This window comes from Puma concolor, chromosome B2 (genome assembly GCF_028749965.1).
Source record: "Puma concolor isolate L17-30 chromosome B2, mPumCon1.1.hap2, whole genome shotgun sequence".
NCBI classification, from domain to species: Eukaryota; Metazoa; Chordata; class Mammalia; order Carnivora; family Felidae; genus Puma; species Puma concolor.
Genome location: NC_141671.1, coordinates 30,246,615 through 30,315,311, shown reverse-complemented (window position 1 = coordinate 30,315,311; position 68,697 = coordinate 30,246,615). Strand labels below are relative to the sequence as shown.

Below are 68,697 nucleotides of genomic sequence, written 5' to 3'. Positions count from 1 at the left end.
ATATAGTATCAAAGAAGAATATTCATAATTATTTGAAAAGGTTATGAAACATACTATTCTTATGTTGCAGGGTTGTAAGTTACTTCATATATTTCAACCAAAACAACACAATAAATGCAGAAGCAAATTTGAACATCCAGTGGTCTTCTAACGAGACAGAGAAGAAAGAGATTTGCAAAAATGGAAAATATAACAAAATCCAGTCTTCTCACTACCCTGTTTATTTGGGGAAATGGTTCTTTTTCATAAAAACGGTATTTCTGTTTTCATGCCATGGGTTATTAATATGACCATAAATGAATTAATAAATTTTTAAACCTGTTTTATTCCTATTATGGTAAATATTGATAGATATAATCCACAGACACAAAATTATCCTTGGGATCCTCAGTAATTTGTAAGACTGTGTAGATAACCTCAGAACAAAATGTTGGGAGAATCACTGACTCACACAGCTCCTGGGCCACGACTCAGGGAGAGATTGTGACAAAGAGCGCTCTGTGAAGTAGGTGAGGGGGTCTGGGCAGTCCCTGGTCCCTGGGGCTGGCTCTCAGGGACTCAGGTTCCAGGGCTGTGTTGAGGGGTCCCAATCTCCACTTCTCTTTCTACAACCATTGTCAGGTATTTCCGCCTGGATACTGATGACGCAAAGTCAGTTCACACTCCTATTAGTGTCGGGTTTCCAGGGAAGCCAATCAGCGGCACTGCAAGTTCCCCTGTTACCAAGTCTCCGCACCCGACCCCGCTACCAACTGCGAATCATTCTCTCCAGACCCCGAAGGAGCGGGTCATTATGCCCCGAACCCTCCTCCTGCTACTGTCGGAGGCCCTGGCCATGACCCAGACCTGGGCGGGTGAGTGCGGGGTCTGACGGAAAGGGACTCAGAGGCAAGGGGACCGCCCGGCGAGGACGTAGGACCCCGGGGGGAGGTGCCTGTCCTCCGCCCCCACCCCAGACCCCCACCCGGCCCCGCCCTGGCCTGTCCTCCCCATCCCTCTCCCACTCTGCCCTGCTCTCCCCGACTCGGGTCCCCCTCGTCCTCCCCTCCCGGCCACCTCCACCAAGCACCCGGCCCCGCGCCGGGAGGAGGGTCGGGCGGGGTCTCAGCCCCTCCACGCCCGCAGGCTCACTCCCTCAGGTATTTCTCCACCGTCGTGTCCCGACCCGGCCGCGGGGAGCCCCGCTACTTGGAAGTCGGCTACGTAGACGACAAGCAGTTCGTGCGGTTCGACAGCGATGCCCCAAGTCCGAGGGTAGAGCCGCGGCGCAGTGGTTGGAGCAGGAGGGCCCAGAGTATTGGGACCGGGAGACGCGGAGGGTCAAGGAGACAGCACAGATTTTCCGAGTGAGCCTGCAGACTGCCCTCGGCTACTACAACCAGAGCGAGTCCGGTGAGCGGGCCCGGATCATGACCCCCATCCCCACTGATGGGCCGGGGTCGCCCCAAGTCTGGGTCCGAGCGCCACCCGAAGTCTGCGGGAAACCGCGGCCCGCCCCCGGCATGGCAGTCCCTCAACCCGGGAAGAGCCCGCGGGAGCTTTTAAGCGGTTTCACTTTCGGTTTGGACTTAGTCGCTTGCCTGTTGGGACTGGGAAGGTCTCGGGGCTGACCGCGGGGTCAGGGCTCCGTTGGCGTGTCTGACTGCGGGGGCGGGGTGGAGACCAGGGTCTCACACCTTACAGGATATGTATGGCTGTGACGTGGGGCCAGACGGGCGCTTCCTCCGCGGGTACAGTCAGTTGGCCTAAGACGGCGAGGATTACATAGCCCTGAACGAGGACCTGCGCTCCTGGACCGCGGCGGACACCGCGGCGCAGATCACCCGCCGCAAGTGGGAGGTGGCCGGTGTGGCGGAAGACTTCAGGAACTACGCGGAGGGCATGTGCTTGGATTGGCTCCGCAGGTACCTGGACATGGGGAAGGAGACGCTGCTTCGCGCAGGTACAGGTCCGCGGGGCCTCCCCAATCTCCCTTCCACTGGGGCTGGCTTCCCACGAGAAAGGAAAAATGGACTCAGTGTCAGAACAGCGCCCCTCCCGGGGTGGGAAGAGGGAGATCCGCCTCGGTGTTCATATTTCTACTAGAGAGTAACTCCCCTAGAGGGCGCTTTTCTCTAAAGGGCAGTGAGGAATCCAGTCTCCCCCTGGGATGCAGGTTGAGACCATCCCTGAAATAACCCATCAGCAGTTCCCTCTGACCCTGGCAGCCACCTTGTGAACCATGACCTTCCCTCTCAAGGCCTTGATCTCCCTGAGAACATCTTTGGAGATCTGACTCCGGGTTTTCTGAATCATTCACCCTCCACCACAGTCAGAACTATAGTGTGTTCCCCACTTTAGATCTGCAGCCTCCCACCCGGGCTCTCTCCCTGATTCCAGAACTTAACAAGAATCAGGAGATCCCAAAGGCTAGACTGGGGTCTGGGTTTTGTGCTTCTTCCATCCAGACCAGTTGTCCCGTCCACCTCAGGATGGTCACGTGGATGCAGTTTCAGTGGCCCATAAAGCTAAACCACAGTGTGGTTTCTCTGTTTCTTCTTCCTCAGAATCTCCCAAAACACGGGTGACCCGCCACCCCATTTCTGACTGTGAGGTGACCCTGAGGTGCTGGGCCCTGGGCTTCTACCCTGCGGAGATCACCCTGACCTGGCAGCGTGATGGGCAGGACCACACCCAGGACGCAGAGCTTGTGGAGACCAGGCCTGCGGGAGATGGAACCTTCCAAAAGTGGGCGGCTGTGGTGGTGCCTTCTGGAGAGGAGCAGAGATACACGTGCCATGTGCAGCACGAGGGGCTGCCTGAGCCCATTACCCTGAGATGGGGTAAGGAGGGTTTGGGGTCGAGCCCCGTGTCAGGGAAAGCAGGGCCCTTCTGGAAATTTCAGAGTCAGGACTGAAGCCAGAGGTCTGGGCCCCTCACCTTCCTTCCCTTTCCAGAGCCATCCTCTCAGCCCTCCATCCCCATCCTGGGCATCATTGCTGGTGTGGCTATCCTTGTGGTCATTGTGGTGGTTGGAGCTGTGATCTGGAGGAAGAAGTTCTCAGGTAGGAACAGAGTGGGGGGATCTGAGACTCTAGTCCCCTTGGGGAGTTTCGTAGGTAGCACATTGTCCTGCCTTGTTCCTGGGAAGTACCATCCACACACATGTAGCTGCCCACTCTGGAGCCATTACTAACATTCACTCTGTAGCAAAGCACTTGGAAAATGAAGAACAGATTTTCACTTGGTAGTTCTGCTGATGGGGACCTGATACCTAGCAGTGACAGGACAGAGAGGAAGGTCCCTGTTCAGGACAGACCTCCAGCAAGTCAGGTGGTCCTGTGACCCCACAACTCTTTCTTCATGTGTCCCAATCCTGTCCTGGGTGTTTAGTCAGAACTCTGGAAACTTCATTTTGCACCAGGACTAGGAGGTTGCTCTAGGATCTCATGGCCCATCTGTCCCAAGTCTCTAACATGATATTTTCTTCCCACAGGAGGAAAAGGACCGAGCTACTCTCACGCTGCACGTGATGGAGGGGGTGATTCCTGAAACCCTGGGATAGTGTAGACAGGACTCTGTGGGAAGCTCACCACCTCCTCCATAGCTCCTCATTTAGTTCATCTCCTATGGCTCTGATCACGTCCTGTTTATTCCACCCCAGGCAATGACAGTGCCCAGGGTTCTGATGTGTCTCCCGCAGCTCCTAAAAGTAAGACTCCAGAAGGCCTGAACTGGGGAGGAGTGGGGGCACTAGGAGCACTTTGAGCATATGGGAGGCTGTTGAGAATGTGGCATTTGTGTGACCTAAATGTGTTCATGATTATCTATGATTATCTATGATTATCTATCTATCTATCTATTATCATGATTATCTATGAACTCCCACAGTGGGAGGCCAGCTGACTGTGGAGGACTGAGCAATGCAGGATCTTTTCACACTCTCACTTGGTTACAAGAGCTCTGGACTTATCTTTCTGCAAATGGTGTCAGAATGTGTCTGCGTTCCTATTAGCATATTGTGAGGACACAGGAGACTGGCCCCCCCTGCCCACCATGACCTGTACTGATTCGTGTTCCCTTTCTGACCTGCTTTCCTGTTTCAGCAGAGGCAGGGCTGGACCATCTCCATCCTTATCTTTTTTTCGTGTTGGGCTGAGTACTAACGCCTTACTTTCCTATGGAAAGTGAGAATCGAGATATGAATTGGTATTTTGTAATTCTGGGTATGTGGGATTGATGAATTAATAAAAGAAAAGATTTGTAAAGTTGCAACAAAATAAATGAAAGCACTGAGAACCTTCCAGAACTCGCTGTTTCCTGTGCCATGTCTGTTGCAGGTGCGGACAGGAGAGGGCTGGAGGAGCCAAGTGTGGACGGGGCCTGTGTCCAGTCGGTGCTCAGTGCATCCTTGGTGTGTCGAGCTCCCTCCTCAGCTGGGTCATGTCTCTGCTCCTTGTCCTTGTCCCTTCTGTGGCACCTTGTCTCACCAGGACCGTGACCACAGGGATGTGGACGTCACCTGTCACCAGGACCTTGTGGAGCAAGAGCTTCCTGTGACTGGGTCAGCAAGCTCCATCCTGGGTTGTGACCTTAGGCCCATCTTTTGGGTGTTTTTTTTCCCCTTGTTTCTATGGAGCATCAGGCCTGTTCTTGCTCGTGTGTCCGAGTTTCTGTCTCCTTCTCCCCAGATGACCCGAGTGGTTACAGCACCAGGAGTCCTTTGGGCTGTTGTTCTGCAGGCCTAGGTGGGCCCTGCACACAGGAGTCTCTGTGGTTTGGAGACATGAATTTTCAGATTCATCCATCTCCTCCCTCTAGAGTTGTCTTCTGGATTATTCTTTACATCCTGAGGTAGACAGAGAGGAATCTGGGAGTTTCTCATCCTTGTTCAACTTCAGTTAGTTTCTGCCTTTCCTGCCTCTCTGCCCCCTCTTCCTGTCCTTAGTTCTAATGATACTGGTGCTGGTTCCCGTCTACATTCATGGATTTATAAAGCAGGGTCTAATGTAGATTTCTATTTAGTTGGAGAAAGGGCCCCATGGAGCCTAAGTACAGTGATTCTGAAGACAGGACTATAACTGTGTGCTGTGCTGTGCTGTGCTGTGCAGGGGAAACTCTGTGGGAGGGGGGAGCTGAGCAGAAAGAGGGAGGGGGGAGCAGCCCTGGGGGAAAGTAGAGGCGGCACTGATGGTGAGGTGGGGGCGCTTTGTGCGGGAGCTGCCACGGACCGGCTGTGCCTGAGGCTCATCCAGAAGACAGAGGTCCTCTCCACTGACCAATCGTTCCACTGATAATGTCGTGTGCCACGTGCAGGACCCACTATTTTTTCATCTAGGATACCTCAGTGACTAAGAAGAGGCAAACGTGCTAGTCTTGTGGAGAATATGTTCTAGTGGTGAGGGGCAGACTCCACTTGACCCTGGAACAATGTGGGGATTGAGGGCAATAACCTCACTGTGTAGTCTCAAGTCCAAGTATAACTTTTGACTCCCCTAGAACTTAAGTACTAATAGCCTACTGTTGACTGGAAGCCTTTTGATAACATAAACAATTCTTTAACACATATTTTGTATGTTACATGTATTATATACTATACTCATAAATTAAGCTAGAAAGTACTAAGAAATCATAAAGAAAACACGCATTTGACGATACTGTAAAAAACAAGCCCACATATTGGTGGATGTACACAGTCAAAACCAGTGTAATTCAGATTCAACCATATATTGTATAAATGTGGTAAATAAAGGACGTGTTTAAATTGGTAGGTGCTTTGAGGAAAGTGACCCAGAGAGTTTCCTGTGTGGGGACAGGGAAGGTGGCTACTTTACTGTCAGAGGGAGCCTCACTGGGAAGCTGACCTCTGAGAGATGTGCGGGACACAAGGAATTGTTGAACAGCAATTCTTCAGAGAGTTCTTTCCAGGCAGGGGAACCTCCAGGCACACGCACTAGGGCAGGAGCGTGTCCTTGTTCAAGGAAGGGTGAGAGGCCACTGTGGCTGGAGCAGAGAGCATGTGAAACGCAGTCAGATGTCTAGACCTTAGGATATTAGAAGAGGGTTGAGATTTCTCTGCGTGAAACGTGGAGTTAAAAGAATGGACAGATAAACGTGATTCACATCTCTTTAGAAGCATCTGTGTGCTCTTGCACAGAACTGAGAGGTGACGATCCAGTGACCAGTGGGGAAAAGTGTAGGAAACTAGTGCAGTGTCCAGGAGGGGGATGTCAGCTGTACATCTGAGGTGTGAGGAGGGAAAAATCATAGGAAGTGATGGGGTTCTGGATATATTTGAGGTTGGACTTTGTAGCATTTCCAAATGCATTAATTTTCATTGTGGGAAAGTATCTTATACACATATTTGAATTGTTTTTTTGTAAGAAGAAAAATGGAAGACATGCTGGGACATACACATTTTCTCTCCATAGGGCACAGCCAGGTGGCAGATTGAGGAAGTGGTTATCAGCTCAACATAAAATCTCTGAGATAACAAGAGTGTAGATCTTAAATGTTTGCCCCACACAAAAGGGAATGGTAACTGTGATATGATGCAGGTTAATACTGTGATGGTAATCATTTTGCAGTATCGAAATGTGTCAAAACAAAAGCTTGTACCTTAAACTTACACAATGGTATATGTCAATTATATCTCCATAAATCTGGGGAAAAATTTCTGTGAAGTCTTGCTCCTCTATAACTACTCCCTACATTGATTTCTGACTCTTTATGATACATATGTACAGTTACAGAGACTTACAGATGAGAGAGAGAGAACGTGGGGCCATGTTCTATTTCAAGGAAAGTCACAGAACAGGCTTAAGTCTACACACCCAGGAACAGAATCCACAGTGGACCCAAGGTGAGGCCCCTATACAATAAGTGTCCTGCTGCTGGGTATAGATGCCACTTTCACATCACTGAGTCCCCTGACATGAGACACTGGACCCTGAGGCTAGGACTGCTCAAGTTGGCCTGGATGAAGGAGTGACTTGGATGAAGGAGTGACTAATAAATAGCATCTTTCAGCTTTTTCCCTTGATAGTTGTTATGGGATCCAGCTTTTGTCTACTCCAGTTCTATTCACAAATAAGCAGAGTAGCATTGTCAGGTGATAAAGTGACTGTTCAAAATGTCTTCTCCAGCCTTTGTCTCTTCCTAGGATTTTAAAAAAATAATCAAAGTCTGTAACACTTGAGATGATCTGTGTATATATATTGACTTTTTAAAATTTTTTTTAATGTTTATTTCTGAGACAGAGAGAGAGCACGAGTGGGGGAGGGGCAGAGAGAGAAGGAGACACAGAATCCCAAGCAGGCTCCAGGCTCTGAGCTGTCAGCACAGAGCCTGATGCAGGGCTCGAACCCACGAACCGTGAGATCATGACCTGAGCTGAAGTCGGTCGCTCAACTGACTGAGCCACCCAGGCACCCCTATATTGACATTTTATATATCTTTGTACATGGCCATATTTCTGGAGAGAGTATCCATAATTTTATCAGTTTTTATGTGACCTCCACAAAAGTCTAAAAACTTATTCCACTTTAGACACCATGCTTCTCCACCTCTGGTCCACGAACAGCCAATAATCAAACCATCTTTAGCAGATCCAATGACTTGGTATACAACTTGTTTTTGTCTTGTTGATTACCAGTATGAGACAGGATAAGGCCTCACTTTCAATTTCTGTCTGTATCTGTTTGTGGGCTGATGCACATTCACAGACCAGTGCTGACTCACAGAAGACACAGATCACCATCGGGTTACGTGGAATTACACACTAGCACCTACTCTGGTGCCAGATAAATAGCAGAAGTGAAGAAATAGTTCATTGGGACGCCATTTCCAATAACAAGGAAGACTAAGTTTTAAGGCCACCTCTTCCCCTAAAAACAACTAAAAATGATAGAAAAAGTATAAGTATCTTAAGAGTATAGTAGAATAATCAAGAGAATAATCATTTAAGTCAAACTATAAATGTGGGCGATAGACCAAAGAGAAAATTGATCTGATCCTTAGGGCATTTTTCAAATCTAGAAAATCTTAGCTTGGCTTCTTGGGTCCATAACCTTCATAGACAGGAAATGATGCCCAGAGCTTATTCATGTGAGGAGCGTGAAAGACATCCTCTCCCTGAACATCTGGGAAATAGGTTCATAGCCTCAGAATAGGGTGAAACATCAAAATCTGCTCTATCTTACAGGGCTCCTGGACGCCTGGGTGGCTCAGTCCTTGAGAGTTCAACGACAACTTCAGCTCAGGTCATAATCTCCTGGTTTGTGAATTTAAGCCCCTTGCGGAACTCACTGCTATCAGTGCAGAGCCTGCCTTTGTCCGCCTCTATCTCTGTCCCTCCGCGGCTCGCACTGTCTCTCAAACATAAATAAATATTAAAAAATACATTAGGTCTAAAAAAGTTATCTGAATAAACCATATTCACTTTTTAAAAAATATGTTCAAGTACCAGAGTATTCTAAGGAAATTTGCCTTTGAGCCAGCAAAAAGCGAGCAGACAACAATTTCAAAAATTTTGCAGTCACAGACTAAACTTTCTGTGATCAATAGTCCAAATTTGCTTTACCATTGGCCATTGCACCAAAATAAGTTCGTGTCATTAGTTTAGTTTATAACTGTCCTGGATTGGTGATGACCCCAAAAATTATAAAAAATAAGTTTTGGGGCAGCAGGTGACTCTTGATCATGAGTTTCAGCCCCACATTTGGCATGTGGCTTACTTTAAAAATAAAATAAAATATTAAATTTAATTGCATTCTTAAAAAAGAAATCTTTTTAACATCTTTTTTTTTTTTTTTTTAAGTTTATTTTTGAAAGAGAGAGCCTGAGCAGGGGTAAGGCAGAGAGACAGGTATGTACAGGATACCAAGCAGAACCCAACATCGGGCTGTGTCACAAACCATGAGATCATGACCTGAGCTGAAATCAAAAGTCAGACGATTAACCAACTGAGCCACCCAGATGTCCCTGAAAAAAAGAAATTTTTTAAAATTTTATTTATTTAAAATTTATTTAAAAAAAAAAATTTTTTTTTTTTTTTTTTTTTTAAAAGAAAGAGGTGCCTGGGTGACTCAGTCAGTTGAGCATCCAACTTTGGCTCAGGTCATGATCTCAGTGTGGGTTCGAGTCCCCCCACCCCACCCCCACCCCTGCCGTGGCTTCAGAGAAGCCAGTCAGCTGGAGCCCGCTTTGATCCTCTGTTCCTCCCTTCTCTGCCTCTCCCTGCTCTAGCTCTCTCTCTCAAAAATAAATAAAAGTTTTTAAAGGGTCAAATCACCATAAAGATGAAACAATAAACAATAAAGATAAAGATAAACAGTTCTAATCATATATTCACCTAATGACTCAGCACCGAATACATGAAAACAAAACTGACAGAAATTGAGAGAGAAATGACAATACAACGATGTAGTAAACTTAAATATATCACTTTTGATAATGGATAGAACAACTATGCAGAGATAAATAAAGATAAAGAAGACTTCACCCATACTATAAACCAACAGTAGAAATTTGATATTTATAGAACACTCCAGCCATCAACAGAATACACATTCTTTTCAAAGGCACATGGAGCTTTCTTGAAGATAAACCAACCTCAGTGTATTTAAAAGAGTAAAAATAGTAACAAAATATGTTCTCTTACCACAGGGGCGTGATACTAAAAACCAATCAATAACTGAAATAAGTTTGGGAAACTCACAACTATGCAGAATTAAACTCATACTTCTACATAATCAAAGGTTCAAAGAGATATCAAAATGATCTCACACGTTCATGAGATGGAGCCATGCTTCCAGCCCCACCCTGACAGAGTGGAGCTTACTTAGGATTCTCTCTAACCAGCTTGGGATTCTCTCTCTGCCCCTCCCCAGCTCGCCTGTGCGCGCTCTCTCTCTCAAAATAAATAAAACATTAAAAAAAAAAAAAAAAAGAAAGAAAAAAACAAAAACAAAAATGGATGTCCCGGACTGGAACCACCAAAGTGATTTATTTTCTAATCTCACTGGGACCTTGAGCCATATGGACACTAGAGGGCGTACTGAGATTGCTAAAGCTACAAGGGTGGTGTCTAACCACCAAAAAGTCTTGTAGATTGGGCTTTCCTGCTTAAACCAATATTTGGTCCATTTTCTAGACCAAACAGATTGCATTTGTTGAGTAATCATGCCCTTGATTTACCTTTTAATGAATGAAAGACAAATATGTATAAGATAAGGCATTCAAAAAGAAAATAAAGTGGGCACCTGAGTGACTGAGTCTGTTAATCATTGACTCTTGATTTCAGCTCAGGGTTGGTGAGTGGGAGCCTTGCATCAGGCTCTGTGCTGACAGCATGGAGCCTGCTTAGGATTCTCTCTCTCCCCACCCCCCACCCCCCACCCCACTCCACCCTGCCCTCTGCCCCTACCCTGCTTGCACACTCTCTCAAAATCAATAAAAAATAAGCTTTAAAATGTTATTTAAAAAATAAAAAGAAGGGGCGCCTGGGTGGCTGATTCGGTTGGGCATCCGACTTCCTCTCAGGTCATGATCTCACAGCTCATGAGTTCGAGCCCCCGCCGAGCTCTGGTGCTGACAGTTTGGAGCCTGGAGCCTGGAGCCTGCTTCAGATTCTGTGTCTCTTCTCTCTCTGCCCCTAACCCACTCGCATTCTGTCTCTGTCTCTCTCAAAAATAAACAAACATGGGGCGCCTGGGTGGCTCAGTCGGTTAAGCGTCCGACTTCAGCTCAGGTCACGATCTCGCGGTATGTGAGTTCGAGCCCCGAGTCGGGCTCTGTGCTGACTGCTCAGAGCCTGGAGCCTGTTACAGATTCTGGGTCTCCCTCTCTCTCTGCCCCTCGCCCGTTCATGCTCTGTCTCAAAAATAAATAAATGTTAAAAAAAATTTTTTTTAAATAAACAAACATAAATATATATATACAAATATATAAATATACAAATATACATACATATATATATATATATATATACACACACACACACAAATAAATAAAAAGTGAATGGGGTGCCTGGGTGGCTCAGTTGGTTAAGTGCCCGACTTCAGCTCAGGTCAAGATTTCATGGTTGGTGGGTTCCAGCCCGGCATGGGGGCTCTGTGCTGACAGCTCAGAGCCTGGAGCCTGTTTCAGATTCTGTGTCTCCCTCTCTCTCTGCCCCTCGCCCGTTCATGCTCTGTCTCAAAAATAAATAAATGTTAAAAAAAATTTTTTTTAAATATAAACAAACATAAATATATATATACAAATATATAAATATACAAATATATATATATATATATATATATATATATATATATACACACACACACACAAATAAATAAAAAGTGAATGGGGTGCCTGGGTGGCTCAGTTGGTTAAGTGCCCGACTTCAGCTCAGGTCAAGATTTCATGGTTGGTGGGTTCCAGCCCGGCATGGGGGCTCTGTGCTGACAGCTCAGAGCCTGGAGCCTGTTTCAGATTCTGTGTCTCCCTCTCTCTCTGCCCCTCCCCTGCTCATGCTCTGTCTCTCAAAAATAAATAAACGTAAAAAAAATTTTTACCTTCTTTTTTAAAAAAAGGAAACAACATGCTAAATTAAAATGGTAGTAAATAGGGGCGCCTGGGTGGCTCAGTCGGTTGGGCGGCCGACTTCGGCTCAGGTCAAGATCTTGCGGTCCGTGGGTTCAAGCCCCGTGTCGGGCTCTGTGCTGACAGCTCGGAGCCTGGAGCCTGTTTCAGATTCTGTGTCTCCCTCTCTCTGACCCTCCCTTGTTCATGCTCTGTCTCTCTCTGTCTCAAAAATAAATAAACGTTAAAAAAAAAAAATTTTTTTTAATGGTAGTAAATATCTTCCTTCAAGGATGTATACACCCTCCCCCGTTCATGCTCTGTCTCTCTCTGTCCCAAAAATAAATAAACGTTGAAAAAAAAAAAGGATGTATACAATTTTCAAATTTTTTTTCAATATATAAGTTTATTGTCAAATTGGTTTCCATACAACACCCAGTGCTCATCCCAAAAGGTGCCCTCCTCAATACCCATCACCCACCCTCCACTCCCTCCCACCCCCCATCAACCCTCAGGTTGTTCTCAGTTTTTAAGAGTCTCTTATGCTTTGGCTCTCTTCCGCTCTAACCTCTTTTTTTTTTTTTTTCCTTCCCCTCCCCCATGGGTTTCTGTTAAGTTTCTCAGGATCCACATAAGAGTGAAACCATATGGTATCTGTCTTTCTCTGTATGGCTTGTTTCACTTAGCATAACACTCTCCAGTTCCATCCATGTTGCTACAAAGGGCCATATTTCATTCTTTCTCATTGCCACATAGTACTCCATTGTGTATACAAACCACAATTTTTTTATCCATTCATCAGTTGATGGACATTTAGGCTCTTTCCATAATTTGGCTATTGTTGAAAGTGCTGCTATACACATTGGGGTACAAGTGCCCCTATGCATCAGCACTCCTGTATCCCTTGGGTAAATTCCTAGCAGTGCTATTGCTGGGTCATAGGGTAGGTCAGACAATTTTTTTTTATCTTAATGAAGGTAAAGGAATTATTCCTCTCATTTTTTTTTAAGTTTTTTATTTTCAGGGTTTTTTTTTAATGTTTATTTTTTATTTATTGAGAGAGAACACTTGAGCAGGGAAGGGAAAGAGAGAGAAGGGGACAGAGGATCTGAAGTGGACTTTGTGCTGACAGCAGAGAGACTGATGCGGGGCTTGAACTCAAAAACCATGAGATCATGACCTGAGCTTATGAAGTCAGATGCTTAACTGACTGAACCACCCAGGCTCCCCTATTTTAAGTTTTTCGGTTTCATTTGTTTTGTCTCTTTTGAAAATATTATTTGTTTTTTGTTTTTTTGGTTTTCATTTTATGTTTTGATTTGGTTCAAAATCCAGAATCTTGTAAAAGATATGAAGTCTCTCTCTCAGCCTTGTCCCATTCCTGACGGGCAACCAGTGATATTAGTTCTTTGCATATTCTTCCAGAGACATTTTATGCCTATGCAAACACACATTAATTAATTAACATATACATTATTTTCCTTTTCATACAGATTTTGACATATGCTTTTCCACACCTTGCTTTTTTACCGTTAACCATATACCAAGGAGACCATCCCATAAGGATGTATTGAGAACTTCCTGGGGCGCCTGGATGGCTCAGTTGGTTAAGTGTCTGACTTCAGCTCAGGTCATGATCTCACAGCTCCTGAGTTCAAGCCCCATATCAAGCTCTGAGCCTGGAGCCTGCTTCATTTTCTGTGTCTCAGTCTCTCTCTCTCTCTCTCTCTCTTTCTCGCGCTCTCTCTCTCTGCCCCTCCTCTGCTTGTGCTCTCTCTGTCAAAAATAAACATTAAAAATTAAAAAAAAACTTTCTGTCTTTTTACTTATTTTTTTTTAAATTTTTTTTTTAACATTTATTTATTTTTGAGACAGAGAGAGACAGAGCATGAACGGGGGAGGGTCAGAGAGAGAGGCAGACACAGAATCCGAAACAGGCTCCAGGCTCCGAGCAGTCAGCACAGAGCCTGACACGGGCTCGAACTCACATACAGCGAGATCGTGACCTCAGCCGAAGTCAGACGCCTAACCGACTGAGCCACCCAGGCGCCCATGTCTTTTTATTTTTTAATGATAATCTATTGTATAGATACACAATGCTTCTTTTTTTCATGTTTATTTATTTTGAGAGAAAGAGAGAGCTAGAAGGGCACTTGAGGTAGGAGAGGGGGAGGGACTGAGGTGGGGAGAGAGAGAGAGAGAGAGAGACTCTTAAGCAGGCTCCACACTGAGCCCCAGGCAAAGCTTGATCCCATGACCCTGAGATAGCAACCTGGGCAGAAATCAAGAGTCAGACAGTTAACCGATCCAGGTGCCCCTGGATACACAATGCTTCTTAACCAGTTCCTTACTGGTAGATATTTAGATTGTTTATAAGGTTTTATATATATATATATATATATATATATATATATATATATATATAATGTGTGTTTAATTTTGAAATTTTGAGAGAAAGAGAGAGAGACAGAGAGAGACAGAGTGAGCAGGAAAGGGACAGAGAGAGAAGGAGACACAGAACCAAAAGCAGGCTCCAGGCTCTGAGCTGTCAGCACAGAGCCCAACATGGGACTTGAACCCATGAACCACAAACTGTGAAATCATGACCTGAGCCAAAGCCTGATGCTCAACTGAATGAGCCACCCAGGAGGCCCAGATTTTATATTTTTTAAGTTTATTTCTTTATTTATTTTTAAGAGAGAGAGAGAGAGAGAGAGAGTGTGTGTGTGTGTGTGTGTGTGTGTGTGTGTGTGTGAATGGGAGAGGAACAGAGAGAGAGGGATTGAGAGAATCGCAAGAAGGCTCTGCACTGTCAACACAGAGCCCAACTCTGGGCTCAATCCCATGAACTGCGAGATCATGACGTAGGCTGAAACCAAGTTGGACATTTAACCAACTGAGCCACCCAGGTGCCCCTAGTTTGTTTTGTTTTGTTTTGTTTTTAAAACCTATGCTGCAATATATAATTTTGAATACAGTCATCTTGCAGGTATGTGAGTTTATTTTTGGACACATTCCTAGAAGTGGGACTGCTGGGTGTATACATTTTTTAATTTGGACTGAAATTACCATATTGCCATTCATAAAAATGTGACCAGTTTGCAATTCCATCTTCAATATATTTGAGTACCTGTTTTGGTGTGCTATTTTTTTTAAACTATGAAAATATATAGGCATATTTTGGAGCCATTTCTATATAGACGATATTTGAAATCCTGGAACTGGATGAAACTGGAGTGATTAAGAAGACAGTAAAAGCCGACAGAGCAAGCAGCCCAGATACAGTTTTTAAACACTCCAGTATTTAAAGCAAAGGGAGTCAGCAAAGGAGACTGAGAAGGAGCAATCAGGAAGAAAACTAGAACTGTATAATGTCCCAGAAGCTTAAGGAGAGGCAGGGGGAGTATAAAATAATACAATCATTTCAGATAACAGTTTGGCATCATGTGGTAGAGATGTGCAATAATTCCACTCCTATACACATATCCTAGGGGAATTCACACAAAGGACCACAGAGAGATGCCCCAGAGCATTCATGATAGAAAGAAACTAAAGGTCAGTGAAGAGAAGGGATAGATTAGAGCATATTCACACCATGGATCCCACCTAGCAATGAAAATAAATGAACGCTTTTGTATAAACATGGATTTATAACAAATATAATGTTAACTGAAAAGGCAAGCTACAGAATGAAACATTCAGAGAGAAAAAATTTATACAAAGTCTCAAAGCATACCAAATAAGGGATTCTTTTAAAAAGTCCTGATAAGGGGCGCCTGGGTGGCGCAGTCGGTTGGGCGTCCGACTTCAGCCAGGTCACGATCTCACGGTCCGTGAGTTCGAGCCCTGCGTCAGGCTCTGGGCTGATGGCTCAGAGCCTGGAGCCTGTTTCGGATTCTGTGTCTCCCTCTCTCTCTGCCCCTCCCCCGTTCATGCTCTGTCTCTCTCTGTCCCCCCCCCCAAAAAAAAAAACGTGGAAAAAAAAAAAAAGTCCTGATAAAAGGGTGTCTGGCTAGCTCAGTGGGTACAGCATGCAACTCTTGATCTCAGAGTTTTAAGTTTGATCCCCACACTGGGCATAGTTTACTTTAAAAAAAAAAAATAAAATTATTAGTAAAAACACCATGTTCAATGCACACACCCCACAGTTAGTCCTTGCCTCGGCAGTGTTAACAGAACCCCATGCATATCAGAACCATACAAAATGAGGACTGTCTGCATATATTTCTATTATTTACTATGTATATTGCATATAACAAATAATAAAAAAATGTTAAAAATTGACAATTTTATAGAGTGGTGACTCTATTCTTTTCTTATAACAATAAAATAATAAAATTTGTGAAGTAATTCCAAAAGAATTGAGCAAAATAAATAAAAGGAAAGAGTTGTCAAGTGTGCCGAAAGCCCCTGAGAGTACAGATGATGACATACATAGTCATCTCGATTCAAACTGGGTATGTATGTTCGTGACCTTGACTGCAGCAGATTTCCTGGAGAAATGTGAGCAAAAGCCAGAATGAAGTGTATAGAACCAAGAAGGAAGGATGAGGAAGTGTGGATTACAGGGGCAAACAGGGCCTTAGGTGTCAACCTCTGGGCGTGCGGAAGGGTGTGGAAGACGGGGAGGCAGGGTTGGATTCTGAACGTGCTTCTTTGGGTCCAAAGCTTAGAAGAAAAGAAATGAACATTTATTTCCTTCTTTCCATAGTCTTCAGAGAGACTTTCAGAAATCATTTATACACGCTGAAAGTTTGCAAACTGTTTCTCCAACAGTTCCTGGGTCCCTCAAAGAAATTAAGTACTTTGGTGGACTTCTGAATACAAAGACAAGGATGTGAAGTTCCTGGGGCTAGACTTCACCATCTGGGCCGTGATTCTCAACAATGTATGAAAAATTAGTAGATTTTGCTTTCCAAAGATTTTTTTTTTTTTTTAGTTCTTTGTTAGAATGTTTGCAATGAATGTGTGTGACAAAGGATTTGGATGTGGATTAGGAACTCCAATAATTTGACAGTGGGGGAAAAAAAAGCAACAACAACAAACATGAATAAGACTTAAATAGGCATTTTATTTATTTTTTTAAGTTTTTTCACTTTTGAGAGACAGAGACAGAGCATGAGCAGGGCAGAGAGAGAGAGAGACGGAATCCAAAGCAGGCTCCAGCCTCTGAGCTGTCGGCACAGAGCCCGATGCAGGGCTCCAACTCACAAACCATGAGATCATGACCTGAGCTGAAGTCGGATGCTTAACCAACTGAGCCACCCAGGCGCCCCTAAATAGGCATTTTACAAAGGAAGATACATCAATGGTCAATGGTCAATACATATAGGAAAAAAGGTTTTAACATCAATAGTCATCAGGGGAAAATGCAAAGTAAAACCACAATGAGAAACCAGTATGCACCCATTAGAATAATAAAATAAAAATATTAATAAACTATGTGTGGCTCAGTGAGCATCGACTCTTGATTTTGGCTCAGATCAGGATCCCAGGGTGATGGAACCAAGCTCCTAGACAGGCTCCTTGCTGAGCATGGAATCTGCTTAAGGCTCGCTCTCTCTCTCCCCCCCCCCCACCTCTTCCCCACTCTCTCTCCCTCTCTCTAAAATGTAAATAAATAATGGGGTGCCTGGGTGGCTCAGTCAGTTGAGCGTCTGACTTTGGCTCACGTCATGATCTTGAGGTCTGTGAGTTTGAGCCCCGCGTCGGGCTCTGTGCTGACAGCTCAGAGCCTGGAGCCTGCTTAGGATTCTGTGTCTCCCTCGCTCTCAGGCCCTCCCCCGTTCATGCTCTGTTTCTGTCTCAAAAATAAATAAACGTTAAAAAAAAATTTTTTTTTTAAATGAAAAACTACTGATAACACGCAACAGCATGGACAGATCACACAGATACTATGCCAAATGCAATAAGCCAGACACATAGAAGGCTATGCTCTATGAGTGCATTTGTATTATGTTTTTAAACAGGCAAAACTACTGTATGGGAATAGTGGTCAGATCAGTGGATGCTTGGTGGGAGAAGGGAGGCTGACTGAAAGGGGGCTGTTATTGAAAAGGTGATTAACCTATATATGTAAAGAGATGTCTGTAAGTTTATGACTATCATGGGTAGTATTATCCTATCTTTGTAAGAGCACAAAGTAAAAGCCTCAAGTATGTGGATATCTGTTTGTATGGCCAGGAGAGAAACTTGTGGACAGGTATATATATAGCTGTTAATGTGGTTACTTCCTGGTAGTGGAAACAGTGCATTTGTTAACTTTTCTTTCATAAAGTTTTGGATTGTTCACCTATAACGGCCAGCATGCACTACTTTTGTAATTTAAACTTTATATTCTATATATCAAAAGCTTCTTGGTCATGGTTGTGCAACAACGTGAATATATGTAATGCCACCTTAAGTGTACTTCATGTATACTTAAGGATAATTAAAATGGGAGGACTCCTGGCTGACTCAGAGCACGTGGCTCTTGATCTTGGGATCATGAGTTCAAGCCTCACCTTGGGTGTAAAGATTAAATAAATACATAAACTTTTTAAAAAGTGCTTGGGGTTCCTGAGTGGCTCAGTCCGCTGAGCCTCCTACTCTTGATTTCAGCTCAGGTCATGATCTAAGGATTGGTGAGTTCAGGCTTGGTGTCAGGCTCCTCCGCGTTGACAGTGTGGAGCCTGTTCAGGATTCTCTTTCCCTCTCTCTCTCCATTTCAAAAATAATAAATAAACTTTTTTTTACAAAAATGCTTAAAACGGTGATTTTTATGTTATGTGTATTTTACCACAATTTAAAAACAAAACAAAAACCTTAAGCTGCATCTGCAAATGATCCTGTGACTAAGAATGGAAGTTGGGACTGGTCGAGACTGGGAAATCAGAAATGAAAGTGAATTTTTAAAAACATGATATTTAAGGGGCGCCTGGGTGGCGCAGTCGGTTGGGCGGCCGACTTCAGCCAGGTCACGATCTCGCGGTCCGTGAGTTCGAGCCCCGCGTCGGGCTCTGGGCTGATGGCTCAGAGCCTGGAGCCTGTTTCTGATTCTGTGTCTCCCTCTCTCTCTGCCCCTCCCCCGTTCATGCTCTGTCTCTCTCTGTCCCCAAAAAATAAATAAACGTTAAAAAAAAAAAAAATTTAAAAAAAACATGATATTTAATTGGTGAAGAGCAGTCTAAACATTAAAAAAAAAAAAAAAAAAGCCAAAAACTCATAATCCCACAGTGACGGGGGAGACTAAATCCAGAATTCCAAAATCTAGGTGGACCGAAGGCGGGATTTTGTGCTTCGCAGGTGGGGAGCACAAAATCCCACCTCTAACTAGATTTAGTCCAATGGGATACAAGGAAAGGGGAAAGTCCCGCCTCTCAAGCAGCTACAGCCCAATGGGAGCCTTCTGGATCCGTTGGAATCCTGACGGGGCAGGTAAAGTGCGCTGGCCCTGAGCTCTGGCTGCGCGGGTCGCGGTCGCCAGAGACTTGGAGAGGTACGCGCCCCTGGGCCCGGTGGCGCGCCGCCCTTCGGCCTGCTACTGTGTTTGCTCGGGGTGGCTCGTTCCGGAAGCCAGGCCAGTGAGAGCGGAGGTCGAGGGTGTGGGGCCCCTGCTCGGCCTTCCAAGCCTAATGACCGCCCGTCCCTCTAACGCCCAGCCCAGCAGCCAGAGACTGCGAAACTGAGAAACAGGCCGAGTGTTTCACTCCCACAGCCGGGGGCCTGACAGTGCCTCACTGGGGCGCTGAGTTGTGAGGAGGAGTTGTGGGGGGCTCAGTTCACCCCATCCACACCTTCCCCAAACTGTGACCTTTATGGGGCCCTTTGTGACCACTTTCTGGAGCCCAGCCAGAGAAGGCTGGGGAGATGGAGGTTGCCAAGTCTGAGAGAGGATAGGGGGTAGGATTTCCTCTGAAATCAGTTGCTTCTCATAAATAGATTACCCCGAATCCTCTCCCCCACATCTGAACCTTAAATTTAACCCCTACACTTAGTCCTACAGCATGAAGAGAAAAAATGGATTTTATATCAAACTGATTTTTGCACCCCCCACTTACTGATTACTTCCTGCTTGGGAAGAGAGTTGCAAAGGGAAATAAGGTCTGGTCTTAAAATGTGTCAGTCTGCTGAAAACTACTGAGCAGATTAGTGCAAGGAAATATTAGACATAAATGCTATCACAGCAGAATGTGTAGGGTCTTGAGGCTTCCCAAAAGAGGAGTGAATTCTACCTGTGGAGGTGCAGAAAGCATTGAGAGGAGATGGCTGACATTGACTGCGGAGATAAGACAAACTAGAGAGGGGAAAGAGCACTCCAGGCAACTCCACAGCCAGAGTGGGGTTCTAGGAACCACAGGTAGATCTGAAAACCAGATGGGGGGTGGGGTGGGGATGGGAATGGAGGGTGTGGGGGGAGGGTACAGGCTCAATCAGAGCACATGGATTGTTAAAGCACTCACCCTTGCTATTGCTGTCTGGGTACTTAATAAACTTGAATCTCAGCCATATCCCTTTAGGTCTTATTTTCCTGGGTTACAGATGAGAGACGAAAGCTTAGAAGTTATGTTATTTCGTAAATTCACACTGTTGGTTTGTTTTTGAGGAATGTCAGTCCACGTCTTTCTGATTATAGATCCTAGGCAATTCCCACTTCCCCACAGGAGCCAGGGCAAGAAATTGACTGTTTTTGAAGAGGGGAAGTTGGAGGCGGGGAGAGGGTGGAAACTGAAGCATCTCAGGGAAGGCAGTAAAATGATTAGATTTATATTGAAAAAGCAGCTGCTAGAGGAGAAATGGTAGCAACTGCAAGAGAAGTCCACAGATGAATGAGTTTCTCCAGGCAATACTCAAAAAATGCCCAGAGGGTAGGGCTTGAGGAAGTGATTCAGAAAACCTGATGTCACTGCTCAGGCACTGTAGCCAGTCATGGAGACTTGAGGAGAGGAGTCAACTCCCAAGCAGGAAAGTGACGAGAGAAAGAGAAATCCAGCCAGGGTCACAGGCTGATGAGAGAGCATCTGAGATAAGGGCTGCAAAGAGTTGGTGGATTTAGCAATTAGGAAGTGGCTGGTGACATCAGCTGTACCATGCTGAGGTGGAGGCAAAAGCAAGATATAATGAGATATGTATTTACTAAGTGGAGAAAAGTTTAGAGTAGAATCATATTTTTGTTTGCTTGTTTGTTTAAAAATATAGTAGGTTACTATATTCATGAACAGTAACCTGGAAGAACATTCACCAAGGTGACAACAGTGGTTATCTTGGGAGGAAGGGTGTTGGAGGGCCTATTACTTTCTTCATGATATAGTTGATGTTACTTTTTGATCAGGAAAAAATAACCAATTAAAACATTTTGTGTATTAAAAGTGAGTGGGGGCTAAAGAAGTAGAGAAGGACAATTCATTCTGGAAGCTTGTTGGAAAAAGAGAGTCAAAAGGCCAATGTTTCTGAAAAAGGAGGCAATAATAACAGCAGCTACATTTGATTAAGAATGTTTTAAGGAGGGGCACCTGGGTGGCTCAGCTGGTTGAGCCTCTGACTCTTAATTTAGGCTCAGGTCATGATCTCATGATTTGTGAGTTCAGCCCCACATCAGGCTCACTGCTATCAGTCAGCCTGTCAGCGCAGAGCCTGCTTCAGATCCTCTGTTCCCCTCTCTCTGTCCCTCCCCTACTTGTGCTCTCCCCCCAACCAAAAAAAAAAAAAAAATTAGAAAAAAAAATGTTTTAAGGAACACCTGGGTGGCTCAGTGGGTTGGGCATCCGACTCTTGATCTCAGGGTTGCTAGAGAGTTTGGGCCCGTATTGGGCCCCACACTGTGCTGTAAGCTGTATGTATTTTTTTTTTTAATGTATTAAAATACCCTACTAGGTGCTTTTTGGGGGGTAGAAGAATTATCTAGAATCCTCTAAGGCATTCTTTCCTCATTTTTTTTTAACGTTTTATTTATTTTTGAGACAGAGAGAGACAGAGCATGAATGGGGGAGGGGCAGAGAGAGAGGGAGACACAGAATCCGAAACAGGCTCCAGGCTCTGAGCTGTCAGCACAGAGCCCGACGCGGGGCTCGAACTCACGGACCACGAGATCGTGACCTGGCTGAAGTCGGACGCTTAACCGACTGCGCCACCCAGGCGCCCCTCTTCCCTCATTTTTATACATGAAGAAAGTAAGGCTTGGTGAGTTAAAACCTTGTCCAAGATAGTACATCTCATAAGAATTATCAATGAGGTGCTTGTTAAAAATAGATTCTTGGACTTCCTCCAAACCTCCTGAGACAGACTCTGGAGAGGAAAAGCCTGGAAAACAGATAGCCCAGGTGACTCTTAGGTTCTAGCAACCAAGGGCTGTAGCAGCATAGGAGATGGTTTGAGGCCAGGGTAAGGGTTTAATGTGGCTGGTGGGTGGAGCAGAAGGGAGAAATGAATCTTCCCTTGACAATAGACAGTCCCAGGAAGACTCTGGGTCATGGGACAGCAGCAGGAGTACAGAGATGCTCAAATATTCCTCTTCCAAGTTGGTCAAATGAAGGCAGGGAGTAGTGGGAGATGAAGGTAGAGAAGTCAGTCTTTGAGGGGCCCTGTTTAGCCTGCTAAGGAACTTGGAAGTCATCCTGAGGACAAAAAGGAATCCTTGAAGGAGCAGAAGAGTGGTATGCACTAAGATATGTGTTTCCAGATAGATCACTGATTGTATCAGGAGGGCAGATTTTAAATGGTTAAGACTGGAGAGAGAGAGAGAGAGAGAGAGAGAGAGAAGCCTAGAGAAGGGAGACCAACTGGAAAGACTCTGGCTATAAGCCAAACAAGCCATACTATGGGTTGGTCAGTTTGATGGGAATAGAGAAGAATGTCCAGATTCAAGAAATAGGAAGTGAAAAATGGGCAAGGTTTGGTAATTGTTTGAAAGTAGGAGGTGTTGAGGGAGGCAGCAATCTAGGATAAGTATCCACGTAAAATACACTTGCTGATTGTTTGGGAATACCCAGTTCTGCTATAGAAGACAAGAAAACAAATAGGATGAATAGAACTTATAAGAAGTGTTGCATGTGGGCAAGTAAGTTAGTAATCTGTGAGACACGTTAGATGTTGACAAGTAAGTAGAATATATTTCTCCGAATTGAGATAGAAAGGGAGAGAAGACCCAAACAGGCAATCATGGTATTCATGATACTCTAAATATATGATGCATCTGAAGCACTTGATATTCAGGAGGACTCAGTTTGACAGGACAGATGCACATCGAATAACCTAGAATTCAGGCTGTACGATCCTTCCACCCAACTTGTACACCATCCTAAATGTATTAACCTACCCCATCACTTTCCCCTTACTCCTTGCTGTGTGTTTTACATTTATCCAATAAACCATGTGAGTCAAGCATTTCAGTTTGGTCTGTGAGCCTTTTTATTCTGTGACCTCTGGGATAGCCTCTTAGTACTGCACCAGCCAGCTACCATGGCATCAAAGTAATTTCCCACACTACAACCCAGCTCTGGGTTAGATTAGATGGGTAGATTAGATGGTGATGCCACCTACCAGGAATATAGGATGAGGGTCAGGCTGTTCTATGCTGGAGGCTAAGAATATGCTCAGTTTGAATGTGTTGAGTTTGAGGCAATGTAGGACATTAAGCCAAGATGGCCAACAGGTGGTTGGATATAATGATGTGGAGTACAAGGATTTAGATATTGGTAGTCATTACTATTTAAAGCAATGAGCTTGGATGAGATCCTGTGGAGAAACAGTTTTCCTTCCCACTCTTCACTCCCCGTTCCCTTTACCCCCTCTTCCGATGCCCTAAAAATAGTCATACAGCCTCACAGTAACCTTGTGGGGCCATCTCATGCTGATGTCTGTTGAGAGATAAACCCTTTCCACCATTTCTTTTCCCTCAGTGATGTATTCTGAGCAATAGAACTTCATAGCTCTTTCCCAGCTCAGCACTGGGTAGTTCACATAGGAATTCTCAAGTTACTTGGATGACCAGTCTTTCTTACGGTGCTGCAAGGAGGGCAGGTGGGCAGAACCCCAGGCATCTGGGTCCCAGGCCAGGGTCCAGGGGCTTGGGAGAAGCTGATTCTCACCAGAGCTCATCATTCTAAGCACCTTGTCAGCACCTTGTCATCATTCTAAGAGCATGATGAAGCAGAACAACTAGAGCCAAGGTGATTGATTGGGGCAGGGGTGAGGTGGTGGAGAGGTGTGAGGAGGGTGGGGTGGTGGTGGTGTGGCTGTGATGGAAGACTCAATACAGTTCTAGAGATATGGAGCTATGCATTCATTATTGTTCAACTTTATTTATTTATTTATTTATTTATTTATTTATTTATTTATTTAAAGTTTATGTATTTATTTTGAGAGAAAGAGTGAGCATGAACAGGGGAGGGGCAGAGAGAGGGAGAGAGAGAGCAAGAGAGTGAGAGAATACAAAGCAGGCTCTGTACTGTCAGGGCATAGCCCAATGCAGGGCTCAAACTCACAAACCATGAGACCATGACCTGAGCCAAGACCAAGAGTTGGATGCTTAACTGACTGAGCTATCCAGGTGCCCCCTATTTTTTTTAATTTTTAATTTTTTAAATTTTTATTTATTTTGAGAGACAGAACATGAGCAGGAGAAAGGCAGAGAGAATGAGGGAGAGACAGAATTCCAAGTTGACTCTGCATTGCCAGCACAGAGCCTGACATGGGGCTTGAACCATCAGCCATGAGATCATGACCTGAGCCGAGATCAAGAGTCTGACACTCAACCCACTGAGCCACCCAGACACCCCTGTTCAACTATTTGTTAAGTTTGGGCACTGAATAAATATGCTGAGCACCCTAGATACAGCACCTTTTCTGAGATTCTGATATTATCTCCTCCTTCTTCTGAGGGATTTTATCCCTGACTCCAAACCCAATTATGTACCCAGTGGTGCCAGAAAGAGTGGATATTAGGCATTGAGTGTTGGCAAAAGTAGGACATGAGTATAATATCCCTGCCCTTGCTCCAAATCCAGAATCTGGGAAATAACTGGCCTTTTTCTGACAGAGTCACCTCCCTACCCTCACCAGCAGTTCATAGGAACCCTGGAGACTGGTCAGAGTCTGAAGTGAAGTATACTTCTAACTTATGTATTTTTTTTCTTTTCTTTTCTTTTCTTTTCTTTTCTTTTCTTTTCTTTTCTTTTCTTTTCTTTTCCTTTTCTTTTCTTTTTTTTTTTTTATCTAATGAATATCTGAGGGTCTACAAGTGCTGTTCATTTTGCATTACCAATAATAAACATTACAGTAGCACCTACTAGTACTTGAATTCTTACTGATGGGTTTTACATGAACACTGGCATGGGTTCTCTCATTGGATCCTTACCTGTTAAGGTAAAGACTATTATTATCTCTAATTCCCAGATGAGGAAAGTGCTGCTTAGAGTGGCTCATTTATACTTGCCGTGGGCATCATGAGGAGCAGTAGCATTTAGATCTGAGATTTAAGCAAGATGCTGTGTTGGGCCCAGTGCAAAGTTTTCTGCCTTCAGGGAGCCTCAGTGTGGTGAGGTGTATAATGAATGAGGACTCCATGTAGTCAGTACCATTACTGTGGCATGAGCAATGCATGCTGGGAACACAGGAGGAAGCCACTTGCTGCAAAAGACAGAGGGTGGGATGCAGCATGACTTTGCTGGGATTCATGAGAGAGAAGATATGTCTCTGAGAGTGAGTGAAGGTTAATCAGCTGGAGAAGGGAATTTCAGGCATTTTGGGAAGTGGTGGGATTGGAGGTGGACAAAGCCACTGTTTGGCTCTCCTGTAACTTTGGAGTTCGGAGCTTTGGTATTTGAGTCACACATCCTGCAGACAATGGTAGTCTGTGAGTTAGGGAACCAGAGCATCTGGGAACACTGGCCAGGACTTCCTTCTCAGCACACTGGAGTCTTTCCACTCCAGCAAAAGCAAGTCTAGAAAAAGCAGAAGTGCAGATGGAGAGAAAGGAAAAGAGCAATCCTTCCTTTTTTTTTTTCCAATGCTTATTTATTTTGAGAGACAGAGACACAGAAAGACAGAGGGAATTCCAAGCAGGCTTTGTGCTATTGGTCTGATGTGGGGCTCAAACTCATGAATTGTGTGATTGTGACCTGAGCCAAAATCAAGAGTCGAACGCTCAACCAGGCACCCAAAGAGAAATCCTTCCTGACCCAGAGCTGCATCTACTCACTCCAGAAATACCTGGCAGCTGGGGTGAGGCCCTGGCCTAGGATAGGAGTGATAGGTGTGCACTGATCAGTGTGTTAGGGGATGGGGGGTGCTGAGGGCACTGTGGGGAAGGGTGGGAAAGCAGGCCTTTCAGATAACCATTACTTCCATCACATTACCTGTGTGTCTTTTGAGCATAGTTCTATTGCTGATCATTCTGCTTGCCTTCTCTCATATGTACTTGGTGAACCCTTTCTCCACTTGGCCTTCAAGTTCTGAAGGACAGGGCATGACCTGGCATCGAGGATGCGTAGTACTTTGGCAAGACCAGAGGTGGCAAGTTCCCTGGTCCAGGTCTTTTGGTCTCCTTTGCCACTGCTGCTCCCTGTCCCACTAGTGTGTGTGACTATCTGTAAAGCCCCTGGAAAGGAGCTCATTGCACATGTGGGGCCCTTGGCTCCTGTCCTCTAGCAGTACTCCAACTAACCTAGTCGAGGGACAGGCTGCCTCTGAACCCTGAATCTCTGGGACCTCAAGCCACCTGTTCCCAGGGGATGGGACTGCTTGGAGCCAGAAGTCCACTGAGATGCCCTTTGACATGAGCAGAGGCTCTTCTGTCTTGGGGATCACCAAGCCAATGCTAGGTCTCTGCAGGAGACCCAGAGAGCAGGCCCAGGGAAAGGTGGAGGAGGGTTCAGCTGGTCTGTCAGTGGCCCACATGCCTTCACCTTTCAGAGCCTCCTTGTTCTAAGCTCCCGTCCCCAACACACACACAGTGTGGATCTTCTGTGGGCTCCTGCCTTCTATGGTGATCATTGTGGGCGCTGCAGTGCACCTTTCTCTGGAGAAGTGGAAGAAGGGTAGCAGGTATGCTCAGAGTATTAGAGCCAGGAGTGACCATAAGGATGTTTTGACATCCCTCTCACTGGGAGGCTGAGGCAGGGATTTAAAGAGAGCAACTGAAGGTATATGAAAAGAGAAGGGAGTAGGTTAGGATTTTTGTTTCCTCTCTAGCTTTGGGCTTGGGTGTCTCCTTCCTAGTATATACATGAGCGTGCGCGCGCGTGCGCACACACACACACACACACACACACACACACACACACACACACAGCTCTGTTTTCCATGAGAAGTTTTGCCTCCTGAAGCATGTTTCTTGTAACCTCCCAAGCACTGAAAACCAAGTCCAAATTGGCCTGTCAAAATCCTCCTACATAACTTGATCAGACTTGATGGGAATACCTGCCAGATCTCCCAGGAAGGCTGCTTGGAGGTGGGAGATGGGGTGCAGAAAGGCCAGTTGCCAGCTGGCAACTCACTGAGTTCCTCCTCTCCTACTCCTCCAACCCCAATTTCTCTTCACAAGTGCACAGAGACAAATCTATATTCCCATGGCAAAGAAGTGATAAAGATGGATAGGAGGGTGTATGGGAGTGGGGCAGCAATTTTATGTTCTGGCTGGAAGGAAACGTAGAGTTCATTTAGTCCAATTCCTCTTTATTAGGTGAGGAAACTGAGGCATGGATAGAGGAGGTGCCACTGGCTGGGAAGTCAGAGCCAGGGCCAAGAACCCTGCTCTACAGACATGTAGTTTACTCCTGACTACTTCTCTCAGGCTCCCACCCCTCCCACTTTTCCCACAGACTACAACCAGCAAACAGGCTCCTCTATTTGAGGTAAGTGTTGGACTGGGGAAAAGAAGACATCAGTTTGCACACCTGGGGAGAGATTGGAGGATCACTGTGAGAAGGGCAGGTGGTGGTTTACAGCCAGGAGTGGAATATGTATACATTGAGATTAGGGAGATAATCTCTCAGAGTGGGCAAAGCCTGAACCCTTCTCTCCCCAGGCCTCCTTGCTTTCTTCTGCCTACAGATTGACAGAACCCTGATATCAAAATAAGTGTTTTGCCATGCTGGTGTAGAGCAAGTCTCCATTGGTCTCCATCTGAGCCTTTCAGCTGTTTTTCCCAAACAGCACCCCCATGCCCCAGCAAAGGGATGGTTAGGCTGACACCTCTTTGCAGCTACACAGCCAGCCACGCCTGAGGAGTGCTGGACCTCAACTGCCCTTCCTGAGTCTCCAGGTGGTGCCCTGAAACCAGATACTTGTATTTTTCTCTGTGCAGGGCCTTGACATTGCACTATAATAAAGGTGTATGTGGAGAGTTTGTGAGCCTAGTCCTGAACTGATTTTTGGGACTTGAAGTATTTTAGTGACTCTCTAAGATCCAGGAAAGTCAAGCCTGGTCTGATGACTCAACCTCACTTCCTGTCTCCTCTAGGTCAACAACCGTGGGCTGCCCTACAGACGCTGGCTGGCAGAAGGGCAGCCCCCTACCCTTCAGGATGAACAGGAGGGTGGAGAAGGGGAGGGCAACATGTCTCAGCCTGGGTCAGCCCTGAGAACCCCAGGAGGGGCTGGCTAGGACTCCAGACAAACTTAACTTGCCATTAAGGCTCTGACTCAGACTCCAGGCAAGCACAGGGCTGACCTGCAGCAGAGGTACCACACAGGCCAACAGGGATCCCAGCACCCGCTCCTCTTCTGGTTCTCTCTCTGGAATGAGTCTCTTGCCCAGGCCAGAGACACCACCTAGAGCAGCTACAATTTGTAATCTAAAAAACAAGAGGGTGGTGTTGAGTGGGAAAATTGGGAAGGTGTTTGAGGAGTCGCTGCGAAGATGGGCAGCAGGGACTCCCTGAACTCGCATGGGGAGGGAGGTTTCTAGAGAGTGGTGAGCTGAGAAGCACTGGTGTTGGGGATTTCAGCCAAGTCTCAGGACTGCCCCTCCCCCTCCTCCAGGAGGCTGTCTTCTTGGCAGACAGCAGATAGATGCATGACAAAGGTGCTGTGATGGCTCTGTCCTGGGGGTGGGGGAGATGGCTGGGGAGGGGCCCCCTTCTGTTCTAAAGCACGTCTCTCCACCCCCATCAGGCCTCTTAATCTATCTGCCTTTTGGGCAGTTAGTGGCTTAGAGGTGAATACAGTTCCGGCTCCACTGCCCTGCTGCCCTGTAGACCTGCTAACAGACCTATGGGAAGTGTTGAAATGCATGCACACAGTTAGTTGTACAAAATGTACATATAGATGGGCACATGAACAGGGTTGTGTTATATAGACTCAGTGGGGAAAAAAAGAAAACAGGCACAAAAAACTCACTGATACCAAGGTAAAGACAGCTGGCTACAGGTAGAAGGGCCCCCACTAGGACACCCAGCCCCTCAGAGGGCAGACACTGAGCCACTGACCCCAGCAAACAACCACAGACAGGGGCGAGCTGAAGAGATGCCTTAAAGTTGGCAGGGGTCAGTGTCAGTGTCCCTAGGCTCAGGATTCGGACCTTACAAGCTGCGGATAACTCTGATCCAGCCCCCCAATTTACCCGAGTGCCTCCACTTAGGGCAAGTTTGAGGATCCTTGAGGGTTATTCTTTTGCAAACAGAATCAAGCACTAGGCCAGCAGTGTGAGCCCTGAGGACAGTCAGGGAAGTCCAGAAAAATAGACCCTGGGGGGAGAGCTTAGGGCTGGCTTCCTGTACCCCCTCCCCAAATCGCTTTCCACCTCTTCAGCATCTTTCCACCAGCCCCACTAAACAAAGCGGATCCCTTGGCCTGGGGGTCTGGGGGAGGGGTGGATGACAAGGCTGGACGCCTGAGTCCTCCAGAGGAAGGGGAGCAGGATACCTAGGTCCCAGCGGGGGGTCCTGTCTGAGGCTCAGGCTTTGAGGGGATTGCAGGGGGATGGTGTTGCTGGAGTTCTTTTTAGCTGCTCTGAGGGGGATTCTGTGTGGGGGATTGGGGCTGGGGGTTGGGGAGCAGGAAGCTGTCCCCAGGGGAGCCATCCAGGCCCATTCAAGGGTTGAGCACTTGTTTAGGGTTAGAGCTGCCCCCTCTGGGGACTGGGATTGTCCAGCCAAGGCCATTGTCCTGCCCCCTTCCCCCAGTCCCTTCCAAGCTTCTTTGAACCTGAAGTCGGATATTTTTTTCTCCCCAGCTCTCTCCTTTGGCTTTCCCCACCCAAGGCCTGGGGCTGGAGGCCTGGGCTGGGGAGGGGGAGGAGGAAGAACAGCCAACAATGGGGCCAGATATTCGGGTCTCTGATGGTGGGGGGGGGGTGCCAAGGAGGCTGATGTGGGGCCCCACAGTGGGGGGCCTCTGGGGTGTATGTGTCTGATCCCTCCGTCTGGACAAAGGTTAGAGAACGTGGGCCCAGTCAGTCCAGAGTCCGGCCCTTAGAAAGGGAAGTAGGGGGTCAATCCCTGGGTCTAGTAGGTAAGGGGGCTCTGGAAGGGAGGCCTTGTCTGTCAGTCTGCCGTTGGAGATGGGGTGAAATTCAGCAGGCTTGGCAGATAGGTACAGGGCATTTGTGGCTTTGGAGTGACTGAACCTGGCCAGTAATCCGGATGGGGATGTCAATTCCCCCTGGGGGAATTGGGCAAGAGGGAGACTGCAGGGGGTGGCTATTAAGGAATGGAGGGGTAGTTACGGCAGTCCTAGGCACATACACACTCAAAAATGTTTGAGGAGCTGAGAGGATGGCTGTGCACCAGGGAGGAGATGGCGTCAGTGTCTCTGAAGAGGGGTCAAGCACCTGGGCTCCTGAAGAACCGAGAGGAAGTATCCAAGTCACCCAGACAGTTCTGAGGTGTGCAGAGCCCCAGACGGGGCAGGCAGCCTGTTGCGGGTTGGAAGTGAAGGTCCGAATGAGGGGCCTGCATCAAGGGTCTGGGGCCTTGAGAGGCGCCTAGCTGGAGCTCCCTGGCTTTCCTACCCCCGCCACAGACCACCGCCACCATCAGGCAAACACCCTTCGCCTCAGTTTCTCCCACCCCCACCGCCCTCACCTCCACCCATCCAGGGGGCGGGGCCAGAGGTCAAGGCTAGTGGGTGGGATTGGGGAGGGAGAGAGGTGTTGAGCAGTGCCTCGGAGAGCCCTCATTTTTGCAGGCCCCCGGCTTGGGGCGCCTCCGTTCCCCATGGCGGGACACCTGGCTTCCGACTTGGCCTTCTCGCCCCCGCCAGGCGGTGGAGGCGATGCGCCGGGAGGGCCGGAGCCCGGCTGGGTTGACCCTCGGACCTGGCTGAGCTTCCAAGGCCCTCCCGGCGGGTCAGGAATCGGGCCCGGGGTTGGGCCGGGCGCTGAGGTGTGGGGGATTCCCCCGTGCCCCCCGCCGTATGAGTTCTGCGGGGGGATGACGTACTGTGGGCCTCAGGTTGGAGTGGGGCTGGTGCCCCAAGGCGGCCTGGAGACCTCTCAGCCAGAGGGCGAAAGGGGAGCCGGGGTGGAGAGCAACTCCGAGGGGGCCTCCCCTGAGCCCTGCGCTGCCCCACCTGGGGCTGTGAAGCCGGACAAGGAGAAGCTGGAGCAAAACACCGAGGAGGCGAGTGAGCTGAAACAGGGCCAGAGGGGGTGGCTGGGCTGGCAGGGGGCGGCCAGGGAGGGGGTGGTGGCTGCCTAGGCCTGGAACCCAAGAGGGCAGCAGGCAGAGGCAATGCCCCAGGCAAAGAGGGCTGTGTGGCCTGACAGCAAGGGCACGGTGGGAACCAGAAGCCAGAATTCAGAGAGAAGGGGCAGGTGAGGGCAGGGCAGCCCCAGAGAGTCGGAAGCTGCCCCAGGCTGGCCTTGCTTCCCGCTTCCCGCCCGGCCCTTGTCAAGTAGCACCTTTCCACATCCTAGGCCTGGCCTGACCAGGGTCCGATCACTCATTTATTACCAGCCCAGCACTAGGCCCAGCTTGGGGTTTGAGTCCCTTCTCCCACCCTTAGCCCTTCTTGAAAATTTGATCCTTACGAGACTCAGGATCTTGGCCTTAGGGTTAAGTGTGGCCTGAGGGCAAAAACAGTGCTTATCCAGGGTTATTGTTCCTGAAAGTCTAGGGTGTGACTGATTTCTGATAGAAGCTCCTGTTTGTGCTGTGTGTGTGGACGTGTGGGGTTGGGTTTACCTCCCGTCAAGTTTAGGGCTTGTCTTCCCTTGACCTCTGCCTCGGGGCCAGTGAGTCACCATTATGCAAAGTGCACACCCTGGCACCCCCTTGGTGGAAGAGGTCCTCCAGGCCATCGCCCAAATGTAGGGTCTGCTGAGGGATTGAAAGACTTCTGGGTCCAGCCCTGCTAAGGACTAGTAAGGATGTATCTTCCAGTCCTCCCAAGAGACAAGTGTAAGCAATTAGAGATCAAGTACTAAGCCTTTAGACCTCACCAAAGGAGGTGTGAGCGGGTCAGCCGACCGAGTGGCCCTAGACTTTGTAGGAGGTGACTGCTGAGCCTTGAATAATAATGGCTGCCAATTGTGGTCCATTTCCTAAGTGCCTGGCTGTGTGCTCAGTTTCTACATCATTATCTCATTAAACCACCACAAAATCTCCCAGGGAGGTATTATTAGCCTATTTCACGGGTCTTAACTACTAAATGATGAAGCTAAGGTCTGAACTGGGGTTACTTTATTTCAATCCTCAAAGTAGGATTTGGAAAAGCCATTACGGGAAGCTGAGAACATTTATAGGTCTGAAGCAGGGACTGAGCAGAAGTTGGGAATGGAAGTTAGCCTATTTGAATATGATGTGATCAGCCTTGGAATGCTTCCCTCAAAGTTTCTAGGACTGCACAAAGGTTTAGCTGCTCTTCTGGCCCTCTTGGCCACTTGCCTTCATTGGAGTGCCCCAGGGCTCAGTCCATCACCCTCTGCTCTATCTACCTTTCCTTCCTCTCATCCACTCTCAAGCTCAAATGCCTGTGGAGAGGACTACCACATTTTATGTCTCCTGCTGGGATGGCTCCATGAAATGCTTCACCCCATCCATCACCCAGTAGCTCAAGGCCCCAACCGGTCATCCTCATTCCTTTCACATTCTACATCCCATCTTTTCGAAGCACAGCTATCTTCACCTTGGAAATAACACCCTGAAGCAATCACTACCCCCTGGTCCCAGCCACCATCTATGTGGGGGTCACTGCAGTTGTTACAAGTCATACCCTCATTTCCTCCTTAGTATGTTGTCAACATGTCAACTGAAGTGAGCATCTTATCTGTTTTATTTCCTTTAAGTTTTATTTATATATTTTGAGAGACAGACTATGAGCACAGGGGTGGGGCAGGGGTGGTGGTTCAGAGAGAATCCCAAGCAGGCTCCGTGCTGTCAGCGAAGATCTCATGAATCCTGGGATCACAAGCTGAGTCAAAACCAAGAGTCAGATGCTTAATTGACTGAGCCACCCGGTGCCTCTGGAGTAAAAATATTTTTTTTGTTTATTTTTTTAAATATTTCTTTGAGAGAAAGAGAGAGTGTGCGTGCATGACCAGGGGAGGAGCAGGGAGAAAGGAAGAGAGAATCCCAAGCAGGCTCCACACTGTCCATGCAGAGCCCGATGAGGTGCTCAGTCCACCAACTGTGAGATCATGACCTGAGCCAAACTAAAGAATCTGACGCTAAACAGATTGAGCCACCCAGGCACTCCTGAAGTGAACATTTTATTTTTTTTTCATTTTTTTTAATGTTTATTTATTTTTGAGACAGAGACAGAGCATGAATGGGGGAGGGTCAGAGAGAGAGGGAGACACAGAATCTGAAGCAGGCTCCAGGCTCTGAGCTGTGAGTACAGAGCCCGACGCGGGGCTCGAACTCACGGACCGTGAGATCATGACCTGAGCCGAAGTCAGACGCTCAACCGACTGAGCCACCCAGGCGCCCCTGAAGTGAACATTTTAAAATCAGATATTTTACTCTACAAATCCATTCAGCAGCTCTCCGTTTCACTCGCTGACTGTAGCATCCACAAGATCTGCCTTGCTCATCCCTTTGACTTTGTGAACTCCTCCCCTCTTTCTTGCATCTTTCACCCTGCTCCAGCCACACAGGCCTTGCCACTGCAGGGCCTTTCCACTGGGATCTTTCCCTTTGCTCAAGCATCAGTTTCTCTTATTTAAAATTGTCACCATCCTCATAGTCTCCCACCCTGCTGTACTCTAATCCTTCACCCTGCTGCATTTTTTCCATGGTGCTTCTACCATAGTAACATGCTGGATACTTATTTGTGTCTCCATGTTACAATGGAAGCCCCCTGAGGCTTTTTGTCTAGTTTGGGTAGCCTTTGGTTAATAGAAAGTGTGCAGTAAATCTACTGAATTAATCAATGAGAATCCCTGTATGTCACAAAAAGATACAGTAAAAATAAGGAATAATCAGATTTTTAAAAATGAGCACCAAGTCTACCCGTCACTTAATTCATACCTTTTTTGACACCTTTTCTGTAGTGTGTGTGTGTGTAGGTGCATGGCATGTCATACTCTGGGAGGAGGCTGGGGGAGAGCATATTGAGAATTAGAGACATGTGCCCTTTACTTTTCCAGTCTCAACTGCCTCAAACTGGCATAATAATTGGGTCAAAAAGCTTTTGTGGGAATGAAATGAGCTAAGAGGCAGCAGCTCCCTTCATATAACCTGACAGGTATTCATTCTCATGGAGGCCAGGGCCTGCCTTTCCATCTATGCAGGAATGGTGCTCTGCATCTACCCGATGTGTTACCTTCTGGGGTGAATGATGTTCGTAGATAGGCTACTTCTAGATATTTGGTGGGCAGTCTGGATGCAGATACTCCCACAGACCATTCCTTGGGGCTATAGCCAGGTTCTTGGGGCCCAGGTGGGAAGGGGGATCGACAACTGGTGTGTTTATGTTCTTACATGTCCTCTTCCTTTATGAATGCAGTCCCAGGACATCAAAGCTCTGCAGAAAGACCTGGAACAATTTGCCAAACTCCTGAAGCAGAAGAGGATCACCCTGGGATATACTCAGGCCGATGTGGGGCTCACCCTGGGGGTTCTCTTTGGTGGGTCTCCCTCAGCCTGTCCTGACACAGAACACAGGGACCACATCTCCCCTGGAAGAACATGCCTGAACTTGGGGCTTTTCTTCCTACCAGGGAAGCAAAGGAAGGGTATTTCAGGAGCGGACTCTATCCCCACACATGAAGAGGGTAGAGAGGAAGGGGGAAAAAGTACCTGGACCTTGAATTTCCTCTGGGAAGAAGTGTGACCCTGGTGTGGGATCTCGGGAAGGCAGGAAAAGGTGGGGAGGCCCTGGGTCTTGGGGTCACACAGGTACTGCCTTCTGCCTCACCTTGCTTCTCTTTTCACTGGCTTCCCCAGGGAAGGTGTTCAGCCAAACAACCATCTGCCGTTTTGAGGCTTTGCAGCTCAGTTTCAAGAACATGTGTAAGCTGCGACCCCTGCTGCAGAAGTGGGTGGAGGAAGCTGACAACAACGAAAATCTGCAGGAGGTGAGGGGGGCAGGGATGCTCAGGGGTCTGCTGAGCCTTATGCTGGTTTTCAATGCTTCCACCCATGGCTTCCAGCTCTCCTTCCTGGGGCAATGGTCCTCAGTGGGATGGAGTGGAATTCCTCAGTTCTGGAAGGAGGTCCAGGGTCATCCGTCTAAACCCACCCTTCCAGGATTCTCTCCATACCATCTGCTACAGGTGACCCGTCCAGGCACTGCCCCCTTAGCAATTTGCTCTTGAGTCACTGACTTCCTGGTGCTCTGCAGGCTCAAAGTCTGCCATTCCATCTTCCTCCTTTGTCACTCTCTCTCCACCTCACCAGATATGCAAAGCAGAGACACTTGTGCAGGCCCGAAAGAGAAAGCGAACAAGTATCGAGAACCGAGTGAGAGGCAACCTGGAGAACATGTTCCTGCAGTGCCCGAAACCCACCCTGCAGCAGATCAGCCACATTGCCCAGCAGCTTGGGCTGGAGAAGGATGTGAGTGCCCAGTCCTTATGTGCTCCATCTCCTCCCCAGTCACCACCTCCCTTTCCCTGGCTCTGGCTCTTGTCTTCAAACCACTCTAGATCTGTTGGCTTTGTGCCAAATGACTAAGCAAAGCTAGCCCCACCTCCTGGAGTTCATGATTGATTGTCACTCTACCTTGTATCTTTCATCCCAGGTGGTCCGAGTGTGGTTCTGCAATCGTCGCCAGAAGGGCAAACGATCAAGCAGTGACTATTCGCAACGAGAGGATTTTGAGGCTGCTGGGTCCCCTTTCTCAGGGGCACCAGTATCCTTTCCTCTGGCACCAGGGCCCCATTTTGGTACCCCAGGCTATGGAAGCCCTCACTTCACTACACTATACTCCTCAGTCCCTTTCCCTGAGGGTGAAGCCTTTCCCTCTGTGTCTGTTACCACTCTGGGCTCTCCCATGCATTCAAACTGAGGTGCCAACCTTTCCCAGGAATGGGGTCCAGAGGAAGGGGGAGAGCTAGGGAAAGAGAACCTGGGGTTTGTACCAGGGCTTTGGGATTAAGTTCTTCATTTCACTAAGAAAGGATTTGGGAACACAAAGGGTGTGGGGGCAGGGAGTTTGGGGGGGGTACTGGTTGGAGGGAAGGTGAAGTTCAAGGATGCTCTTGTTTTTAATCCCCACATCACTCATCACTTTCTTAAATAAAGAAGCCTGGGACACAGTAGGTGGATGCTTTTGTCTTTGGTTTGTCCTCCTTTGATTAGAAGAGGAGCTGGGGATACCCAATAGTTAGGTATTAGCTCTCCGACCCCAATGACCCTGAAACCAAGGTTCCATTTAAACTGCTCAGTCACACAATATCCGTGGGAAAGCCAGTACTGGAATCCATTTATTTGTAGAAAGTCCCTATAGGTATGAACTAGTTCTTCAGAGCCTGTGACTTGGAGTCCTGGGGAAATTTGAGTGGAATACCTTATTTTTATAGCCCATTCCCTATTAGGAACTGACTTTTTTTTTTTTTTGCTTTTTTGCTTTCCCCACTTTCTACTCTGGAAGTATCCTTAGTGGCATTACACCAAGGAATTATCTTTAAATATTTTCTTTCTGTATATTGCCCCACGTAGAAACTCCCTCATGTGCTTTGTTGATACCAAAGTCCATTTGGTTTCCACTTAAGATTTTGGCGTACTTTGTCCATGAGTGACTCCCCAAATCCCCATGTTTTTGTCCTGGCTCTGCCATTACTTAATTGGGGTAATTGGGGCCCTTGCTTGGAGCTGTTTCCTTCATGTTAAAACAAAAAAAAAATTAAAAAAAAATAAACCTTGGGTTGGTAAATCTCAGGGATAGAAAGGAATGGACATAAAAGATTGCAATAGGTCAAGATGGGACTTTCCTAATAAGAGCTACAGAAACCCCATTTTGACAGTATCTTGGCTTGGTGTAAGGCTCATGAAAGGGAATCTGTTTATTATACTATACGTGGGTTAAGCTGATCTACACTGGATCAGGTCAGCATTCACTCAAGCTGGTGTACCAGGTTTTCTCTTTTCCATGGTCATACTTGTGAAACTTGGAAAGGTTCTGCCATCATGAACTTGACCAAACCATCCACCTTATTTTAATGGCAGTGGATCTGTTTTCCTTTAATCTAAAAACCTTAATTACCTTTTTTCTAGTCTCCCATCTCTAGCCCATTCCATATCAAGTGAGCAGGTTCATATTTCTCTGCTTTATCTACTCATCTCTCTTCTAAGAGCCTGAATTAGTTTTTCAGACCATATCATTCTCAAGAACTGGAAAGCAAGGAGTATCAGACCTGCAAAAAGAATAGGTATCTAAGAGTGAATGAAGCTAATTCTTTATTTGGAAATAGAAGCAAAGCTCTGAAAAGCCAGGTAATGATCATGGTCAGTGGCAATGGTTTACCCACAATGTAAAAGTTTTGGGGCTGTGCCCTAGGTTTTCCCAGAATGCCTTATAATGCCATCCCAAAACATTAAGCATTCACTCATTCCAAGTCTGAGGCTTTTATCTGCTCAGGCATGGCATCTGCAATTGATGGGTACTCTGACCACAGACATTCTAGTGCCTATGACAACAAGAACCTATAGCTTGTAACGGAATTTCCAGCTTGCTGGCAACTTCCCAGAGGCAACAAAGATCTTTGGCAGGAAACCATCTCTTCTGTCCCCTTGGCCATGAGGGCCGGCTTCAGGCCTTGACTCCATATCCATAGCAATGGGCACTTCCCCTATAGCTATTCCCTCCTGGGGAGGCAAGGAAAGAAGGGGACATTTTTTAAGACCCATTGGTGCCCCACTGTGTCCACCCAAGGCCTGGAGGTACCAGCTCTCTGTCCTCTTGGTGCCTTGTTGGTGGGCCTTAGGTCTGGATGCCTACACGGCACTCTGGGCACCGGAAGTCAGCCTCCCTAGCAGCCTGGATGCTGCAGCCAACACAGGCCACATGGAACCAGACATCACAACCATCACACTGAACCCAGGCAACTGTTTCTTCTTCAGGCAGGCAGCAACAAGGGGCTGCACAGGGCTCTCCACCCCCAACTGCTGGGGGAGCCCTGGGCGTGTTCACTGGGTGCTTCCGAGGACGTCCACGTCGATTTCTGAACAAAGTGACACAAAAGCCAGGGTCACTGGAAACCTGTAGAAGCCTAGAACTTGCCCCTGGATGATCACAATGAATTTACACTAACAGTGAACTTGAATAGTAGAGCTGACTCAGGTCCTGCTGTTCAACATCTGTCTCATCTCTGTTCACCTCCCATCCCCATCCCCAATCCTATGCCCAGAGCAGAGGGCCACCTCCCAGCCTGGGGGTCTAAAAAGGAACTAAAGGGAGTTTACAAACTGAGAAAGATCTCTCCACTTACCCACCAGGTGTCCGTGGGGGTGTCTCGACACGGAGCTTCTTCCTGGGCTCTATAAAGACCGATGGGGAGCCCTCGGGCATCTCTCCCTCATCATCCAACTCTGCCAACACTCGATGAGCCGATTTCCTCCGATTTCTTGGGGGTGGGGCAGAAGGGGTGGCCCCCACCTCTCTAGGGGGAGTGGGAACAGGCACGTTCTGTTGCCCACCCCCAGTCCGGGAGAAGGTGAGGGGCTGGGGCCTGAGCTTGCTAAGACTGCCGATGGAATTGAGGATCAGTGTGGCTTTCGGGGCAGGGGAAAGGGTGCTGAGAGGGCGCTGTGGGGCACCCTGTGGGGGCAGCATAGGCCGGAAACAAGCTCTGGTTCCCTCTTCGCCACTAGACCGCGGGATGGTAATGGCTGCAAAATCTTGAGGTTTGACTCGGACTTGCTGAAACATGAAGTAGAACTCCGAAGGGCTGGTTCCTGGGGACCCTTCAGGGCCAAAGGTCACAAGGTCCCCATCACTCAACTCCAGTCTGTGACCCCTTGGGAGTCGGATATTATTGACCAAAGTCCCTGTTGATGGAGGGCACCAGACAGATACAGAGAATGACAAAAACAGAAATGACCAGAGTCAGGACTGGAGAAATCTGGCCTCCTTTGGTTTTTTGGGGAACATGAGGGAGAACATGACATCTGTCATCAAAGTCTCACATTTGAAGTCCCTCAGCAGGTGACATCAGATATTAAGCTCCTTGTGAGTGGAGGGCAAGTTTATTTTACTTATGCCCTCTCGCAGGGCACATGGAGGAAATGGACTCCTTCCTTCACTCTGCTGAGGTCCCACTGGAGTCCCATTCTCAGACATACTGTCACCCCAGCTCCAACACAAAAATAGTTATTGGCATACCTCAGACTATCTGGGTTGAGATCTTGGCTCCACCCTTCCCAGCTATGTTACCTGGACAAGTTAACCTCTTTATGCCTCATTTTCCTTGTCTGTAAAATGGGGATGGTATTAGTGCTCACCTATATTTAATGCACCTGAATAGTGCCTGGCTCATACAGTAAGCACTAAGTAAATGTTGGCTACTACAGTTATCTAATCTCCGCAACACTCCTACAACAGACCTTACTTACAAAGCCTTACATTTTACCTACGAGGAAACTGAGACCCAGAGAGGTAAAGTGACAGGCCTGAGTTTTCACCAGGGGACAGTGGCAAAACCCAGGCCTCTTGAGGCTGACTGCATACAATTGCCTGCAAGTCAGGGAGTAAGACATATGCTCTGCTCACTAAAACATAATTCAACATATCATAACTGCCTTAAGACAAGAACAAGGTGTCTCAGCCAATTTAGAAACTGAGTCAAGTCTGAGCTTGGCCCCCAATGGTCCCAGAACATTCCCACTGTGATACTTCCCTAATGATGGCCCAGGCCCTGGATCTACCCAGCCCCTGTTTGGATGGTTCCAGCTAGGCAGGGACCATCGAGGGCCAACACTGCAGAGAGATTCTGACATTGCACACCTTTAGTGGGAAGACACAGGTCTGGACTACAACTGTCCATCCAACCTGATAGGGAGTTTGGGAGGCAGGCAGGGTCACTGTGGAGCCCCTTAATCATTCCAGCCCAGAACTGCAACTGCCCAGGAGCAAGACTGCCCGCTCACTGCTCACCTTGGCTGCTGTGGTCTTCCAGGCTGACCTTCCAATCATCACCCCGGCGCTCTGCATGCAGCTCCGCATGGACTCCAGAGATGAGGCCAGGCTCCTGCTGGGGCTGCAGGGCCACATCACACAGATCGGCCCTACAACCCAAGCGATAGGTGCAGCCAGCCCCGCTAGGGGGGTGGAAGGTGTAGAGATCACCACCCCTGCCGCCCCCTATGCGCAGCAGCTGGAAGCAGGGCAGCATGGGCGGTGCCCCCCCCTGCACCACCTCTTCCACTTCAGGAGTCCATCACCTTTCCCACTCCTGAGCCATGCACGGTGGCCTAAGTTCTGGGCTGATGGCTTACTTTCTGTCTGATGCAAATTTGAGCTGTGCTTTGTGCAACTCTGAGCACAGGCCTGAGTTTTCACCAGGGGTCTGTGGCAAAACTCAGAAGAGAACCCAGACCGGCATAGTGCAAATTCAGAGTGCAAGGAGCCTAGGCATGCGATGCAAACAAAATTGTCTGGCAAGCAGTTTTGCAACTGAAAATTTCAGGGAAGGTCCCAGTGCAACGCAAAAACGAACACGTCCTATGGCACTTTAGTTGAACCGGATCTTCAGGCCACAGAATATTCGGGGAGACTCAATCTGTGCAAGGCAACAATACATTAGGCAACTTCCAGAAAAATGCAAACTGTAGATGTGTGTATAGGGATTCCTGCTTCTGTACAATACTAACTTGTCACCTCAGTGTTCTTTGGAGAAAGGAAGCTTTTTCTTGTCAGACTTATCCAAAGAGAGTAACCCTTCTGCTCGCCCGCACCTCGCTCTTCAGGCCAATCCTCGCTCTACCTGGTTATCTTGAACCCCAGTGGGAAGTGAATCCACTGTCGTCCCCCAAAAGGCAGTGAAAAGGGTCCCTACGTTCTCTAACAAAGCAGATCTAAACCCTGGAGGCTTCCCAGCTTCTCCGGCTGGGATAAAAACAGGGGAAAGAGCTCCCCGAGATCATGCAAGGCAAATCCAGCCTTTTCCCTCCCCTGCCCAGCCCAGTTTCCGATCTACCGCGGTGCAGTCTCCAAGTAGTCTCCTCTCCAGGCAGTGCCAGACTGTGCGGCGACCCCGAACCCCTCCGGCTCGGGCCCGGAGCTGGCGCTACCGCCGCTGTTTGACAGCGAGGAAGCCGGGGTCGAGAGGGGCGCGGTCTTCGCGCGCGGGCAGCACCCGCCTAGCCTTCGGAATTCCCGGGTCTGAACTCCGCGCCGAGCGAACCCGCCCCCCGTGCCACTCCTGATTGGCCAGCTCATTTGTCCTCTTCCCCTCCATTGGGCGGCGTGCTGGGAGTGTCCCTGATCTCCCGCCTTCCGCTTTTTCTGATTAGTTCACAAATTTTCCCGGGTTCCCGGAGTTGGGAGGAGCCGCCAGGGCGCGGAGACATCCCCCAACGCTTTAATTGTGTCCGGCTTTAGACAGTACTGCGCCTGCGCGCATCTCTTTCTCTCCTCCTTCCTGGGTGAAACCGGATTTTAGAGCCGCCCGCCAAGCATCCCGCTTTGCGCAGGCGCAGTCAGAGGCGGAGGCCGCGCCCAGGAGCGAGGTGTAGGGGGTGTGGCTAAAGGGCAGAGGAGGCTCTCGCGCTGGGTAAGGGACGTTCGGGAAGTGTCAGTTGGGGGCGGGAGGGGGTTCGAGAGGGGGTACGGGGGTGGGTTCAGGGGTCTACAGGGGAAGAGGGGTACAGGGACCAGGTAAAGCAACAGATGAGGTGGCCCGAATGGCCTTAGAGTTCAGGGTCCAGGAGGGTAGACTCGGGTATCTGTAGGAGAGGCGGGGGGGGGGGGGGGGGGGGAGATGGGGTGGAGCGAGAACTGAGAACCTGCTAGAGTGCAGGGAAGCAATTGGGAGATGAGGGGGGAGTAAGGGATCGGAATAATTCCTTCAGGAAAAAATCCGATTAGGCTGTAGCGAGGGTGATAGGAATCCCAGATTGGGAGAAAATAGGTGAATTCTGGTGGGAGGGTGGGGAGACCTTGAAGAGACCTCTCTTGTGCTCTAGGACTCTGGAAAGAGGAGGGTAGGCGGCAGGAATGGCTGCAAAGGGCATAGTAGAGAGAAACTAAGGAACGTTGATAGAAGGGTTTGGGTGAGATGTCAGGAAGCTGGTTTTTCTGCCAAGGGATCTAGGCTGTCTGGATTCCCAGGGGACCTGGAGAGTGTCCTGCCCTACACGTGGTCACATTCATCTGGGACCAGGCCTTGGGCCAGTGCTGTAATAGGGAAGGACCGGGCGTCATGGCTTGGTGGTGTCTGGATGGGCTTCCTGAAGGCCTTGCTGAGCCATGGAGAGAACTCTGGAGATTGGGCTCACAGCCCCTGCACTGCATACCTCCTTCCTCACCTCCGACTAGGAACAGCAGAGACTGTAGGAACTTAAGGAGGAGGGTAAAGGCTCTGCCCAGAATTCTAAGAGTATGAGTAAAGACTAAGAGCTTTTTCTCAACCTGTCTCAGTTAATTCCCTCTACCTGATGGTTATTGCCATAGTTCTATCAGGAGCCAGGTTGGGTCAAGCAAGTGATCTTTGGGTATTTCCTACTTGGGAAGTTACTAAAGGATTATGATTTTGTTATTGTAGGGCTTTCTCTTTGGAAGGTGGCCTGAAAATTGATCTGGGGTGTCCTTGTTTCTACTGTTGTCCAGGAAAACATAGATGACTGGACACAGAATCTAGAGACTTCAAATGATGTGGAGATGTTTCGACCTTCAGGTCAGTGGGACCAGGCAAGGGGACTGATGATTGTCTCTCCCTCGGAAACTAACCATTTTTGTCATTGTGTGTGATTCCTCAGGTTCCACTGGGCTGATTCCCCCATCCCACTTCCAAGCTCGTCCCCTTCCAACTCTATCAAGAATGGCTCCCACCTGGGTCTCAGACATTCCCCTGGTCCAACCCCCAGCCCATCAAGATGTCTCAGAGAGGCGGCCAGACCAGAGACCTCAAATGATAATGTGGGAACAGGATGTTTCTGGCAATGTGCAGGAGCCAGGGCGGAGAGGCAGGTAGGGATTCATTGTTGCTTTCCTTGGGTTTTCTTGCCAGTGAGCCGCCTTTTTTTTTTTTTTTTTAAATGTTTATTTTTGAGAGAGAGAGAGAGAGAGAGAGAGAGCACAAGTGGGGGAGGGGCAGAGAGAGAGGGAGACAGAATCCGAAGCAGGCTCCAGGCTCTGAGAGGTCAGCACAGAACCCAACGTGGGGCTCCAGCTCATGAACCTGAGCCAAAGTTGGATGTTCAACCGCCTAAGCCACCCAGGCGCCCCTCTGCTGACCCTCCTTCACTGAAATAGATTCCTTACCCTGTTGCAGCCCTTAGTTCCATAATTTGTGCATTTTTGTATAAGCAGTTACTGGAGCTTATAATGCATAAATAACAACGCAATGTGCTGGATGGGGATAGCAAAAATGAATGAGATACTGATATCAATGAACTAAAAATCCAAAGGGAAGAGGTAGATTGACCAACAACCGACGGTAGGTAATGAGCATAATATGAGGCAAGACAAAGAAGTGCAAAGTAGGAGTATAGATAGACTGTACTATGGTAGTATGCATTTATTCTGATGGAGTGCTTGCCATTAGAGCCGGACATGCTATTTGTCGATGTTATGTCTGTAAAAATTCTGATTCTTGTTCTTGATGTTTCATGTGTGTCTTTTCCCAAATGTACTGGAATGTCATTCTGCCATTTTGCTCTGGAGTGGGATTGCAGGTGGGTCCACCTTGGACCCTGTCCAAGAGGAAGGAGCATGATGACAAAAGAGGAACACTGGAGTGGGGGTCAGGAGACAGAGACTGCTGCTAGTTTGGCTACCAACTAGGGTCCTTTGGCCAGTCACTTAATGTCTCTAGGCTATAGATCCCTGCCAGTTTGTTTGTTTGTTTATTTGTTTTTAATGTTTATTGATTTTTGAGAGAGAGAGAGGAATGTGTGTGCAAGCTAGAGAGGGGCAGAGAGAGAGGGAGACAGAAAATCCAAAGCAGACTCTGTGTTGTCAGTGCAAAGCCCAACATGGGGCTTGAATCCACAAACCATGAGATCATGACCTGAGCTGCAGTCGGACACTCAACCGACTGAACCACTCAGGTGCCCCGATCCCCGTCATTTTGAAAGTAAAATCCTGTGGTTCTGGGCCTCAGTGAAGGAGTTGCATCAAGAGCCATGTTAACATAAGCTGGTTTAAACTTTACAAGATACCAGTAGACTATGTAATTTATCGATGTGCTATCAACTCCTCATATGGTATATCTAACGCTCAATAAATGCTTTTAAAATTTTTTTTTTCAACGTTTATTTATTTTTGGGACAGGGAGAGACAGAGCATGAATGGGGGAGGGTCAGAGAGAGAGGGAGACAGAGAATCGGAAACAGGCTCCAGGCTCTGAGCCATCAGCCCAGAGCCTGATGCGGGGCTCGAACTCACCGACCGCGAGATCGTGACCTGGCTGAAGTCGGACGCTTAACCGACTGCGCCACCCAGGCGCCCCTCAATAAATGCTTTTAACTAATGCCTGGTCTCACTCTTGATACTGGAAGCCATGACCTCTCTTCCTCTGAAACTTCCTCAAACTTTTCCTTGCCCTTAAATCAGAATTCAGAAATCTCTGGGTGTCTTCCAGCCTCTCCATTTCAAAATGTGTGGCCTGATGATGTGTGCATTTGATGTTTAATGCATCTGCCTGTACATAGCTCTCTCAACAGAGGTCATATTCCATGATCTCAGCTAGCCTTTAGGTCCTGTGAGCCCTGATAGTGGACCTAATCTGCTTAGTAGGGGCATGATAAATGACAACAGTAATGGAAGTGCAGATATCCCCATGGCCCAAGTTCATCCCCCTCATCTCCACACACAGGGCAGAGGGACCCTCTTCTGTCTCCGTTTGTCCCCTTGGCCACCCTCCCAGCACCAGAGACAGGTCTCACTTGTGCTAACCTGTCTTTGAAGGTCTGTGGAGCTAGAGGGGTCACAGGCCTTGAGCCAGCAGGCTGAGCTGATCTCTCGGCAGCTGCGAGAGCTGCGGCGACTTGAGGAGGAGGTCCAGGTCCTGCGGGAGACTTCATTGCAGCAGAAGATGAGGCTGGAGGCCCAGGCCATGGAGCTGGAGGCTCTGGCTCGGGCGGAGAAGGCTGGCCGAGCTGAGGCTGAGGGCCTGCGTGCTGCCTTGGCTGGGGCTGAGGTTGTCCGGAAGAACCTGGAAGAGGGGAGCCAGCGGGACCTGGAGGAGGTTAAGAGGCTGCACCAAGAGCAGGTGAATGTGGGGATGAGAAGAGTTCAGCTTCACAATGGTGAATGGGGCAAAAGCTTCCCAGCAAACAGCAGTTTTCGCAGATCAGGCCCTGTGAGCAGTGGAGTGATGAGATGTTCGGTGAGGGCGAGAGAGCAGATGATCTGGAAAGAGGGATTTGGCTGTTTTGGTCTTTATCCAGATTTCACTTTTCCCCCCAAGACTCAGGTGACCTCCACCACCTGAAGCCCTCCTTCCCCTTCCACTAGGAGGTAGTTTGTCTTTCTACTTCACTCCAGGTAACCACTTCGTGTGGGAGCATTGTGGGGGTGGTGAGGAGGGTGGGAGAGGGGTCTTAAGGTGGACTGGGGAGGGGAGATGATTCAGTCAGCAAGCCTTGCTCAGTGTTTACTCTTTGCCATCTCTGAGATAGGAGCTGGGACTCTGGGGAGGGCAAATTAGCCTGAGTCCTTGTGGGTGAGGCTGACAGCCTAGTGGGGGACATGCACATTCAACACCTAATTCAATCCTAATTCATTCTTTGCAACTGGGAGAAATGCCATGCAGGAGAAGGACAAGGGAGCCCTAATATAGTCTGGGGGGTTAGGGAAGACCACCCTAACCAGTAGACATGCTAAGAAATGAAACCATGGGTGAATCTCATTTTTTTTAAACATAATTTATTGTCATCCATTTTTTTTTAAGATTTTATTTTTTTAAATAATCTCTACACCCATCATGGGGCTTGAATTTATAACCCCAAGACTAAGAGTCACATGGTCTACCTACTAAGCCAGCCAGGCGCCCCTGGGTGAATTCCTTCATAACCTCAGATTGGGGAAGGCTTTTCTACCTATGAATCCAAATCCAGAGCCATTAAAAGACTGATACATTGGCTTTGTAATATTAAATTTAGAAATGACAAAATTAAAGATTATATACAGTTCGTATCACAGGAAAAGGCTAATGTCCCTCATATGCCTAGAAATTGACAAGGGAAGGGTAGCAATCTAGCCAGAAAATGGACAAAGGAGATAGTTCAAAGAAAAATATAAATGGCTTTTAGATTTATGAAGAATGCTTCATGATAAGAAATTGTCATTTGTGCTAAATAGGAGTTGGCTGGTTAGCTGGCACATGGGGAGGTGATGGGAGCTGGGCAACATTGGTAGCATGGGGGATATGAGGAGGCGAGAGGGGCTTGAGTGCTGGAGATAAGAGAGGCCCTGGATGGTGTGTGGACAGTGAGGCCTCGGGGCCTGTTCAGAACTTTGTACTTTACCTTGAGAGCAATGCGCAACTGTTGAAAAGTTTTCAATAGGGAAATGACATGATCAGATTTGTATTTTATGTCTAAAAAGACCAGTTTTATGGGGCACCTGGCTGGCTCATTTGGTAGAGCATGCGACTCTTGATCTTGGGGTTGTGACTTTAAACCCTAGGTCCAGTGTAGAGTGTACTTAAAAATAAATAAAATAAGAAGACCAGCTTTGTGATTTAAGTCCAAAATGATCACTTCATGGTATGGACATAGGGCTGGAGGGGGCAGAGTCCTCCCTTCCTAGAACTGCCTTTCCAACAGGGTGTGGCAGAGAGCTGTGTGGAAGCAAGATCATTCCAGATGATGAATAGGTGGTAGGATGGAGCGGGTGGTAGGGGGCCTAGGGAGGCCTTCTGAGCAGGTGACATCGCCCGAGGTCTGAAGAGTTGGGGGAAGCCAAGCCTCAGGCAGACTCCGCTGTGGGAAAGAGCTGGTTTGTTAGTGCGGAAGGGAGGGCATTGTGGCTGGAGCAGAGTGGGCAGTGGAGAGCGGTAGAAGCTGAGCTCAGAGAAGTGGGCAGAGGCCATGATAGGTCAGGCTTCACAGGCTGAGGGCAGAAGATGGGTTTTGTTGTCTGTGCCATGATAAGCCGCTGAAGGCTTTTTTGTTTTTTATGTTTATTTTTGAGAGAGAGAGACAGACAGAGCGTGAGTAGGGGAGAGGCAGAGAAAAGGAGACAAAATCTGAAGCAGGCTCCAGGCTCTCAGCACCAAGCTGGACATAGGGCTCGAACCCAGGAACCATGAGATAATGACTTGAACTTAAGTCAGCTGCTTAACTGACTGAGCTACCCAGGCATTCCAAGCCACCAAAAGCTTTCAAAGACTGGTCAGGAGTGTGTTGCTGTTGTACAAGCCAGAGATGAGGGTGGCTTGCTAAGGTTAGTGGCGTTGGAGACAGAAGTGAAGGGGGGAGACTGGCAGGAACTGCTGATGGATTGGAAGGTAGATGGACGACAATGAGGACTGTCTCCATTTTGCCATATGCAGTTGGGTGATTTGCTGGGTTGTTGTCTAAGGTCACAGAAGGTAGGGGTGAAGGGACAGGGCCTGAGCAGGAGCGGATTTGCCAAGTCCAGATGTAGTGAGCTGGCTCCTGCTGTGCCCTCTCTTCTCTCCACAGCTCTCCTCTTTGACGCAGGCTCATCAGGAGGCTCTTTCTAGTTTGGCCAACAAAGCTGAGGGCTTGGAGAAATCTCTGAATAGTCTGGAAACCAGGAGGGCAGGGGAAGCCAAGGAGCTGGCTGTGGCCCAGAAGGAGGCTGAGCTGCTGCAGAAGCAGCTGAGGTAAAGGGGGGGTGGACTTAAGGGGGACCTGGTGGTTGGTGGGTGTGGTGGGTCTCCAGGGTGCCTCACCGATTGCTGCCTTATTCCGACCCCAACCCTAGCAAGACCCAAGAAGATTTGGAAGCACAGGTGACCTTGGTTGAGAATTTAAGGAGATATGTGGGGGAGCAAGTCCCTCCTGAGGTTCAAAGCCAGACCTGGGAATCAGAGCGACAGGAGCTTCTAGAAACTGTGCAAGTGAGTGAGTACAGGGTGCCTCTGTATGGGGGCTGGACGTGGGGTGGGAGGGCTCAGGGATCAGATCCTGGGACGGGAGTGGCCCCCTGAAGAAGAGCACAGTGCCCAGGAGCGAAGGCAGTGCTGTCGAGGGGCAGCGTGCTGCCTGCTGCATGAGGGCCTGTGTGGAGGTTCTACAGAGGTGGTGGCTCTCGCCCTCCCTCTCCCATATGCAGCACTTGCAGGAGGACCGGGATGGCCTGCACACCACAATGGAGCTGCTGCAGGTGCGTGTGCAAAGCCTCATGCACATCCTTACCATGCAGGAGGAGGAGCTGGCCAGGAAGGTAGGCCCCTGGTGGCTCTCTGTGTGTGGGAGGCGTTCGCATGCTGCCAGAACCTCCTGGGATCTTCTTTTCTGTGAACACTTCTTGCTGTGACTCTTGCTGCTTGGTCGGGCCAGACCAAACAAAACGACACCCCACCCCCTTCCTCTGCCCCCGCCAGGAACCCACACTTCCACCCTTCCTCCACCCCGCAGGTTCAACCTTCAGATTCCCTGGAGCCTGAATTCACTAGGAAGTGCCAGTCCCTGCTGAAGCGCTGGCGTGACAAAGTGTTTGCCCTCATGGTACAGCTGAAGGCCCAGGAGCTGGAGCACAGAGGATGCGTGGAGCAGCTGAAGGGACAGGTTGCTTGACTCTCGCTCTCTTTCTCTCTATATCCCCCCCCCCCCAACCCCTGGCTCCTTACATGAGGGATGCTACTTGTCCAGCAAAGATTTATTGAGTGGCTACCATGTGCTGGGAACATAGCCCTGAACAGAGACAAGTACTACTGTCAGAGAGCTTGCATTCTGGAGCAGGGACCCACAACAGGCAAGCACACAATTAGATGATGTCAAGGAATTACGTGTGCTTTAAAGAAAAATGTAAAAGATAAGTGACGGAAAGAGACCATGGCGTCAGCCGGCTTTAGGTAGGATGGTCAGGAATGGCTTTTCGGAGGAGGTGACGATGCCCAAGGATGGCGGCATGGGCAGTGGCAGTGAGTCTTTGTGGGTATGTCACAGGTGGTTCCTCAAGGGGTGGGGGGGCACATGGAACATGCTTCTGAAAGGAAACCTGGACTCAGACTCCATTCTCAGGAACCCAGGCTCATCTCCCTGCATGATGTTCTCCCGGAGACTTTGGCACCAGCCCCTTCATTCCCAGTGCCCCCCTCCAGCTTTCCGCTCCAGCTGTGCCCTGTCCCGCATCCTCTCCTCCCACAGGTGGCAGAGCTCCAGGAAAGAGTTGTGGCCCAGAGCCAGGAGCAGGCCATCCTGCAGCGCTCCCTGGAGGACAAGGCCGCAGAGGTGGAGGTGGAGCGGATGGGCGCCAAGGTCTGTGTCTGAGACAGGCGGAGCTGAGGGAAGTCAGGGATGTCCCCGGAGTTGGGAGGGGACCCCTCTTTTTACTGTATCCTTCCCAGGCCCTGCAGATAGAGCTGAACCGAGCCCAGGAGGCCCAGCGCCGGAGGCAGCAGCACACGGCCACAGCTGAGGAGCAGCTGAAGCTTGTGGCCAATTCTGTCAGCAGGTATCTGGGGTGGAGGGTGGGTGGAGTAGCATTTTTGCTTCCCCAGCTTCCTGGGCACCTTGGAGGTTAAGAGTTTCAGGCAAGAGGGGCTGGAGAGCTGGCCATTGGAGGATGCAGGGCTAGAGGTGTGTAGCCCTGGAAAAGTCCCTGTGCTGGTTTTCCCCTGGGGCAGCCTGCTCCACATTCATCAAGGGTCACTTGTTATGACTCCCGTGCACGTTTGGCTGGAGGCGAGGCCGTGCTTCCTCCTGTAGTTCAGTTCCCCTGGAAGGATCTCCACCTTCAGAGTTGTTTGAGGATGGGGAGTGTGGATACTCCATCTTTCTTTCTTTAAAATTTTATGCCCTGTTTAGTTCGAACCACATTTTAGTCTATTTTATTTTATTTTATTTTATTTATTTATTTATTTTTAAATTTTTAACATTTATTTATTTTTGAGAGAGAGAGAGAGAGAGAGGAGCAGAGAGAGAGAGGGAGGGAGACACAGAATTCGAAGCAGGCTCCAGGCTCTCAGTTGCGGATGCGGGGCTTGAACCCACAAACTGTGGGATCATGACCTGAGTGGAAGTCAGGCACTTAACTGACTGAGCCACCCAGCTGCCCCTCTATTTATTTTAAAGCTGCACACCTACTGGCTTATTTGATATTCCATCTGAAATGTATGCCAGTTTCCTTTTCAATCAATTGCAAGTCTGTGTCTCTCATACCGACTTCCTAGGATTTTGCTTCTTGACTCTTGTTTTATAACCTTTAGAAAGACCTCTAAAGGAGAAACATACTTTCTTTGTGTGGGTAACAGCCCCTCCTCAGCTTTGGACTTTGGGATACTGAGGTGGCCCTCACAGTGCTCCTGGCACAGTGCCTGGCTTGTCATCTACACTCTGTAAATGTTTACCATTACCATGAGGCTGTTCTGAATGGATCACGTAAGAATATTGGTGTAGCAAAATTGTGGTGCCGGATAGGTCCTTGCCCAACATCACCTTCTATTGGATTTGTACCTGGAGGACTAATTTCACTTAAAAATTATGAAAAACTTCCACTTTGCACGGGATTGGAGAGACTAGTTATAACGAACCACCCCAGATTCAACTCCCTGCATGGGCCTCCTGTCCCCAGGAGAGCGGGAAGGTATGCTGTACACAGGGTTTTACTTTGGCATCAGGACATCACTGAAATGGTTGTTGCTAATGATTGGTTGCCAAAAAGTCCACAAGGCTTAAAACAACCCCGCTCAGATTATTGCCAGGTTTGTTAGATAGTCTCTAGATGGCCTGGAGACCTTGTCAGAAAATGGCTTTAAGGGGCACGTGGATGGCTCAGTTGGTTAAGCATCCGACTCTTGGTTTCTGCTCAGGTCATGATCTCACGGTTGAGTTCGAGCCTCGCATCAAGCTCTCCACTGATAGTGCGGAGCCTCCTTGGGATTCTCTTTCCCTCTCTCTCTCTGCCCCCACTCCCCCCAATAAAGTAAATAAAAACTTGAAAAAAATGGCTTTAATAAGAGCCACAGGAGGTGTTGGACGCATCTGCTCACACCATTTTTTAGATAACTGATCTCTACTGTGCTGCTAGGGATATAACTGTCAGCCTTTGTCTTTCATTTATTTTCCAATTGGTACAGACTTGGACTCTCCTGGGGTATTCCACCCCTGCCCTGAGATGCAGGTCCTCCTCCCAGCGGGGGCTGTGTAGGCTTCTCAGCTTTCATGCACCACGCTGGTCCTGCTTTGGGCACAGCCAGCTGATAAAGCACGGGTATCTGGCCTTCACTGGTATCAAGGAATTGTTGGAGAGAATAGCTTTGATCTCTAATGCATACCAGTGATCAAAAACTAGGTTATGAGAAATAAACCTTGCAGGTTGCTTGAAAAGATACACAGTCAGGTAATGCTTTCTTGGGGTGAGGGCCCCTTAGAAAACTGATGGAAGTTATGTACTCTGTTTCTTAGGAAAAGTGCACCTAAATGCTGTATACCCAGATGTGGCATACAATACCAGATTACCAAAGCCAGGAGACATGTTCAGGCGCCTGCAGGCAAAAAAGTCCAAATCAGCTAGAGATGAGCCAGCTTTATGGCACTCGTTGTAGCCTGTGTGAATCATTTGTACTGAACTCTACTGTGTATATGGGCTCTGGGTCCAGATGAGGTATGTGACCCCATGAAGCTCATTCTTGCTCATTACTGCAAGGCTCTTGTTAAAGACACTGATTGTGAGGACCCAAATGAGAGCCTTACTGTAGGTTTGGGGACCAAGCATAGCTGTGCTGTCCTTATGAGAAAGGGGATCATTTTTTTTAATGTTTATTTATTTATTTTGAGAGAGAGAGTGTTGAGCAGTGGAGAGGGGCAGAGAGAGGGAGAGAGAGAGAGGATCCCAAGCAGGGCTCCGCATTGTCAGCGCAGAGCCCCATGAGAGGCTCGAACTCACGAACCGCAAAATCATGACCTGAGCCGAGATCAAGAGTCAGACACTTAACCAACTGAGCCACCCAGGCGCGCACCCCTCAACTGGATCATTTTTATCTAACACACACCAAAGGACTTAGGCTCTCGGGTTTTCTTCCTTATTTGGCTGAGGAGCTCAGGCGTGACTGGCGGGACAAAGAGTTGGTGCTCCAGCCCTGGCTTCAGCTTCTCTTTTTCCTGCTATGTTCTGCCCTTCCCTGCTCCCCACATGCTAAGCAGTAGAGGATAGAAGTTGTCCCTACAGGTCACATCAAGTCCTTTTGGGAATGAGGTGGGGTTGAAGTGTCGCTAACCTCATGTCTTCCTCAGCTTCCAGACCTGGCTCCAGAGCACCGTGGCTGACATGGAACGGGCCACCACACGGCTTCCCAGCCTCAGCAGCCGAGTCAGCTATGCCGTCCGCAGAGTCCACACCATTCGGGGTAGGTAGGGCAACTGCCAGACCCACTGTAGCCGTCTTCCCCCATCTTTTTCATCCCACACCCGTCCCCCTGCCTACATGCCACTAGTCCCTGAATCTCTTCCCCTTACTCCCCTCTTCCCTTTTCTCCTCCTCGAACTCCTCTCTGTTGTTCTCTGCCTTTTCTCCTCCAGGCCTGATGGCTCGAAAACTGGCCCTTGTTCAGCTGCGCCAGGAGAGGTGAAGTTTAGGGCACTTTGAGGTGGATGGGAAGGAGTTAAGGTGTTGTTTGGTGGGACCCCAAACAATGAGGACTGAGGAGGGATGGGGGCTTAGGGATCAGGTTGGGTGATTTCCCCTCTTTCTCTTCCCTGCCCCAGCTGCCCCCAACCCCCACTGGCCACAGATGTGAGCCTTGAGTTGGAGCAGCTGCGGGAAGAACGGAACCGCCTGGACACAGAACTGCAGCTGAGTGCCCATATCATCCAGCGGGAGGTGGGCCAGGCCCGGGAGCAAGGTACTCTTGGTGCTGGAGTCCCTGGGCTGAAGCACAGGTCTGAATTGGGTGCCTTGTGGGTGGAGAGGAGGGAAGAGCTGGGGCCTGGCAAGGGGAGGCCTGTGAGTGCCACCTCTTCCCAGGGGAGGCGGAGCGGCAGCAGCTGAGCAAGGTCGCCCAGCAGCTGGAGCAGGAGCTGCAGCGGACCCAGGAGTCCCTGGCTAGTGTGGGGCTGCAGCTGGAAGCAGCTCGCCAGGGCCAGCAGGAGAGCACACAGGAGGCTGCCAGTCTCCGACAGGAACTGACCCAGCAGCAGGAGATCTATGGGCAAGGTGTGCCGGAGGGGAAATGGGTTTACCCTGGAGGACTGGGGGCAGCAGAGAACCAAAGCTACCCCTGTCACACCCCATTTGCACCTCCCCACCCCCCCAGCTCTGCAAGAGAAGGTGGCTGAAGTGGAAACTAGGCTTCGGGAGCAGCTCTTAGAAACAGAGAGGAGATTGAATGAGGCTCGGAGGGAGCATGGCAAGGCAGGTGAGATTTGCTGGGATGCACATGGGCTTCTGGGGAGATTCAGGAAGTGTTGGACATAGGTTTTTTAAAAGCTGTTTTGGTAGTATGCAAATAATGAAGTTATCAAGAAATGGCACAAATTCTCAGGTGGTGAGCACACTCAGGTAGCCAGTGCCCGTATCAAGCACTGGCATGTGACCAGCCCCAAGCCTCCGAAGCCCCTCCCAGCCACTCTCCTTCACAAAGGCAACACCCATCCCAACCTCATACCAACAGTTACCCCCAATTTTTTTTTTCCCATAACGCAATATGCATTTATTCTTTCACAGCCCTGGAAGCGAGAAGCTAGAATTCTGAACTCAAGATGCACACAGGGTTGGTGCACACAGAGCCTAGAGGCTCTGAGGGACAATCTGTTTTATGATCCTCTCCTGCCTTGTGGCAGTTGCTGGCAGTCTTTGGTGTGTAGGCACATCATTCCATTCTCTGTCTCCATCTTTACATGGTGTTCTTTCCTGTGTGTGTCTACCCCCAACATTTTTTTTTCAAGTGTTTTATTTATTTTTTTTGCAAAATTATTTTGTTTTTTTATGTTTATTTATTTTTCAGAGAGACATAGCTCGAGTGGAGGAGGGATGGGGGTGGGGTGTGGAGAGAAAGAGAGAGAATCCCCAGCAAGCTCCAAGCTGGCAGTGCAGAGCCTAAGACAGGGCTCAAACTCAATGAAACTGTGAGATCATGATCTGAGCCAAAACTAAGAGTTGGACGCTTAACTGACTAAGCCACCCAGGAGCCCCCCAAAGATTTTCTTTTTAAGTACTCCGCACCTAACATGGGGCTTGAACTCAAAAACCCGAGATCAAGAGTCATGCTCTACCTACTAAGCCAGCCAGGAGCCTCCCCCCAACTTTTTATTAGGAAAAAGTTCAAATACCTACACAAGTTATGAGTCACGTAATGCCCACTTGTATACCTCTAACTAGATGTTAACAGTTAATTAATCTTTTTCAATTAAAAAAATGTTTATTTTGAGAGACAGCAGGGGAGGAACTGAGAGAGAGGGAGAGAGAGAATCCCAAGAAGGCTCCATGCTCATCAAGGAGCCAAACGTGTGGCTTCATCTCACTGCTATAAGATCACAACTTGAGCCGATATCAAGAGTTGGATGCTTAGCTAACTGAGCCACCTAGGTACCCCAAGATTTTATTTTTTAGGTAACCTCTATACCCAATGTGGGGCTTGAACCGATCATCAAGAGTCACACGTTCCGCCACCTGAGCCAGCCAGGTGCCCAGCCGTTCCTAATCATTTGCTACATTTGCTCTATCCATATATACACATACACTGATACATGCGTTTTTTTGGGGAATCATTTAAAATAAGTTACAAACATTATGACCATTCAGCTGCATCTCCTACAAGGAGGAAAATTTCCTACATAACCTCAATATGATTGTCACATTAAGAACATTAATTGCATAAAATCTAATATCCAGTTCATATTCAGATTTCCCCTAAGTTCAGGGATGGGGAAGGTACTTTGGGTTCACAGGACCATAGGGTCGTGGAGCATTAGCCACCAGACAGAAGAGACAGTTCTAGAGCATAAATGGCTTCCCTGAGCCATAGAGCTGGGGGCCCGGTGTTCCTGCCCATCATTCCAGTACTGTTCTCATGGTGCCTCTTTGCCTCTGGGCTGCCCCACACCTGTGCCCTCTGTGCCCTGGCTTCCACATAGTGGTCTCCCTGCGCCAGATGCAGCGCAAAGCCACCCGGGAAAAGGAACGGAACCAGGAGCTCAGGCGCCTGCAAGATGAGGCCCGGAAGGAGGAGGGGCTGCGGCTGACCCAACGCCTGCAGGAGTTAGAAAGGGACAAGAACCTTATGCTGGTAGGGGATGGCAGAGACCAGGGCCCTTCTTGAGCTGGTGGGGGAGCAGAGGTGTAGAAGAAGGAGGCTTGGCTCTGCCTGGGCTCGGTGGCGTTTAACCCTCTCCTTCCCAGGCCACCTTGCAGCAGGAGGGTCTCCTCTCCCGTTACAAGCAGCAGCGACTGTTGGCAGTTCTTCCTTCCCTGCTGGATAAGGGGAAATCTGTGGAGTCCGGCCCCAGGGCCCCAGGGTCTTCAGCACGTGTGCCTCCAGCAGTAGCACCCACCAGCAGAGAGTCCATAAAAGGTAATGGTCGATGTAGGAAGGGACACATGAGGGGGACTTTAGCAATCTTTCCTCCAGGCACTCTTAATGCATGAGCATTGTTCTCCATGACCCTTGGAGGCCCAACAACCTCTCTTATCCATGCCTGTCTTGGGCCAGAGAACCCTCTCCCTCATAACTCTCCCATCTGATGCCCTGTTCTCTGCGCGGTAGTTGCAACAGCCTTCTCTTGGTGGGCTCCTATCCCTTGGGGTCTTCTTTCCCAGGATCGCTCTCTGTCCTGCTTGATGATCTGCAGGGCCTGAGTGAGGCCATCTCCAAAGAGGAAGCTGTTTCTCAAGGAGACAACCAGAACTATCCTCCTCCAGTCTGCCTCTGAGCAGCGGGCACTCTGAGCAGCTGGGGGCTCAAGGTGGGCGGGGAGGATCTTGGAGAAGTGGGGTGGGGTAGGGAGGTCAGCCAGCTACCCTCATGGACACGAGCTACCAAGATGTCTGTGAATTCTTCTGTGGCACAATAAAGATGAATACAGTAGGAGCCATGTTGTCTCTGGGAATGGAAGGGAATTCTCCCAGCAGCCATCGCTTTCCGGAAAATGTGAGGAGTCCCACACAGCTATTTCTCTAGGTGGTGCCTTTTTCAAAACCCCTTTTCCTGGGCTGCTTGGGAAGTTTTTTGAGAAGCTCCAGGTTTTCTTTATTCTCAACTTTTTTTTTTTTAATTTTTTAATGTTTATTTTTGAGAGAGGGAGACAGAATGCAAGTGGGGGAGGGGCAGAGAGAGAGAGAGAGGGAGACACAGAATCGAAGCAGGCTCCAGGCTCAGAGCTGTCAGCACAGACCCTGATGTGGGGCTCGAACTCACGGACCGTGAAATCATGACCTGAGCCTAAGTCAGACGCTTAACTGACTGAGCCACCCAGGCGCCCCTCAACTTTTGTTTTAAAATTCTTTACCTCTTGGGGTGCCTGGGTGGCTCAGTTGGTTTAGCGTCTGACACTTGGTTTTGGCTCAGGTCATGATCTCACAGTTTCTGAGTTCAAGCCCCACTTCAGCCTCTCTACTGTCAGCACAGAGCCTGCTTCAGATCCTCTGGCCCTCTCTCCCTCTGCCCCTCCCCCACTTGCACTCTCTAGAAAAAGAAAAAAGAAACCCAACTCTTTACCTCTGGAAGATAATCACTGTCAGGAATGAGGAATATAAGACATCACTCATTTGACAGGAATCTCAGAGCTAAGGCGGTGTCCTTGTTCAGAGGCATTCAGAGGCTGCAGTGGTGGCTTGACGGGTGGGTCCCTGCTCCCACAGCACTGACATCAGGGCAGGGGGGACAGATGATGGACAAGTACCTAAGTGGGCAAAGCAGCATTGCCATGAAGAGAAGACACATACAGTGATGTGATAGAACCTGATTGGGGAGAGACGGCTAGATGAGGGGACAAGAAAGGCCTTGAGGGGGAGATGTGTGGAGACCTTTGCTGCGGAAAGCAAGCAGAGGAGCCACACCGGCAGCACTCCAGAAGAGTCCTGCGGAGGACAGACAAGCACAGAGGCCGAGTGGGAAGGGAGGACCTGGTAGAGGGGATTTTTATCTAAGTCAGTAGGAAGCCCTTGGAGTAATTTAAAGCTGGGAAGCAGCCACACAATTAGGCTGATTTTTTTGTTGTTGTTGTTGATGTTTAATTTTGAGGGGCGCCTGGGTGGCGCAGTCGGTTAAGCGTCCGACTTCAGCCAGGTCACGATCTTGCGGTCCGTGAGTTCGAGCCCCGCGTCAGGCTCTGGGCTGATGGCTCGGAGCCTGGAGCCTGTTTCCGATTCTGTGTCTCCCTCTCTCTCTGCCCCTCCCCCGTTCATGCTCTGTCTCTCTCTGTCCCAAAAATAAATAAAAACGTTGAAAAAAAAATTTAATTTTGAGAAAGAGCATGAACGGGGTGGAGGGACAGAGAGAGAGGAGGACAGAGGATCCAAAGCGGGGTCCTTGCTGACAGCAGCAAGCCTGATGTGGGACTTGAACTCACGAACCAGGAGATCATGACCTGAGCCAAAGTCAGACATTCAACCCAGGAGCCCCTAGGGTGACATTTTTAAGAGTTAGTTTGGCTGGCTGTGGAGGACGGGGTTTGGGTGCGGGGAGGGATGAAGAGTGGGGGCTAGGAGGGTACTGGGGTCTGGGGAGAGATGGGCTCCAGAATGGGGAGGTGGGTTGGGCTTGGCTTGGGGAGTGTGGGGGGGAAGGAGCAGAATGAAAGTTTCAAGTGACACCACTGTCCCTCACTAGGAGGCACCAGATGAGGTGGGGAATAGCCTGGGGAGGAAGGGTGTTCTGTTTGGAAGGCTTTCTGAGAAGCTCACTAGACCTTCAGACCAGAGGAGGCTTTCCTGAGGAAGAGGTTCTAAGGGGGTCTCTGAGAAACTTCGACAAGACTTGGACCAAGGCTTAAAGGTCCCAGGCAATGGGGGGCCACAGAGAGCTGGCACCAAGGACCAGGGAAGCAGTCACAGGGGCCGGTGAGCAGGGTTCCAGAGAGAGGAGGAAGAGGCTGAGATGACTGGGGAAGCAGAGGCAGGTCCCTCCTAAGCCTCTGGGCTGTGACTGATGGAGCCTGCTCTGGGGTGGGGAGAAGGAGTCAGAATGTCCTCATACTTCTCACCTGTCATCACCCCAGTTGGCTTCTGGATGAAATTCTTCAGATGTCACTGCTTGGGAGGCCCCCTGGGTGTCTGATGAAGGCACATGCTGGAAAGCAGTCTAGAAGGGGAGTGGAAGTTCCAAGGGTAAAACTGAGTCCCAAGGGGGAGGCTCGGGGTGCTGGCTGAGACCATCCCAGCTGCATCCTGTGTGTTTAAACAGGAGCAACTCTCCCTGCTCCTCCCCGAGCGTCCTGCCTCCCAGCCCCTGTAATTATACTGCTTCCCCACGCAAGGCTTGCTCCCATTCCTTGGCTTCCAATGGCTCCAAGGGATGAAAGGTAGAAGTCCCTGTGATTACGGAGTTGAGAGCTGGGTATTGATTGCTTCAGGGTGTGTAGGGAGGAGGATGTGAAAACAAGGGTGGGGTGACCAAGGTCTAGATCATTGATAGAGCTGGGATGGCTGGGTCCCAAAATGAGGGGGGGGGGGACTAAAATGAGGGACGCCACCGTCAGAGGTTACACATCAGCCATGGCCTTCCAAACGGGTTTGACCAGTTAGGTTCTGATGGGATTCCTTGTGTCACTGGGCTGGCCCCTCCCCAGAGATTGGACACCTCCTCTCCCGCCTCCCCTATAAAGTCTCATGGGGTTCCCAGGCACCTAGACTCAGCCCACCCCCAACTTTGGGGGCCAGGAGATAGCCATGATGTTCAACTGGAAGCTACTGGGGATCCTGGTCCTTTACCTGTATGCCGTAGGTAAGCCAGGAGTGCAACCTGGGTTGTTGGAAGATGGTCAAGTGAGGTGAGGGTGAATTAGATGCGTAGGGATGGAGGAGATTCTGGGTATTCACGTGAGGAGAAGAGTTAAGAGGTTGAAGGTGATGTAGCTCAATGTTTTTACTGGTTCAGGTGTAGGTCCATGTGGCAATTTCAATCAGAATCCGGTTGTATAGGCAAGTATTCTTCACAGCTGAGGACTGTGTGAAAGAGGGTGGGTGTCACTGCAGAGGCTGGGATCTGGGTGCCACATGGGCCCAAGGTGTAAATGGCTTTGGAGGTACAGACCAGCACAGAGACCGTGCTATTGGGGGTCCCAGCCAGGGTGGATGGAGCTTATATCAGGTCCTGTCAATTTAAAGTTGGTCAAGTTAGGGGTGCTTGAGTGGCTTGGTCAGCTGGGTGTCCGACTCTTGATTTCAGCTCAGGTCATGATCTTATGGTTCATGAGATTGAGCCCTGCACTGGGCTCAGCACTGAGTGTAGAGCTTACTTAAGATTTTCTCTCTCTCAAAAAATAAAGTTGGTCAAGTTAATGATACCAGATAGGGTTCTTATGTCATTTTAAGATCAAAGATACACTGTAAATGTGTAAAGTTTCTTTGAGAGTTACTTTTTAAAAATTTATTTTCTTTTTCTTTTTTAATTTTTTAAAAAAATGTTTATTTTTGAGAGAGCACAAGCCAGGGCAGAGAGGAGCTGAAGCGGGCTCCGTGCTGACAGCAGAGAGCCCGATTTGGGCCTTGAACTTGCAAGTCATGAGATCATGACCTGAGCCAAAGTTGGATGCTCAACTGACTAAACCACCCAGGTGCCCTCCCCCCTTTTTAAAGTTTATTTATTTTGAGAGAGAGAGAGAGAGAGCAGGGAGGGGCAGAGAGAGGGAGAGAAAGAGAGAATCCCAAGCAGGCTCTGCACTGTCAGTGGAGAGCCTGATGCAGGGCTCAAAGGCACCAACCCTGAGATCATGACTGGAACCGAAATCAAGAGTCGGATGTTCAACCGACTGAGCCACCTAGGCACCCGAGTGAGTTAACTTTTGAGATGTGTTTGTGGTGTCAGCTCAGGGTGTGGTCTATCTCAGAGATGCTATGCCTTCTGAGTCTCTAGCTGGGGGAGGAGGGATCTGGCCCTCATCACCTTTTACCTTTCTCCTTCCACCTCCACAGGCATCTCAGGCAACGGAGACCACCCCTCTCACCCACCCACAGAGGCTGGAGAAGAGGATGGGTCCCCAACATTGCCTCAGGGCCCCCCAATCCCTGGTGACCCTTGGCCAGGGGCACCCCCTCTCTTTGAGGACCCTCCACCTCCTGGCCCCAGTCGTCCCTGGAGAGACCTGCCTGAATCTGGAGTCTGGCCTCCTGAGCCCCCAAGAACCGATCCCCCTCAACCTCCCCGGCCTGATGATCCCTGGCCAGCAGGACCCCAGCCTCCAGAACACCCCTGGCCACCTGCTCCTGAAGTGGACCATGGATCTCAAGAGGAGCCAGATCTTGACCCACCCCGGGAAGAATACAGATAGAGGGATTCCCCAGAGGCATCTCAGTGCCCTCCAAGCCCATCTGAACCCTTCTGATTCCCCTTCAGTTCTCCCCAATTTATCCTCCATTTCTTTCCTCATTCTTTCAATTAATTCTGAATTCTCAGTATTTCCTGTCCACTTTTGAGTTCCGCCCACATTTCCCCACCAGTTTTCTCTGACAACTGAAGCATACACCCCTACCTCATGTCCAGTCCTCCCCCAGTACTTGCTTCCCAACTTCCTCTTTCCCACTCCTGCCCCACACTGTGTTTTCTGCTGCCGCCTGGTGGCCTACAGCTGCAAACTATCAGGAGACCAAAACGGCGCTTCCATGAAATGGAAAAATAAAAAAACCCCATGTTTTCTTAATTTTGAATCTAGGCTGCTTCTTTGCCAATGATTAGGTCTTTGAATATTGAGATGCCTTCCTCAGAGCACAAACGTACAGAGATCTGGAAGTAATATGAGTTCCTGGCTTGCCCATAATTATGCATAAGGATGTGGAACTCAGCAGAAGGAAGTTGGAAATGTAACTATCAGAATTACAAGGGCATTCAGACCCACATTTCTCCCATTCTGGAACCCCTATTTTGGAGAATGAGAAACCAAGTTATGTCTCTTTTTAATAGCTCATGGCTTGCACACCCCTGGCTGAACATGAAAACTTTCCCAGGGGTATGTGGGCAGGACTAAGTTCTAAGGGGATCAATTTCCAGAAGTATATGTACCCCTTCCAAAAATGAATCTGCCTGATGACTGTACCATGTTTTCGTTTTCCACTGGTGTCCGATAACAAACCACCCTTCTCCCTCTGGACAGAGAAAAGCCAAGCTCTCTTGCTCACCTTGAACTGGAGGAGAGTGCTCTTCCTAGAGCTAGCAAACAAAAATCAGTGGGGAATAGAAACTTAGCAAACAAAAATCAGTGGGGAATAGAAACCAGCCCTTTCCATCTCATTAAGAGATGCATCTTTTTTTAAAATTTTTTTTTAACATTTATTCATTTTTGAGACAGAGAGAGACAGAGCATGAACGGGGGAAGGTCAGAGAGAGAGGGAGACCAGAATCCGAAACAGGCTCCAGGCTCTGAGCTGGCAGCACAGAGCCCGATGCGGGGCTCGAACTCACAGACCTCGAGATCATGACCTGAGCCGAAGTCGGACGTCCAACCGACTGAGCCACCCAGGCGCCCCAAGAGATGCATCTTAAATAAAAGCTTATTCTGTTTAATCATCGTCAATATTTGTAGTTTTGACCAACTGTATCTTGTAATAATTGTAGTTATAAACCCACTGCAGCATAACTGTTCGTAACACAGTCTTATGGTCACAGAAAATAAATTTCAATTTATATACATATTTTTGTTACAGAGATATATGAAAAGACTTCCCCCCAAATACAATAAAATACAAAAAAAGCAATACAATGAAAATATATTTCATTAGGATAAAACTAGGAAGAGTGGAATGGAAAAAACTAAACAAAAATAAGTTTAAATTTGCTGACTGGTTAAAAGGCTTGCTCACTTATTAAAAGGGTGTTGTAGATATGAAAATGTTGCAGCATTTCATCTGAATACAGTTTTTTTTAAATGTTTTTATTTATTTTTGAGACAGAGAGAAACAGAGCATGAGCTAGGGAGGGGCAGAGAGAGAGGGAGACACAGAATCTGAAGCAGGCTCCAGGCTCCGAGCTGTCAGCGCAGAGCCTGACTCGGGGCTCAAACTCACAGACTGTGAGATCATGACCTGAGCTGAAGTTGGACGCTTAACCGACTGAGCCACCCAGGCGCCCCCATCTGAATATAGTTTGAAAGAGTGATGTGATTTTTAACAGGTAAGTATATACAATTCCCTGGAAAGTATACCCTTTACAATATTCAAACTTATGATTAAAAATGTTAACTGTTCACTTAAAAACGTGTAAAGCATGCATAATTTTTAAAAACTTCGTTAAGGGAGTGTTTACGCTGGAAAGTTAAAAAGGCAGGAGCCAAGGGATCTCAATTGCCTAATGTCAATCAAGTGGTTTACCAGGGTTGGGCGCTGAAGAGGGGCTAAAAGAAATTGTGCATGACCTTAAAATTCACACTTGAGATCAAATTTGTTTACACGGCAACCCCCCCGCCCCCCATCAAAACCGGTATGTGACCAGTTTGGGAAAAAACCCAAAAAAACAAAAAAACCACCTAATTTTAGTTTAGAAAGAATCCTAGAACACGTAATAATTGTAGGGGTGAGCCTAGAATTTAATAGTTTCCAGTGTGGACTAGGTTCACGAGATTCAGTCATTATCTTATACCTTAATATGTCCATCAATGCCAGGTGCCATGGGGGAATATAGAAAATAAAAACAAACAGTTTCCACTCTCCGGAAGCTTAAAATTAAGCCGGGAAAGAAAGGATTTGTATGAAAAGTTAAATAACAATGTCACAGACAGGATGCGAGTAACTAAATAATTATATGAGTAAGCACCAAATAGCCTCGCCAATAAACGCCGTGAGTCCAGAAGGGAGTCACGGGGAGCTGGAATAGTCAGAGGAGGCTTCCTGGAAGAAGGCACGCGCGCGCGCGGGAAGGGCAGGTCGCCGGGCTGCGGGCCGGGCTGGGGAGAATGTGGGTAGGGGCGGCTCCAGCGAAGGCGCAGGCGCAGGCGCAAACTTACCCGACGCCCAAGCCCTGAAGGACCCACCCCTGCTCACCGGTGCTCTGCCAGTCCCCGCCTCCTGCCTTTTTGGTGCCGCTCCCAGTGTCTGGAAAGGGCTTCCTGTCTCCAGCCGGTGGTATTTCTCTTCAATGACGCCGCGCCCCACTCACCTGCGCCCCCTTCCCTGCGCTACCGCGGTCTGCGGCGCAACAGTGCGTGGAACAAAACTCAGAGGGTAAGGATTTATTTCCGCCTGCCCTCCGCTCCTAGGCCTCGAGCTTCTTGGGGGCAGAGACGGCCCTGCACATTTCTGTGGGATCGCTTTACCATTTTGGTGCCTGTGCCTCCCAGTGTGCTGTCACTCTCAGCAGCCTCGCCTAGGGCTCCCACCGCTGGGACACTGGCGTGCTGGAAGAACCTGTGTTTCTCCCTCGCATCCTCGCTGCCCCCACCTCTCTCCCAACCTTTGAAGGATGACCGATAAATGTGGGGGTATCGACATGCCAGCCCTTTGAGCCCGGTTGCCTTTCATGACACGTTGCTTGGGCTCCTTCGCACTAACCCACTCCTCCTCCCTCCTCCTCCGCCCTCACCTTAAAAAAAAAAAAAAAAAAAAAAGTCCTCTTGAATCTTTGTCTCAGGATCTACTTCTGGGCATCCCAGCCTGGGTCGCAAAGTATGGTTTGCTGCAAACCACTGCGACTACTTATGACTTCATGTGCTGTATGAGCACTGTTGCCAAATGCTCTGCAGATTAAGCTCTCACCTAATTTGCACAGTAACCGCATCCTTACCACCATTTTGGATCCAGAGAGGTACTGTGACTCATACAAGAAAAGACAAATGGCAAAACTGGGATTTGAACTCAGGTCTGTCTACTAAGCCAATGTCTCCGATTTTTTTCTTTTTTTTTTAGGTTTTTATCATTTATTTATTTATTTTGCGAATGCGAGAGAGCGAGGAAGGGGCAGAGAGAAAGGGAGAGAGAGAATCCCAAGCAGGCTCCACACTGTCAGCGCAGAGTCCAATGTGGGGGAAGGCTCAAACCCATAAACTGAGATCATGACCCGAGCCAAGATCAAGAGTCTGGTGCCCAACCGACTGAGCCACCCAGGTGCCCCTCCAATGTCTCTGATTTTAACCACTATATTTCCCCATCCCTTTATTTATTATCTGTGTAGCCCTGACACTGAATATAGTGCCTAGGTCTTCATGGACAATTAATAGGTTATATTAGGGTTCCCCAGAGAAACAGAACCAATAGAGTATATATGGAGGTTTATTATAGGAATTGGCTCAAGATTGTGGAGGCTGAGAATTCCCACAGTCTGCCATCTACAAGTGGGAAAACCAGGAAAGCCAGTGGAGTAATTCCAAAGGCCTGAGAACCAGGAGTGCTGATGATGTCCAAGGACAGGAGAAGGTGGAGATGCCAGCTCAAACAAGGAGCAAATTCACCCCTCTTCCTGTTTCTTACGTTCAGGCCTCACAGAATGGATGATGCCCACCCACACTGGCGGCAGCAAGGTTCTTCCCGTAGTTCAACATTCCCATGCTAATCTCTTCCAAAAAACACCTTCACAGATGCACCCAGGAACAATGTTTTACCAGCTATCTGGGCATCCCTTAGCCCAGTCAAGCTGACACATAAAATTAACCATTGCATACATGTTTCATGAATGGCCGAATTCATTAATAAATGGCAAGTTTGGGCAACAGGGAGTAGACTGAAATGGTTAGAGTGAAGGGCTTAGCACCTGGAAAAGAGGGGGTTATTGCTGGACAGGTAGGTGGGGGGGAAATAGGGAAGCCAGGCTTGGGAGTTTATATCTGAAAGTGTTTCTCCTCTGGGGCACCTGGGTGGTTCAGTTGGTTAAGCGTCTGACTCTTTATTTTGATTCAGGTCATGATGTCACAGTTCATGGGTTCCAGCCCCACGTAGGGCTTTGTACTGACAGCGTGAAGCCTGCTTAGGATTGATTCTCTCTCTCCCTCTCTCTCTCTGCACACACACACACACACACACACACACACACACACACACACTCTCTCTCTCTCTCTCTCTCTCTCAAAATAAATAAATAAATAAATAAATAAATAAATAAATAAATAAATAATGAATCATGTTTGAAGTGTTTTTCCTCCGATAGAATTGTGTCCAGTGGTGGGGAGGCTCACATGCAGGACTGGGTGTTCTGTGGCAGGGTTATATGGGATGGAAGGGAAGCAGTCTAGAACCCTCAAACTGACCAGTAGTAATCCCCCAAGCCAGATGAAGTTCGTTGGGAAAAGAAAGAGAAAATAATTAAAAAAAAATTTTTTTAACTTAATTTATTTATTTTGAGAGAGAGAGAGAGAGAGAGCACACAAGCAGGGAAGGAACAGAGAGAGAGAGGGAGAGAGAGAATCCCAAGTAGGCTCTGCACTGTCAGTGCGGAGCTCGAACTCATGAACTGTGAGAACCTGAGCCAAAATCCAGAGTTAGTTGCTCAACCAAATGAGCCATCCAGGAGCCCCAAGAAAATAATTCTTAAAGGAGAGAGAAAGTGAGGGAAAAGTCCTTGGTGTAGCCCAGGCAGTTGTCTAGGACTCTACATCATGCTGTCTTATTTAATTTCCACATTATTATGGTTTTCATGTCTTCCCCCCCTTGTAAAGTATGAGTTTCTTGAGGGCAGAGACCGTGCCTTGTCTGTGTTTGTATGCCTTCTTTCCTAGTACATGACCCAGAAGGTATTCAATAAGGCAAATTATTAGCCCTGCTTCAAAGATGAGGAAACTACTCTGAGAGAGGTAACTCATCTAAGACATCACCCAAGTGCCAAAGTCAAGATGATGTAGGACTGCTTGCTCCAAACCAGTTCTTCCCCGTTTGACACAATAGGTGGGTGAGTGGGAGGGAAAAGGGGGAGGCATGAGGTAATTGGAGATTTTAATACCTATTAATAGGCAGCAGGTATTGACACCCAAACTTGGTGTGTTTATCAGTTGGAAAGGAGACTGAGTGGGACTGGAGGGTATGGAGCATTAACACAGGGGAACCCATTGTGCCAGCTTATCCATTCACTGCTTCTTCCCATCTACTTTGGCTGACCTCAGCTAGGAGTGAATGCAGTGGGGACAGTATTGCATCTTATGTCAACAAGGAGTCATAGAATCAAATAATACAATAGGATCATGGATTTAGAGAACAATAGCTCAGTACCTTGGACTGGTAGGCAGTCCATAAATGCTTGGTCAATGAAAGAAAAGAATCTAGAACTTGTATCATGGTATACTCTAATTATAGAAGCTGAGTTAACTTGGGAAGGCATCAGGCACAGCCCTCAGCCTTTGGGCAGGCCAGTGATGTCTTTGGACTAGACAGAAGAGATGGTTGTCTGCTCTTCTTTGAAGATCTCTGGGCAGGGAAACTCCAAACCACTCATTTGTTCATCCATTTGCCCAAATGACAATCGTTTATTGAGCATCCACTGCGTGGGGTGCTAGGCCATGGTAACAATCCCAGGAAGCAGTTTCAGTCCTCCCTGCCCTTAAGGAGCTCTGTCCGGGGAAGAAACAAACATGTCAATCATGGCAATAAAATGTAATAAAAGTTAAACCACAGAGGGGCATTCCCCTGAAGAGGGGAATTCCTAACTCCTCTGCTAATTTCTTGTTTCAAATACATTTGAAAACTTGCTTTGGTATAAATTTAAGCTCTCTTACTGTATATTTTCTCCCTCTAATCTTCAATTAAGTGCCCCACTGGGTGCCCAGCGCTAGCTCAGAAAACTTGTTGAATTTAACCAAATCCACCTTCCAAGCTATTCACCTCCCCCCCGCCCCCCCCCCCCCCCCCCCCAATATCCTCAAATATCCTTAGCCTTCCTTTTGGCAGCTTAATCTCAACTCCTGTGATGGGGAAGACAGGATAGCATAGTGGTGACAGCATCAGACTGTGATCCAGATATTTGTCCCTACTCTGTTATCTATTCTCTGTATGACCTTGGGATGTGACTTTAGGCAATTTCTTAATTTCTAAATTTCCACCCAGTGCAGACAGCCTAATTCCTGTGTGTGGGTATTCTATGCTCCTCCACCAGAGGGCGGCCTAGAGGCTCCTCCAAGGTGTTTCCCTCCAGAGTCGTCCTTGCTCTTTGCCTCTAACATCATCCACTCTTCAGGCCTCAGTCAGGCCCCACTAGTGCCCTCTTGGTCACCAAGGTGACCCCTCTAAGGTGATTCAGGCACTTGAGATGAGATGAGGCAGCTCTGGGGCCCTCAGGAAAATTCAGGCATAGGCTGCTTGGGCAAGTGGCCAAGCATATTCATTATTATTTATTCTCTCTCTCATTATGTGCTGAGTTCCTTCCATAAGCCAGGCAGTGCTCTAGGGCTGTGAATACAGTGGTGAGTCAAATAGAGGAGGGCCCTGTCCTCATGGGGCTTACCGTCTAGTGGGGGGAGTGAGCAATACCCAAGATGTATACAGGACATGTCTAATAAGGTATCACGTGTGATAAGTGTTCTAAAGAAAATTAAGACAGAGGAAGGAAATGGAGAGTGGTGGTCCATATGTGGACTTAGGATATGATTTTAAATAGAAAAGTCAGAAAGGGCCTCTGAGGAAACAGCAGGTGACAAGAAGTGAATAAAATAAGGGAGTGAGTCAGGCCATGGGAATACCCAGGAAGAAGAGGAAAAACCAGCTTAGTGCTGTGTGCCGAATATAGCATCAGGACTGCAGGTCAACTCTCCAGCTACTGGGGGTAGGCATCGCCTTAACTCCCTGAACTTGTGTCTGTGGCCCCAAAGGACAAATGATCATTTCTGTCTCCTAGAGTCACTGGGAGAATCAAGGTCAATCCAGCACGTGTAGATGACTGTGGTGATCTGTTACACACTGCTGAAGAGTCAGTGTTCTTCCCTGGTTCTAGCCTGGGGTCCAGGAGAACGCAGCTGGACTAGGGATGCCAGCCTCTGCCATAGAATTCTGTCTTTTCAGGTCACCTCTGTGTGTACATGATGCATCAGGTGCCAGGGACATACTGGGGACAGGAGAAGCTTCCTGCCTGAGAGGAGCTCCCAGCCAGAGGGATTTAGGCCAGAGAAGATGGGCCCACCTGATACACCCTCAGCAGCTCTGAGAGCCACACCTGGCCTGGAAGTCCCTCCTGGCACGAGTCCTTCCAGCTGCTCCCGAAAGCTTCTTCAGATTGCACCCTGGCCCTCCTCTCACCCGCCCTCCCTGGCTCTGTCCTCTGGACTGGGGAGGGAGCCGGGTCTCTAATTCTGGGTGACCAATGACAATAAAAAGCATTAATAGCCACAGTGGAAAGAATGACTGTTTTAAAGGTGAGCATAACGAGCAAACAATGAGAACTGGTGTCCCTAGCAGTCACTCCACAGAACAGAGAAGAGGACAAATATTATTGTTACTCTG

General features: G+C 48.5%; 4 protein-coding genes and 1 pseudogene across 13 annotated transcripts; 4 read left to right on the top strand and 1 right to left on the bottom strand.

Moving 5' to 3' along the window:
* The first annotated feature begins 700 nt into the window (after positions 1–700).
* LOC112853699 (class I histocompatibility antigen, Gogo-B*0101 alpha chain-like) lies at positions 701–4,288 on the top strand (annotated as a pseudogene). The gene is made up of 8 exons (XR_015250729.1): positions 701–865; positions 1,126–1,392; positions 1,667–1,942; positions 2,547–2,822; positions 2,937–3,044; positions 3,476–3,508; positions 3,644–3,691; positions 3,871–4,288. The product of XR_015250729.1 is annotated as a class I histocompatibility antigen, Gogo-B*0101 alpha chain-like (transcript).
* A 26,353-nt stretch (positions 4,289–30,641) lies between these two features.
* Positions 30,642–36,172, top strand: POU5F1 (POU class 5 homeobox 1). Its single transcript, XM_025917214.2, has 5 exons — positions 30,642–31,082; positions 34,411–34,531; positions 34,851–34,981; positions 35,304–35,462; positions 35,647–36,172. The coding sequence occupies exons 1-5, from the start codon at positions 30,678–30,680 to the stop codon at positions 35,911–35,913; spliced, it is 1,083 nt and encodes a 360-aa protein (XP_025772999.1). The 5' UTR covers positions 30,642–30,677; the 3' UTR covers positions 35,914–36,172.
* Positions 36,173–37,287: 1,115 nt separating this feature from the next.
* TCF19 (transcription factor 19) lies at positions 37,288–41,412 on the bottom strand. Its single transcript, XM_025917285.2, has 4 exons — positions 41,042–41,412; positions 40,000–40,624; positions 38,336–38,894; positions 37,288–38,068 (listed from the first exon to the last, which is right to left on the bottom strand). The coding sequence occupies exons 2-4, from the start codon at positions 40,235–40,237 to the stop codon at positions 37,828–37,830; spliced, it is 1,038 nt and encodes a 345-aa protein (XP_025773070.1). The 5' UTR covers positions 40,238–40,624; positions 41,042–41,412; the 3' UTR covers positions 37,288–37,827.
* A 73-nt stretch (positions 41,413–41,485) lies between these two features.
* Positions 41,486–60,392, top strand: CCHCR1 (coiled-coil alpha-helical rod protein 1). Of its 9 annotated transcripts, none has more exons than XM_086706502.1 (19): positions 41,486–41,617; positions 42,608–42,739; positions 42,822–43,032; positions 44,974–45,277; positions 47,697–47,860; positions 47,962–48,097; positions 48,313–48,423; positions 48,618–48,767; positions 49,350–49,460; positions 49,550–49,656; positions 52,437–52,549; positions 52,722–52,767; positions 52,908–53,044; positions 53,167–53,355; positions 53,456–53,557; positions 55,275–55,426; positions 55,540–55,711; positions 55,957–56,102; positions 60,271–60,392. In XM_086706502.1, exons 2-18 carry the CDS (start codon positions 42,724–42,726, stop codon positions 56,067–56,069), a joined length of 2,334 nt encoding a protein of 777 aa, XP_086562628.1. In that variant the 5' UTR covers positions 41,486–41,617; positions 42,608–42,723; the 3' UTR covers positions 56,070–56,102; positions 60,271–60,392. The 9 variants fall into 9 exon arrangements, 7 of the variants coding, with proteins under 7 accessions (XP_086562628.1, XP_086562629.1, XP_086562632.1 ...); XM_086706503.1 differs by having other exon boundaries at positions 41,504–41,617; positions 42,673–42,739; XM_086706504.1 differs by lacking the exon at positions 41,486–41,617 and adding an exon at positions 41,703–41,721 and having other exon boundaries at positions 42,673–42,739.
* PSORS1C2 (psoriasis susceptibility 1 candidate 2) lies at positions 58,950–60,995 on the top strand. Its single transcript, XM_025917328.2, has 2 exons — positions 58,950–59,080; positions 60,271–60,995. The coding sequence occupies exons 1-2, from the start codon at positions 59,026–59,028 to the stop codon at positions 60,624–60,626; spliced, it is 411 nt and encodes a 136-aa protein (XP_025773113.1). The 5' UTR covers positions 58,950–59,025; the 3' UTR covers positions 60,627–60,995.
* Positions 60,996–68,697: the final 7,702 nt, after the last annotated feature.

Coding starts and splice junctions, on each gene's coding strand:
- TCF19 (XM_025917285.2), bottom strand. CDS start 40,237: ATGCTGCCCTGCTTCCAGCTGCTGCGCATAGGGGGCGGCAGGGGTGGT. Junction 38,895..39,999: donor GGAAGACCACAGCAGCCAAG/GTGAGCAGTGAG, acceptor CTCCATCAACAG/GGACTTTGGTCAATAATATC. Junction 38,069..38,335: donor CCCCCACGGACACCTGGTGG/GTAAGTGGAGAG, acceptor CACTTTGTTCAG/AAATCGACGTGGACGTCCTC.
- POU5F1 (XM_025917214.2), top strand. CDS start 30,678: ATGGCGGGACACCTGGCTTCCGACTTGGCCTTCTCGCCCCCGCCAGGC. Junction 31,083..34,410: donor TGGAGCAAAACACCGAGGAG/GCGAGTGAGCTG, acceptor TTATGAATGCAG/TCCCAGGACATCAAAGCTCT. Junction 35,463..35,646: donor AGCTTGGGCTGGAGAAGGAT/GTGAGTGCCCAG, acceptor CTTTCATCCCAG/GTGGTCCGAGTGTGGTTCTG.
- CCHCR1 (XM_086706500.1), top strand. CDS start 42,266: ATGGCTTGGTGGTGTCTGGATGGGCTTCCTGAAGGCCTTGCTGAGCCA. Junction 48,098..48,312: donor AGCTTCTAGAAACTGTGCAA/GTGAGTGAGTAC, acceptor TCCCATATGCAG/CACTTGCAGGAGGACCGGGA. Junction 49,461..49,549: donor TGGAGCGGATGGGCGCCAAG/GTCTGTGTCTGA, acceptor TATCCTTCCCAG/GCCCTGCAGATAGAGCTGAA.
- PSORS1C2 (XM_025917328.2), top strand. CDS start 59,026: ATGATGTTCAACTGGAAGCTACTGGGGATCCTGGTCCTTTACCTGTAT. Junction 59,081..60,270: donor CCTTTACCTGTATGCCGTAG/GTAAGCCAGGAG, acceptor CCACCTCCACAG/GCATCTCAGGCAACGGAGAC.